The sequence below is a fragment of the Tachysurus fulvidraco genome, chromosome 19 (assembly GCF_022655615.1).
Source record: "Tachysurus fulvidraco isolate hzauxx_2018 chromosome 19, HZAU_PFXX_2.0, whole genome shotgun sequence".
NCBI classification, from domain to species: Eukaryota; Metazoa; Chordata; class Actinopteri; order Siluriformes; family Bagridae; genus Tachysurus; species Tachysurus fulvidraco.
In genome coordinates, this window is record NC_062536.1 from 2538564 (window position 1) to 2610652 (window position 72089).

Consider the following 72089-nt stretch of genomic DNA (forward strand, 5'->3'; position numbering starts at 1 on the left):
TCTTGTGAAGAACTGGCAACATTTATGTCTTTTATGTTGAGAAAGTTGGATCCACGGATTGTTTCCACATTCAACACAATCTGGGACATGAAAGCTAAATATAAAATACACAGTCACTCTGAGTGTGTGTGTGTGTGTGTGTGTGTGAGTCTCACTCGTTACCTCATGTGAGACTTCACATGAATCTGTTCACATGATCCACTGGTTATATAACATAATTACCATTATCATCAACTCCTGTTTACAACACATATTCACTGGATAATACAAGGTGCACATTGAGTTCAACCATTTTAACTCTCCAACATTTCTAGTGCAATAAACAACTCACTCACTGTGCTACATAAACAAAGAATTTATTTTAATTAAGTCTATGAAGCCATTTTTAAGGAATAAAGATATAAAAATTCATGTAATAATTTAATTGCACATTGGTTTGTGTGATTTCTAGGAGTATGATCCATTTCATCAGAAGAGATCAGACTCTTCAGGACTCAGCTGTGTGTTTGTGTGTAAACTTGTGTGTAATCTACAACATCCTTGTGTTCTACTCATTAAATATTCACATCTAAATTACTATTAGTAAATAATGGTTTAACCAAATGTTCTATTATTACAGTATATAACTATACACATCTAACAGTCACTAATTCACAGTAAAAATGTATTGTTTAATGTAAGTAAAATAAAGTGTGTATATAAATGACTAAAGGACTGTGTATAATGTTATACAGTAAATTGCAGGGAAAGAGATGTAACTATGTTGTCGTGGTGTCCAACAATCAGTAGTAGTACCTACAGAATATAGCTGATTTTTGCCATCTCAGCAATGATGTTTTTTTAAACTTTGCAGCTGCTTTCTCGATTCTCATATTCACTGTTGGTCTGGACATAAGTGTACAGCTATGTTGCATTGTATGAATGCTGAAAAATCATGAGATCCATGCTGGTCCAGGCTGGTTTTTACAGGTTCGTGCCGGCACGTATAGTGCTGGTATAATGCTGGTCAGTGCTGGTATAGTGCTGGTATAATGCTGGTCAGTGCTGGTATAGCTGGGTGGCCAGCATAGTCATGGTGTTATCAAGCAAAACACGGCTGGTGTAGCTGGTTAACCAGTATGATCTTTCTAGAATGACCTTTATGGGATCAACCTTTATTTTTGCTTGTGTATGTTTCTATGTAACACATTAATATAAGATTAAAACACAATATATATGAATATATTTAATTATAAGTGTGTTATTTCTTTTGCTCCCTCTTTTGAATAAAGAACTGAAATAACAAAGCTATGAATAACAGAATAAAAACATTTAAAAATCGTTCGTTAGGGATTAAAGTGTCTCCACAAATTAAATATAGTAATACCAACAAATGTTGACTTCCCACGCTCCATGAGGGAAGCAGCATATAAATCATACAGATTTTTGAAGATATAAATATATATAAATCCATTTGTCTCAATTAAGATGTAGTTAATTTTTTTTTTTTTTTTTTTTTTTTTAGTAAAGCGGTTATTTGAAGAGATATTACCCAGCATCAGCGTTGCTATGCAACCTCTAAAGCAACTATGTTCACGAAGGTAAATGAAGTTCCTGCACTTTCCAAAAATAAATCTCGCAATGTTTTCGACTACATTATGTAGCGGGTCCCTGCTAGGTCCCCACTGGCAGATATATAGATAATACTGAAACTGAAAATATCAGAAATATTCCTGAGAAATCAGCGACGCAGGACAACTGTTGCTCATTCTCCAGTAACACGGATTATATTTATTTTCAACTTCATTTTAACTTTGCATCTGCAATCATGAATCATTTTCTGTTATTTTTCCCTGCTTTGTATTGAAGTACAGGTTATATCCACATTTGGATAACAATTGCCTTATATTCTTCAAAAGGTCTACTTTCACATAAATGCTTCCTCACACATTTTACAAACATTAACTCAAACATTTGTATGAAACCAAAAACAAACATTTTCCTTTTAAATCCCATTTTTGGTCTAACATCAATCACGTTTACCCTTTTTCCTTTAAACACCCTACATCTTTGTCCTTTTATCCAAAAGAGTATTTTTATAATAACTCCATTTTGTAAGTGTTCACTTTATACAACAGAATAAATTCCATTTGCAGTTAAACTGTATTACATTTACTGTATAAGAACCCAAACTTCAACTAGATTTGTAAAGTTCGTCGCGACAAACTTTGATGTTGGCTTTGACGGTGCAAGAATTGGCAAAGGCCGGTGCATTTTGGAGGCGAATGGACAGAAAGATTGTGAAAGCTACTGGACCGCTAGGGTGCCAATACTTTTGGAGGTGAGCATGTGACATGATCCGAATACCCGTGAGGTATTTCCCTTCATTGTGCTGAGTGTTTTGGTCTATGTTGTGCAAATTTTTAATTTTCACGTGACCTCACGTGACATCACTTGACGTGACCAGAATACCCATGGGGCAGTTCCCCTCAATGTGCTGAGTGTTTTGATATGTCACATGTCCATGTTGTGCAAATGTTTGATTTCGCTTGTTTTGGGGGCGGGGCTACACGTGACGTCAGGGTTTGGACATTTCATGTCAATACTGCAGTCATTATGGGATTCTACTTATTATACTGCATAGAACATTACATGCAATTCTTAATGTTGGATGTATTGTGTGTGTGAGAGCTTAGAGGACTTTTCCGAATTCCCTATTCAAGTCTATGAGATGTTCGATCGTTGACTGCGGGAAAACCGAAAATTCCGTCGGAACTCCGGAATAAAAATATTAAATATACGTATATATATATATATATATATATATATATATATATATATATATATATATATATATATATATATATATATATTCTTTATTAAAAAATGAATTGCAATTTTGCAATTCTCTAGAAAATTGTCTTGGTCTTTATTTAACTATGAATATGCACTAAGAAATGTGATATGTAACAAATGGCTTTTGTTTGTGGTCTTGCTGGGATTATACTAGCATCCAAAAGACAACATGTGTTGACCAACACACCAGCATCCCAGGCTGGTCGGCCAGCACAACAGCATACAGCACCTAATGCTGGACCAGCATACCACCATCCCAAGCTGGTCCCAGCATGCAAAACATACCTTATGCTGGTGATCAGCAATGCTGTTTTTTTTTTGTTTTTTTTTAGCAGGGAAGCCAACTGAAAGCGTTTACATGCCGAGCAAAATCTGTAGGGGGTCAAAAATCTAGCAGTAACCATAGGTTTCCCCCCAGTGCACTTTTAACTCTGGCTAATGGGCTTAATTTCTATCATTTATAATCACACGGGGCTCGCGCGGTAAATGAACGGTCATGTTATGCTTTTTGATTAGCACGAGAAAGGCACGGAAATGGATGCTGAAGAGATGAAACGGAGGCTTGCCTCTGTTGATTATGTTATAATAATAATACCCATTCTCATAAATTGTTAAAAAATGGTTTCAAAACAATCTCCTCGCTTTGAAATATACCAGCCTGTAATAATTCATCAACTTTGTTCCTCAGTAGTGAAAATAATAAAAATTTTCTATTTTTGTTTTTTACTAAAAAATGATGCATTTTTGTAAATAAATGAGTTTTTTTTATACCAAATATTACAAAAATTTGTGCAAAACATATGTTAATATATTTGAAACAAGTCAGACTAAAAAGTTTAAAAAAGAACATATATACTTTGTTTTTTATAAGCAGACCAGGTCAACTTGACTCAGTGCTCCTAAATTACATAGAAAAGCAGGGGAGGACAATTAGAGGGTTAAGACATTATATTTTATTATAATAATATATTATATACACATATTTTTTCTATGAGAATATGTGTATGTGTTTAGATTCGTCAATTTGATTCATCATTGTGATTCGATTGTATTGATTCAGTTGACCAAAAAGATTCATTCAGATGCGTTTACTGATTCATTCAAAGCCACTTTCCATTAAGTTACAGTATACTGTAGCTTTTGTACCTGTAGGTGTCATGGTTTCATATACACAGTGATATACAGTCATTTAAAACGTTTTTCATCATAAGACAAGTTAAATTTTAGCATGTCCAATCCAGAAAGCGAAAGTCTGGTGAATGTAAATTCAATAAAGACATTGCAATCAGTGCAGGTTAGTTTTAAGAGCATGGTTATTAATGAGGATACACGTATAAATTATAAATTAAATAAGAGACAATTTATGAGATGTGTTATTACATTAATTGGCTATATTTCAAATCTGTGGTGCATGAGGTCTGAAGCAAAACATAACCAAACTTAAGCAACAAGGCTAAATATTACGCAGCTTCAGAAACAGTTCAGAAACTTTTGCTCCTAATCATCAGGATGACAAATTGCTTGACAAACAAAAGAACATCATTTTAAGATGTTCACTTAGATCAGTTCAATATACGTGAATAATAATAACAGCTTCTATAGACAACATACAGGTCAGGATGTATTCTGCCTTTAAAAACAGCTGCAATTTGTGGAAAATGGTGTGTATAATCTGTGACAGAGTGCACTTATGTTCCTGACAGTTTTAAGGGTAAAATATTTTTTATAAAACACTTTAGCAAAGCTGCCTGGTGACTGTGACTCCCAAATACAAAATTATACATGGAAAAAAGAGTACATGGAATTATGAATTATTATGTTGAATTATTATGAATTATTATGTTGAGGTGAGCAGAACACCGTTATAGGACACTGCATGAACTATAGATATATGTGTGATGGTTACATATTTAACATCTGAACATATTTTTAAGTTAATAATAAATATATTTCTGTTTGTAATTAAACCTGCTGGAATGTTGGAATTTTTATAAAGAATATGTTTTATAATGTATGATGCATGTTTTAAAGTGCTTGTTTAACAAGTGTAATATGTTTAAAGTGCTCATCTTACATTTTTATTGTCAGCATACTGTAATTTCAAAATAGTTGAGAGAAAATATATAATTAATTGTGTTTTTCTTTAAAACTAATTGCAAGTTATAAAAGAAAAACCAAAGGTGTGTGCTTTAATGATACTGTGTGAGGTTTTTTTTTGTTTTTTTTTTTCCATAATGAAATCGTACAAAATGTATACTAATAAATAATTTCTATATTAAAATGTTTTCTATATAAAATGTAAACAGTAATACACCATTGTTTGACATTATATATATATATATATATATATATATATATATATATATATATATATATATATATATATAAATATATATATATATATATATATACTACCATTGTGCGTTCAAGTTTTCAGTAGATATTTTGTGTTGAATTCATATCAGTATGTTTGTGAAAGAACTATTTTACTCATCGTTAGTTTTTCAGTTCTCACCGAATCACCAAAGGACCCGACTCAAAGAGTTGACTCATCCCAAAACATGACTCCTAATATATATTTATTTCGAAAGTGAAAGTCGGTCTCACTCTATGTCTCGACTCCATTTTAGGAAGCGTTCAGACAAGTTAAACTTCTTTAATGTGGCAGAAACGGTGACATTAATGGTTTAGAACAAGGACTTTACTAACGGTGAGTTATAGTATAGTGTAAAATTATCTTTATTTGTGTCTGGTTTCAAATTCAAGGAAGGAGAAACCACAAAAACTATCATCAAGATTTCCATCAGGAATCGCAAGTACCAGTGTTGTGCTGGATAAAGTTACTAGTTAATGTACTTCATTCAAAAAGTAACTCAATTACTTTGTTGATTACTTACACCAAAACGTAATGCATTACTGTTATTAGTAACGTTTTAGTAACTTTATTAAATAAATAATGAGCATATTTCCACATAGAGAAACTCGCCTTGACTTGCCTTGACTTGCCGTGCATACTTCAATAAACAGAAACACGCCCACAGCGCGTCTTCTTCGTGTTTACAGGTTGGCATCCACCAATCGTACAATGTATTGCTGCTGTAAACAGGTTAGTTTGTAGGCTACACCTCTTCCTAATGAACTAATTTATAAAAGTAACGGGTAATGCACCATATAGTAACGTTAACTGAGTTACTTTATTTAAAAAGTAATGCATTACAGTCTGCAGGGCTCTCAAGTTTTGAAGACAGGCAAGCGTGACATCTCCAATGTGTGTGTGTGTGTGTGTGTGTGTGTGTGTGTGTGTGTGTGTGTGTGTGTGTGAGAGAGAGAGAGACAGAGAGAGAGAGAGATATTATGACTGGTGGTGTTTATTGTAAGTGTTTGTTGCCTTTTTAGACTCCGTTATCATTTGTAATGTTGCTCCCATATAAAACAGTTCGGCTCAAGCCGAGACATTTTTAGGGTCATGATGGTTTCGTTTTGAGGTTTTGTTCAAACCGACCATCGAAAATAGCTAAAGAATGTTTTTTTTTTTTTTTTTTTCAATTGTTGTTGTGTTAAATCTTAATTGTGTAGGCTCTTTTTTTTTTTTTTTGATTGGCTGATAAGTGTCAGGCTCAAATAGGGTTAGGGTGTGGACAGATACAGTACATTTTGGGAACTGCGGCATATTAAATATATGATAGTCAAAGTTTTTCTGCGTGAGAAATACGATGTGTGGTGGGAGAGTGTGAGAAAAGGCCGCAATGCGTGACTGCCACTCTCAAAGCGTGACACTTGCCAGCCCTGCTTACAGTGTTAGTTACTGTGAAAAGTAACTGCGTTACAGTAATGCGTTATTGCCCAACACTGGTGACGGGTGTGTGGGATGAAGAGTGTGTGTGAGGAGACTTGTGTGGGATGAATAGTGTGTGTGTGTGAGGAGAGTGTGGGATGAAGAGTGTGTGTGTGAGGGGAGTGTGGGATGAAGATTGTGTGTGTGAGGGGAGTGTGGGATGAAGAGTGTGTGTGTGAGGAGACTTTTGTGGGATGAAGAGTGTGTGTGAGGAGACTTGTGTGGGATGAAGAGTGTGTGTGTGTGTGTGAGGGGTGTGTAGGATGAAGAGTGTGTGTATGAGGGGAGTGTGGGATGAAGAGTGTGTGTGAGGGGTGTGTGGGATGAAGAGTGTGTGTGAGGGGTGTGTGGCATGAAGAGTGTGTGTGAGGGGTGTGTGGGATGAAGGGTGTGTGTGAGGGGTGTGTGGGATGAAGAGTGTGTGTGAGGGGTGTGTGGGATGAAGGGTGTGTGTGAGGGGTGTGTGGGATGAAGACTGGGATTCCCAACACTGACAAGTACTAAAGAAAGAAAGAAAGAAAGAAAGAAAGAAAGAAAGAAAGAAAGAAAGAAAGAAAGAAAGAAAGAAAGAAAGAAAGAAAGAAAGAAAAGAAAACTTTTTTTTGTAAATAAAATTAAACTATAAATGAAGTAAAACCTTTTCTGAAACCTGTTGCTGATAAAATGAGTGTTATAAATAAAAAACTGAACAAAGCAGGAAACTACTGAACACAGGCACATGTAGCTTCCTTCACTTGTTTGTTTTTGGGGTTTTCTCCTTCAGTCTCCTCTTTACCAAATGAAATCAGCTGGCTTTAAGCCTGGATAACAATTTTTGGTTTCCAGACCATACATTAAAAATAAAGAGATTAACTAAGAGCTAATTTGCTCTAGCTAACATTTAATAGAGTGGTTGAGCTTTGCTTAATTAGATTGATTGTTCTTAGATTAGTTTATAAATAACTATTTGGACACAAATTGAAGTACAATTTTATTTTAATTATGATTAAGTATGACATGCAGTGAAATGATTTTTTCATGAAATGCATTATTTTCCATTTAGCAAATTGAAAAATGGAAAATAAAATAAAATGACTATAGTATTGCTCTGTTAAATGCTATTTACTGCATAACTTATATTTACAGCAATAAGGACAGTTTTACGTAATCAACAAATGGTTAATACAAAGCACAAGCTTTTTTCTTGCAGTTACTTTGTTCAAATGCTATTTACTGCATAACTTAAAGAGTATTTCAGATGAAATGTTTATAACATAAAAAATGGGTCGATATTGCATAATTTAACCCTCCTGCAGACCTTTTCTGAATTCCTATGCAAATTAGGAGTGCCAAGTCAACTTGACCTTGTCTGTTTTGACTGCTTATATGATAGCCTTTTTTTTGTATAACTTGTTTAAAACATATTAACATATATTTTGCAAAAAATTGTTGTAATATTTGGTATAATAAGCCTCATTAATATGCAAAAATGCCTCATTTTCTAGTAAAAAAAAAACCAGAAATATTGAATTATTTTCACTCTAGAGACACAAAACACAAGACACAATTACAGGCTCGTATATTTCAAAGCCAGGAGATTGTTTTGAAACCATTTTGACCATTTTTAATGTCAATTTAAATTTAAAGTAAATTGTTAAGTACAAATTTACAGAACATCGATCAATACAGAACACAGCAGTGTCTTAATGAAATTAAAATTAGCCAGTATCTGTGCACCTGTAAATGTACAAAATTAATGCAATGCAAATAAATGATTTTAGAGATATTACATCATCATCATAATAATAATAATAATAATAATAATAATAATAATAATAATAATAATACGAAGAAGAACAAATGTTAATTTAAAAAATCCCATAGCCAACGGTGTTTCATACGTCTTTATAATTATAATTTATTGTGGATGTTTTCTCGCAATTCTGATGTAATGTGAAGTAAAATAAAAAAAATCTAAAATTTTTAACTGTAAATTAATAGTTTAAACATATTATACAATCTTAAAAAACCTTTGAGTGTTTAAGAGAAACAGGGTTCTTATGCACCACCTGGTGGATATTCTGTGAAGCGAAACACATTAAGGTGATTGCTAAGATAGCCCCCCAAACAGAAGTGCAGAAAGCTGCGGTAAACTGTGGCACTAATTGCCGAATGCTGCGGGAGAAGACGTTCGTTCTTAAAGGCCACATCTGTACATACCTTGGGTCCACCATCTACAATTCGCTCTCCGTTGATACTGATGTCAACGGCCAGATTGCCAAAGCATCAGCAGTTATGGCCAGACTGAACCAGAGGGTCTGGAACAACCACAACCTCACTGAGAAGACCAAACTACATGTCTACCAGGCCTGTGTGCTCAGCACACTCCTCTACAGCGAGGCATGGACAGCCTATGCGATCACGAGGTGAAACTCAGCAGCTTCCCCCTGAGATGCTTGCGGCACATTCTGCGTATTGAGTGGCAGGACCCAACAAAGAGGTTCTGGAACGCACTGGCATGAACGGCATGTTCACAATTCTCAGCGAGAGGCACCTTCGCTGGCTCGGCCATGTTAGGAGAATGGACCCAGGCCGCATATCCCAGGACCTGCTGTACAGCGAGCTACAGTAGCAGATGGTGCATGACTGACCGGACAGCCACGTCTGCGATACAAAGATATCTGCAAAAAGGAAATGAAGATGGCCAACATCAACGTAAACAACTGGGAGAGCTGTGCTGACAATCGCCCCGCTTGGCGTCTTGCTGTCAGACAGGGTGCTCAGAAAGCCGAGGAGCAAAGAGAGCCAGGAGGCAAACCAACAACAGCCTCAGCAAGCATCAGCATTTACCTGCAGCAAGTGCAACAGAGACTGTCACTCCAGGATTGGACTTTTCAGCCACTTGCAAAGGTGCAGATAGGACACCCAAACTGGAAGCTACACCATCGTCTCTCGAAGACGGACGGATGCCGAAGCACAATTAATAATAAAAAAACAAATAAAGTTACAGTCCGTCTGCAAAAATGAATGCTGGAAGAACTCTTACTGCTGGTGTCTCCTCTCCAGGAAGTCCATACACCAAACTGCCACACCAGGGAACACTGCTTGCTGCCATCAACTAATTACATAGAAAATATAAATGTCAATCAAAAGGCATTTTATCCAAGAATTGCTCCTAAATTATCCTAATGATCCTGGGTGTGTCACGAATAAAACGGCAGTTGAACATTTTTAGTTTCAAACCTTAATGTTATTTAGCCTGAGCTGACCTCAGACATTCCCGCTTGTTTCAACCTCACAGTGAAGTTAAACAAAATGTAAAAGCAGAGCAGGAAATTGGATGTCCTAACAAAATATGTCACCATCAAGTAAACTCCGCCATCTCAAACCCGTATCTAACACAGAAATCATTTATAATAAAGTAGATTTAACATGTACAAAAATAATATAGTTAAAAAGCATTTACCTTATTCCTTCCAAGCTCCGAAGAAGATGCCACACGCGCTCACCTGCTCACTGATTTGGGATCTGTCGTGAGTCTGAGGTAATAAAAACCGACTGAAAGCCTAAATTGCACATATAACATTCGTAACATTCATAACATAAAGCAGATTTTTTTATCGCTATGAACATCGTTAAATACATATTGAATAACTTACGTTTCAAACAGAATTTCACTCGCTTTCATCTGAAGACGCAAAGATGGCGGCTTCTCGCACAGGTGTTGTCTGATTTTCGGGTTGACGTGCATGCTCTCTTTAACGTCCGTGTTCCCAACCCATCGCCGCTGGGTTATAGCCAGTGTTGTAATGTAACGGAGTACAAATACTTCGTTACTGTACTTAAGTAGAAATGTCACGTACCTGTACTTTACTTCGCTATTTAAATTTATGTCAACTTTCATTTTTACTCCACTACATTTCCTAGATAAAATGTAAACTTTTACTCCGTTATATTCCCACTAAGCATCTTCGTTACCCGTTACTACAAAATAAAATCAGAAGAAATGTGTGTGACTGTAATAAGGGAGGTTTGGCGAATCACTGCTCCTAGATTGCATTACGCTTCGCACGCTATATGGAGAAGCACAGGTGCACGCGCAGTCAGAGCTGGAGGCGTTTATCTATAACGTTAATTGGCAGAAAGACGCAAAGACGGCAACCAAAAGCAGTGAAATGTCACTATTCTTATTACTAGAGTTGTAGCACAAACAAACTATTAATGCAAACATCCATACAATACTAAGTAAAAATAACATTTATTCATGTGGTCTTTGTCTTGTGAATATTTTTTTTATTAATGAATACATTCATTGGACTCACTGTTTGTAGAGAATGCACACATACAGGAACTGATCTGATTCAAGACTGGCATCATTACATCATGCATAAAATTTTAGTGTCCTCTTTTGTTATTTAATAATACCATAACTTTTGGCTCAATATGTAGTCATATAATATATAATATAAAACTCTTCTTGTTTTAAATTCTCACTGAGGGCTAAAACCCCTAAAGATGAAACCCTAGAACCACCCCTGCTCTTATGCCTACCACAAATCCCTGAAATTTTACATTTTACTTTTACTTCAAATACTTAAGTACAGTAAATATCAGATACTTTAAAACTTTTACTTGAGTAATATTCTAAAAAGGTGACTTTCACTTGTACCAAATACTTTTTCTAGTACGATACTTGTACTAAAGTATTGCTTTCTAGTACTTTATACAACACTGGTTATAACAATTTTCAACCCACACTTGGGTTAAAAGAGCCCAAAGTCCTACTCACTGCCCTCAACCCAGCATTTGGGTTGAATAAACAACCCAGCATTTTTTAGAGTGTATGGGGTCTTTGTTGTCACATTTTGCGCTTCAAAAAGTGCCACACATTCTCTATTGGAGACAGGTCAGGACTGCAGGCTGGCCAGTCAAGTACCTGTATCCTCTTCCTCCGCAGCCAGGACTTTAATGTGTGCAGAATGTGGTTTTGCATTATCTTGTTGAAATATGCATGGACGTCTTTGGAAAAGATATCTTCTTGATTGCAGCATATTGTGCTCCAAAATCTCTACGTACTTTTCAGCAATGGTGCCATCACAGAGTGCAAGTTACCTTTGCCAAGGGCACTGACACAACCTCATACCATGACAGACCCTGGCTTTTGGACTTGTTGCTGGTAAGGATCTGGATAATCTATTTCTTCTAAGATCCGGAGCACACGGCATCCATTTCTCCCCAAAAATACCTGAAATACTGATACGTCTGACCACAGTACATGTTTCTACTGACTGATGGTATTTCCGTTGCCATTCCCGATGCCTCTGAGCCCAGAGAAGTCGACGGCGCTTCTGGACACTGTTAACATAGGGTTTCCTTTTGGCAAAGTACAGTTTTAACTGCCATTTGTGGATGTAACTACGTACTGTGGCACTTGACAAAGGTTTGCCAAAGTCCTGAGTCCTGAGCCCATGTGGTTATATCGCTTATACTGTAGATGAATCATGATTCTTGATTCAGTGCTGCTTGAGGGATCAGAGATTACGGTTGTTCAGCTTAGGCTTGCGCCCTTGTCCTTTACGCACTGAAATTCCTCCACATTCCTTGAAGGACTAGACCTTTCTTGGATGCTGATTTTGTACCAAATCATAATTACAATCACCTGTTGACATCACCTGTTTCAAATCGCATCGTTATTTAACCAATTTAACCGATTACTAGCCCTAAATTGCTCCTGCCCCAACCTTTTTTTTAATATGTTGCAGGTCTGAATAACAGAAAAGGATTTTATAATTACAAATGAAATTAAGCTGACCAGACAAAACATGAAATATTTTGTGTTCACATTGTCTGCAATGAAATACAAGTCAAATACAAATGAAATACAAGTCACTTTCTTTTTTATTTGTGCTTTTCATACTGTCCCAACTTTTTTTAGTTGGGGTTGTATTTGCTGATCCTTTTTATACTACTTAAAATGTCCAGATTCAGAAATGATTTTAAACAAGATATTTTTCTTGTTTAATACAATTTAGTGCAGAAAAAATAAATACAATTAGCAATAATTTGAATTAAAATTTTAAATGTTTATAGTGAAGGTAAAAACATTTTCTACATATATTTACAGTTTAAGAACTGCATATTCCTGTAGCATCGACTGTAACTATACCTAAACACAGATAGCTGTGTTAATAATGAAACAAAACTAGAGATGAAAGTTCAAACTGGCATAACATTAACCACTGACATAAAAAACTTCTGGGTGAGTCATTTGTAAAGACAACAGTGAGACTATGTGGCAAGGTGTGAATCAGTGACCTCTCATGTTGTATCTGCCACTTATTTTCTCATGTGAAAACAGGACTTTAAGAAGACCATTATGTTGGTTAGTTTACCATTTCTCTTGGTAATCAGGGCATTGTGTAAGATGTGTTCAGATTTTTCTACTACCGACACATATAGTGAAAAAGGACTCCTCTGATCTGAGCAAGGTAAGAAAGTTGAAGGAGAACTGATTTGAGACTCAACTTGATTGTATCGGAAAAAATCTTAACTTTGTTAAAGATGACAAATGATCAAACTGAAACATTATAACTGACTTTTTAATAGTTTTAGTCCTTATTTCTTAGGCTTACAAAATACAAAATAGTTCCAGAGCACAAATAAAAAAAAGCACTTAAAACATTCTATGTTGCATGGTTAGAATAAAAAATAAAAATGGATTGTTTTCTGAATTGTAAAGTATCTGCAAAGTAAGCATTAAAAAGACTAATGTTTACTATATTTAAATCTGATAGTTGTAATATTATATGTAAAATATAAAAAATATCATGTAAATAAAAGAAAATAACATAGAAAGTATTACAATTAGATTTATTCCTGCATTTATTAAATTCAGATTCAGGCATGTTGAAATTATCCATTTGCAGATTTGAGCAATAATTTAGTTAAAGACATAAAGGAACCAAATGAACATTTTCTATCATAAAATTCAGAACTTAAATGATGAGCAAAACAGTCACATAAAAATACAGTATCAAATTGGCATTTTTAAATCTACAGATTTTAAGGGTAAAATATTTTGATGAACACATTTTTTCCTTAATGTCAACAAAACCAAAGATTTTGACATAGCAAAGCTGCCTGGTGACTTTGACTCCCAAATACAATATTTTTTTCATTAATTCCAAGTATACAAGTATACAAAATATTTGTATTAGTATACAATTTGTATACAAATACAAGTATACAAAATGTATACTAATAAATAATTTATATATTAAAATTTAAACAGTTATACACCATTGTTGGACAGATCTAAAAAAAAAAAAGCCAATATATTTACTAGCAATTTTTAGTTCAATATTTCAGTAGATATTTTGTGTTGAATTCATATCAGTATGTTTGTGAAAGAACTATTTTACTCATTGTTAGTTTTTCAGTTCCCTCCGAATCACCAAAGGAGCCGACTCAAAGAGTCGACTCATCCTGAAACGACACATGACTCTTAATATATGTTTATTTCGAAAGTAAAAGTCGGTCTCTCTCTATGTCTCGACTCAGGAAGCGTTGAGACAAGTTAAACATCTTTAATGTGGCAGAAATAGTGACATTAATGTCTCAGAACAAGGACTTTACTAACAGTGAGTAATAGTATCGTGTAAAATCATCTTTATTTGTGTTTGGTTTCAAATTCCAGGAATGAGAAACAACAAAAAATATCACCGGAAATCATAAACAAACAAACAAACAAACAAACAAACAAATAAATGTAACCTTTTTTGTAAAGAAAATTAAACCGCAAATGAAGTAAAACAATTTTTGGTTTCCAGACCATACATTAAAAATTAAGAGATTAACTAAGAGCTAATTTGCGCTAGCTAACATTTAAAAGAGTTATTGAGCTTTGCTTAGATAATTAGATTGTTTGTTCATAGATTAGTTTATAAATAACTATTTGGACACAAATTGAAGTAAAATGAAAATTTTAACTCAGTATGACATGCAGTGAAATGCTTTTTTAAGAGTATAATAAAATAGTGTCAGATAAAAAGTCCAAAATGCAAATAAATAAATAAATAAATAAATAAATAAATAAATAAATAAATAAATAAAAATAACTATAGCATTGCACTGTTAATGCTGAATTCCTGTATAAAAAACACTAATAGTTACTAAAATAACCACTAGATATCATTCTGTGTAGCGTATATTTAGGTTGTTACTTGTTACTCTTGGAGTTTTTTTGGTTATAAAATAAAACAAAAATAGTTAGAAAAATAATCTTAATACCTAAATAGTGATATTAGGGTAAACATACCTATTAAGCTCACCAAATCTCCGTCAAGATATTCTGTTGAGTTCAAGTCACATGTTTCATTAGGAAAAGTTATGTTAAAATAAAATATTAATCTCTCAGACAATAATATCAAATATTTCAAAAGAATAATGTATTTAAATTAAGATACAATTCATTAAATTAAAAAAGACTGAATGTGCTTATTGGGTACATTTCTGTTCCCTTTAAGCACACACCTAAATTAAGACCACATTATAGTAAAAAAAAAATCTTGCTTATTTTAAACCTTTTGAGGTTTGTTAAAGTTTTATTTGGAGGTACAAAATGTCAATACCACACAGTGATAAAATTGATCAGTTATTCAGTCAATCAATTATTCAGATCAATTGTTCAGTCATAGTGAAGTGCCAAACATATTGCATCACAAATTAATAATAAACCTACCCTATTAAACTAATAAAACATTTCATTTATCTTGTTTGCCCAATAACCTTAAAACAGGCTTAATTATAAAGGCCTATAAGTAACCTATTATGTACATTTATTTAAATTCTATTAGTCACTTTTAGTAGAGATTCTCAATCACTTGGTAGTTCTTCACATAGAAGGATCCTGCACCTTCTAGTTCTGCCTCACACAGGTAGGGTATCTTCACTTTTCTCTCTCACAGGCAGGGTTGCTGCCCTCTGAAGCACAAGCCTGCATGGGAATTATGTCTTGTGCAGAACTGGCAACATTTCTTTTATGTTGAGAATGTTGGATCCACGGATTGCTTCCACATTCAACACAATCTGGGACATGAAAGCTAAATGTAAAATACACAGTCACTCTGAGTGTGTGTGTGTGTGAGTGTGTGTGTGAGAGTCTCACTCGTTACCTCATGTGAGACTTCACATGAATGTGTTCACATGATCCACTGGTTATACAACAGAATTACTGTTATCATCAACTCCTGTTTACAACACTTATTCACTGGATAATGCAAGGTGCACATTGAGTTCAACCATTTTAACTCTCCAACATTTCTAGTGCAATAAACAACTCACTCACTGTGCTACATAAACAAAGAATTTCTTTTAATTAAATCTATGAAGCCATTTTTTAAGAAAAAAGATTCATGTAATAATTTAATTGCACATTTGTTTGTGTGTTTTCTAGGAGTGTGATCCATTCCATCAGAAGAGATCAGACTCTTCAGGACTCAGCTGTGTGTTTGTGTAAACTTTACTAATATTTAAAGATGGAGACTCCTGATCTGGACATAGATAATGTTTCTACACCATCAAACAACTGGTAATCTACAACATCCTTGTGTTCTAGTCATTAAATATTCACATCTAAATTATTATTAGTAAATATGTAATGATTTAACCAAATGTTTTACTATTACAGTATATTGTTTGTTTGTTTGTTTAACCTTTATTTTTACAGGCAGGTCATTAAGAACAGGTTCTTATTTACAATGGCGGCCTGACAAGTGGAATAAGCACTTAGGGAAAGGGAAGTAGGGCTAAAATAAATACATAGCATTAAAAATACATACAGGTTAACAATTACATAAATACATTTTAAAACAAAATTATGTAGAGAAGCAACTGCAGATATCTGTGAACAAATATGATATAATAATTTTAAAGGATGAAATTTGAATAAATTTATCCAGTTTCAGAGTATTTTGCAAAGCATTCTAGTCACGAGTGGCAGCAGATTGAAAAGATGCAAGACCAAATGCAGAGTTGGTTTTAGGAATGCTTAATTGAAAATGAAGTGAGGATCGGGTGTTATACAGTATGTGACAGGCTTTAGCTGCAGCAAGTGACCTAAATAAGGAGGAGAGTGGCTGAGAAGGGTATATATATATAACTATACACATCTACCAGTCACTAATTCACAGAAAAATGTATTGTTTAATATAAGTAAAATAAAGAGTCTATATAAATGACTAAAGGACTGTGTATAATGTTGTAAAGTAAACTCCAGAGAAAGAGATCAGAATCACCAACACACAGCTGTATCTCCATGAAGAGTGACTGTTCTATGGATTCTCCTCTGAGGTTTAAAGATGGAGACACATCACTTCTACACAGGTAATGTCTCCTCACTGTTAATGTCACTGCTAAAGTCACACTTAAAGGGAAGTTTAACTACATAAACAGGGTGACAAACTAAATACTAAAACACTGATTATGATCTATAATGAAGCCTGTGCCTAAATTCAGTAATTAAATTCTTAATATTGAAGTCTATTTATTGTAAACTTTTTTTCTTGAAAAGCGAACTCGTGGTATCTTTTAAAATAAATGACACTTAGTTTGATGTGCTGTTTTTTAATGCAGTGAAATTCATGTTTGTAAGTACGTATACCTTAAATCTCAAAATACTTTTATTTTTCCACTGTATGTGTGGTCTTTGCAGACTAGACCACAAATTAATAATAATCTTCTAGAGTTACACCAGAATTCAATCAGGAAATCTACAGAGCATTTGTGTGATTACTGTATGACATGAACAGGGATGTTTAATACACTCAGTGTTACATTTTATTTACACAGTCATTAGCTGCAGTTTTGATAGTTATGATATTTATATTATACTATAAAGTTTTAGTGATAATACTGTCAGTTACACACAGAAATGCATGTAGTGTTAATTTAAGTCTGGCTGTAAATGTAGTGTAAATATTCAACACTGACTTTAAAATTAATGTCAAGGATAAATTAAGGATATGTTTTTGTTTTAAACTCTAGGGAAAGAGATCACCATTGGTTGGTGTTGTGTTCATGAAGAGGGTTTGTGTTTATGGTGATTGTAAATACTGTACCAATATATGGACACAGGCAATGTCTATTTTTTTTTTCTTAAATCATGTACTGGACATTAAAGCACAGATCAAACCTTTATTCTGAGACTAAATTCTGAGACAGAGAAAAGCACTGAATGAAGTCATACAGAAAGATCATGAAAGTATCTGCAGATTGACAGAAATGTGAACATTTATGGCATCTGGCAGACGCCCGTATCTAGAGTGTCTAACTTTTAGATCTCATTTTATACAACTCTCTGCCTTGCTGGGAGCCCTGCAGTGGCAGACCTGGGATTCAAACTCACAACCTTCTGTCTGATCAATAGTTAAGGACCTAGACCACTAGGCTACAAATGTGTTTTTATTATTGAATAAATCCTGTTTTAATGAAACACAAGTTGCTGCCTCACAGTTTCATGGTTCCCAGTATCTGTCTGTGTGGAGTCACACATATTCTCTCCTTCTCCATGTAGGTATCCTTCAGGTTCTCTAGTTTCCTCCCACCTCCCAAAGACATACCAGTAGACTGGTGAAGATTAATTGCCCCTATGTGTGATGGACTGGTGTCACATTCAGGCTGTAGTGTTATACGGGTTATAGGGATTTTATACCCATTAACTTTTCTGACATGATTTCTTATAAAACTGTATCTGTATTTGTATCTGTTTAGAACACATTACCTGTTCATTCAGAGTGATGGATTCAGTCACATCCCTAAAAGACACAGAGAAATAAACCTAGAATAACTAGAGTTAAAATAGGACCAGACATTTTACTGCAGGTCCATAATGTTCCATAGTCATGTGGTATTAAGTAGTGAGAAAACTACCACTACTGTAGTGTGGAATGATGAAATGATCAGCTACAATTTTCATTCACAGCGATCTACAGGAGACAGGAGACAGAACAGAAACGAAGATGACAGATACAGGGTGTAAGGAATTCTCATCCGTCGCTTGGATAGGGTAACCCTCTTTTTATCTGCCCCCTGGGTAGGGTAACCTAAAATTCAACCTCTCGTTCCTCTGCTCAGTTTCTGTTCTCCACAAGGCCTTTGGAAAGTCGCAATGAAACACACATGTGTCAGTCTTTCAAAGAGAAGTTCCAAAGTTTATTAGGAAAAGCAGGAATATATAGTCATACAAGAAGAGGGAGGGTGTAGTGTGTGTGTGTTGGTATGTGTGTGTGCATCTGTGTTTAGGTGACCTCTCAGTCACCCCAATGAATTCATATCTTATCAGGGAAGTGAACCTATACTTCCCTTAGTTCCCATGGTTGGCAACATAAAGAATGATTGTGGCAGGGCCATCTGTGGTAAGGCTAATTATGGTAGGGACAAGAGTGTGTCTGTGTGTGTGTGTGTGTGTGTGTGTGTGTGGGGGGGGGGTGTATGTATCTGTGTGTGTGTGTGTGTGTGTGTGTGTGTGTGTGTGTGTGTGTGTGTGTGTGTGTGTGTGTGTGAGAGAGAGAGAGAGAGTCAAACAACAATGTGCTCTTTACAGATAGTCTATAACATTACCAAAAATGATTGTTTTATGCAACTATTCTATAAATTCCCCTCTTTTATCCATGATAAACTTATAATGGATAAACAACTCATATATGATTATCTATTTTTGTCTAGAAGCCGGGCTAACCGAGTAATCACTATTAGTATGTTGCCTAGCCTGGGCCAGACCCTCAGTCACTTCTCAGAATTTGTTGTCATGAGGATGCTCTTGGACGGGTTGTCATGACGCGGGGCAGGAAGCGGACCCAGATGCAGGATAGCAAAACAAAACAGGGTTTAATAACAAAGGGAACACGAAACATGACACAGACTGAAGACAAGACAGGACAACAGTAGATTCCGCGCTGCCATCAGCAACGCGGCACCCTTAAATACAAAACACTGATGACACAATGAGGAGCAGGGTTGGTGACAGGAAGGAGCAGACGAAGGCGGGGGAGACACGTGACGAGAAACGTAAACAAAACTGCACGTGGCCAAAGTCCGAGCTGAATCATGACAGAGCCCCCCCAAGGCGCGGCTCCCGATGCTCCAACCTGTCTTGATGGTCGAGATGGGGTTCGGGTGGGGAGAGCAAGGCACACGGCGAGGCAGGTGGGGAGAGCAAGGCACACGGCGAGGCAGGTGGGGAGAGCAAGGCACACAGCGAGGCAGGTGGGGGGAGCAAGGCACATTCCATAGCCGAGCTGAAGGGCCGAGCGACATCCACAGCCGAGCTAAAGGGCCGAGTGACGTCTACAGCCGAGCTGAAGGGCTGAGCGACATCCGCAGCCGAGCTGAAGGGCCGCACATAACCCCCGACGCACCGCTGTCGGTCCCACCCCTCAGGAACCAGGAACGGGAAGGAAGGGAGGGCGGGGAAGAAGAAAAAAAAATGTATCCTCCACAAAACAGAAAATCCAAAAAATACGGGCCTGCAACACCCCCCCCACGAACAGGAAGTGGGGCGACGCCCTCCACGGGAACAAAATGTGAAGTGACGCCCCCCACCGGACAAATGTGGGGCGATGTCACAGGACACCGAAAAAACAAAACAAAACTCGAGCTGGCGACATGGCCCGCAACCGGAAGTGAGGCGGTGCCCCCCGCGGAGAAACCGGATGCCAAGCGGCGTCCCTCACCGAAAAAATGCGGACCGATGTCACCAAACCTGCAAAGTCCGGGGGAGAAAATAAAAAAAAAAAAAAAAAAAAAAGCTCCCACAATCAGCCGGTCCAAGCTGCTATCCTGCTGAGTCCTGGTGCGGCAGAATCTTCTGTCATGACGCGGGGCAGGAAGCGGACCCAGACGCAGGATAGCAAAACAAAACAGGGTTTAATAACAAAGGGAACATGAAACATGACACAGACTAGAGACAAGACAGGACAACAGTAGATTCCGCGCTGCCATCGGCAACGCGGCACACTTAAATACAAAACACTGATGACACAATAAGGAGCAGGTGTGGTGACAGGAAGGAGCAGACGAAGGCGGGGCAGACACGTGACGAGAAACGTAAACAAAACTGCACATGGCCGAGCTGAATCATGACACGGGTAACCCTGTCCCAAGGCAGATGATCAAGATGAGGAGGATGACAACCATACTGGTCACTGGTTGTGTGTCCTGTACTCAACTAGAGGTGGTCATTCAGTTCTTTGCAGCCTTTTCCGTCACCTCATGCAGCTTTAATGATGTCCGAAGAGCCGGCACAGAAGGGTCCGTCAGGTCACTGCTGAGCGTCGTGGAGTGATGATGGGAGAAGCCAGGAGCACCTTTGAAAGCACCTTCTAGAAAACTCATGGAAGGGTTAAAAGGCTGTATCTCTGTAACATAAAGAAAATGGTGTCACACAGCAGAGGTGGCAAAAGTGCACACATCCTTTACTCAAGTAGAAGTACAGATACTCATTTTTTAAAAAACTCCAGTAAAAGTGACTACACTCTTTTACTCAAGATAAAGTAAAGAAGTATGGGCTCTGACATGTACTTAAGTAAAAAGTCGCCGTTACTACTACCTGTTTAGTGTCATGCTGGTAACTGGACGTCATGTTTTATTTATATAATTATATATATATGGATGGATTTATATATATGATATATGTGTTTGTATGTATATGTATATGAATATATAATTTTGGAGAGTGCTGATGGATATTTGTGTTCATCAGCCACAGGATTGTTACGAAAGGCAGGCACTGATGTAGGTGAGGTAGGGTGGAGTCAGCTTTCACATTCATCCCAAAGGTGTTCAAAGGGATGAGATCAGAAAACAACCACATATAGCAGGAAAGGTCAGGTGAACCAATACTCTTGAAAATATAATGTATACCAAGTGTATCACCAAGGCCATATCCCAAACTGTAGGGGGATTCCAGCTCTGTCCTTAGTCTATGTCTGATAGCCAGTAAATAATACAGTACACCAGTCACATGGTGAAAAAGCCGCACAATGATAGGATGATAGGTTGGAAACAGCACTCAATGAGAAGAAATAATACTAAAAGTAACGAGTCTGTTTGAAAATGTAAGAAGTAAAAAGTACAGATATTTGTGTAAAAATGTAAAAAGTTGTCCGAAAAATAAATAGTGGAGTAAAGTACTGATACCAGAAAAATTTACTTAAATACAGTAACAAAGTATTTTTACTCCGTTACTTCCCACCTCTGTCACACGGAGTCGACCCCTGGAGGACATCTCTTAACCCTGGTAGCATGGATCCACTATGGAAAAAGATCAGTTAGTACACCTATTACGTGTACACCCATAGTACACATATTTATTTTCGCCCAATGGTTTAGATTTTAATGATTTAATTAGGACCATATCTCCCACTTTAAAGGGATGTGTCGGTTTTGAAATGACAGGTATAGTTGCTGAAATTTGTTCATAGTGTTTTGATAAAATGTCAATCAGGGCAGCGGAATACTCAGCGATGGCTTACCCTTCTTCAAGGGTGTGGGAAATGGACGACCACAAATAATTTCATGTGGTGAAAAATGGACGTCTTTTTCATTTCTGCTAGAACAGCGGGTAACAAATCAACCCAATTTTCGCTACCTGTCACCTGCATAGCTTTAGTCAACTTATCCTTAATTGTTTGATTAGTTCTTTCCAATATCCCTGAGGATTGGGGATGATAAGGGCCATGATAGAGACAGGTACAGTACTTACACAGATCTTGTGTTATTTTAGAAGTAAATGGGGTTCCTTTGTCTGAGTCAATAGTGTGTGGGACACCATACCTCGGCAAGATTTCTTTGGCCAGAATACGTGTAACAACCTTAGAATTTTCTCGTTGACAGGGGAAAGCCTCTACCCACCTTGAAAACTTATCTACTGTACCATCACCAGGAGATATTTAAAAGGCCCCTGTGGTGGCATATGTGTAAAATCAATTTTAAAAAAATGGTGCTGTTGGTATTGGAAGATTTTCATGTTTAGCTGTGCTTTTATTAGGATTATTTTGAGCACAGGTCAGACCTCTAGATAGGATTAAGTCTATTGTACCTTTTGAATTAGCTACACAAAAGAGTTTATTCATATCTTCCCATACCCCTCTTCGGGGCGTGATGTGTAACACTGTGAAACTCGCGCACGACCTGCACCAGTGAAGAGTGGGAAATAAGTTTCTCCTCTGCAAAGCAAAAGCCACGTGTTTGCCAAATTCGTCCGAAATCATGGGGAACGCCAAAAGCATAACGTTATTCAGTGTAAATTGTTACATCCTTACCCTCAGAGAGAATACACGCACGAGTTAGAGCAAAAAAAATCAGCTGCCTGTGCAGACATAAAAGGTAAAGAATAAACTTCAACAACAACATCAGGCAAAGCACACACAGAATACCTACACAGAAAGTGACCATCATGTGGCTTTGAACAAGAGCCATCAACAAATAGCAAATCGCCTGTATTTAATGGAGTGGAATCTAAATCAGGGCGAATGCTAGTAGATGATTTCAGCACAGCAATCATGCGGAGTGTCGTGCAGTGTGGCATCCTGAGTTCTAAATAGACATGCAAGAGCGTGACCTAACGTATCTAATGAGGAGGTGGCTTTAATTTCTAGATTACTGGTTGAACCTTCATCCCATCATGTGTTGAGTCTGTAAGTTCTGAAGGACCTGTTTTACCTGATGTGGTGAATGTAATGGACAATTTTCTCAGCATCTTGGACCATCACAGCACAGGTGGCCACAGCCCAGAGACATGCTGGTAAGCCCTGGGCAACAGTATCAAGTGTTTTAGACAGGAATGCACATGGTCTCATGCCCCCTATGCTCCTGGGCCAAGACAGCAGAGGCAGTGCCCTCATGATCGCAGGCATAGAGATGAAACTATTTCGCATAGTTCAGGAGCCCCAGAGCAGGAATGGAACATAGAGCCATCTACAGAGCCTCATACGCTTCGAGAATTTCAGGAGTCCACGTTAGCAGACGTTGCATTGGGTCCTTGTGGAAGATTGCGGACCGGAGGCATTTGTCATAGTAAGAACTGTAAGGTATCCATTGATGGCAGTAGTTTATCAGCCCCAGGAAAGCCATGAGAGCGTGTTTTGTGTCAGTACGCCGTGTGTTGAGGATTACCTGTATACGGTCTTGAGAGAGTTTTTTCTGCCTTGTGAGAGTTCAAACCCCAGATACTTCATCGTGGGCAGACAGAACTGCAACTTTGAATCCTTTTGAAGCTAGATGGCGCAGGAGGCAGACGGAGGCTTGTTCACAGAGTTTTTCAGAGGCTGTGGAGTCTAAGAGGTCATCTGTATACTGTAAGACAACAGAACCAGTGGGGAGAACAAGATCACATAATGCATCCCTTTCAATGGCAGAAAACATTGCCGGAGAATCAATATACCCTTGTTGTAGGCATGTCCACGTATACTGCCGCCTCCTGTGTGTGAAGAGGCTGTGTCTGCTCTTCGACAGGAACACTGAAAAAGGCAGAACTTAATTCAATAACAGAAAAGAAAGTATGTTCACATGGAACTGAGGTGAGAATTGAGGCAAAACAGGTGCCACAGGGATGATGATGTCATTTATTTTCCTCAAATCTTGTGTGAAGCGCCAGGAACCATCCGGTATAGGGACAGGATTAACAGGAGTGTTGTATGAACTTACACATGGTTTGACTACCCCCTGCTGTAGAAGAGATTGTAAAACTCCATCCATACCCTGCAATTTAGATTCAGACAAAGGATATTGTTTAACAAAAACAGGGTCTAAATGTTTTAATTTAGCCTCACAGGGTGTACACTGCACGAGACCCACGTCATTCTAATGATCAGCCCACAATGAGGGCGGTAGAGTGTCTAGAAAAGCAAAAGACAGGGATGGTGATTTCTGTGTGGTATAGAGAAAACAGTCATTAAACGTCATATAAATTAAACGTACAGATAAATGTGACAGTGGAGCAGACTCAGGAACACAAATGGCAAGTTTAGAGCCTGAAAAGCTAATAGAAACGTGTAGCCTGCTCATGAGATCCCACCCCAAACGATTAAAAAGACAGTTTGACATATACACAAATCAGTGATATAAAAAAATGTTAGGATCAGAAGGACATGTGACAAGGAGGGCTGGAATAAAAGGTGTTTCTTTTGTGACCCCTTCTATTCCCACAGAGCTAATGGATCCCCCTGAAAGAGGACCCTCATATTGCTTCCCCATTACTGACATTGTAGCTCCTGTATCAAAGAGGAAAGAATATACTGTGCCACTTACACATAACTCAAGAAAATGCATTTCATTTAACTGATGTGATTCATACAATGGCGAAAGTTTGATTTTGACATTGGTGGGGACATAATTTATTTGACATTGGTGGGGACAACATTACCCGTATTTTGTGCATAAAACTGTTTTTATAAGAATACTTTCTTCCTCACATATCGGTAGCCTGCATAATCAGAAGACCTACTTATTCAGGAAGCACTTCAACTAGCACTTTCCTTATCCTTTGCATTTAAAAAAAAAAAAAAAACCTTTGACACTTTTTCATTGTAACTTTGAACAAATGTTTTAAACTCGTGGTATCTTAAGTATGTAACCTAGTGAACCAGCACTAATGTATTCAGTGTTAGAGATTTAAGCACTTATGTACGTCGCTCTGGATAAGGGCGTCTGCCAAATGCTGTAAATGTAAATGTAAATGTAAATAATCACGTTGCATATTGCTTCATACAACGGAATATAGCTGCAGCCGCTTCAACACATTAGCGAGAAAGACAAAGCCAATCAAACAGCGACGTGGGTTAGAGAGGCGGGACTCAAAAAAGGGAAAGGCCAATCCTTTTAGAGAGGCGAGTTACAGAGGCGGGATTTATTGCAGGAGGTAAATCTGTTAACCGTTTGTGTTCCACAAGTTGCGCTATTTTTTACAGAACGCGATATAAAATATTTTCATGAAAGCATACTTTCATCTTTCATTTAATGATTCCTGGATAAATGTTAAATGAAATAAGTAAAAAAGCACAAGACACAGACAGATATCAGTGGTTATGTGTAAAAATATATAGGCTTGGTCGAATTATTGCTAGGTACAATTGAGTGTTCCCAGGATATTGGTAGGGACATGTCCCTACCGTCCCTACCCAAATCGACGCCCTTGGATTCATATATACAATGTAGCATGGTTGGGGTCACGCTCTGTTGGCATGGCTATGCGTGATAAGGATTTGCCTGCATCCTGGTGAAAGGGCAGGGTGCAGCCTGGAGTGGTTGGGGAGGCAGTGCTGGAAAGGGGCCTACGGGAACATCTCCTATCTCTCTAAGTCTTTTCCTACGTTCATTAATCCAATGCCCATTCCTACCACAATAAAAACAAGCGCCGGGGCTTCAGGAGTATGAATTACTTCCTCCTCCTCCCCGGCCTCTCCCTCGGCCCCTCCCTTGGGCCGAGTCACCATTATATACATTGCCTTCAGCCACAGCGAGGCATACTATGTATCTACTTTATAAAATACCATCACCTTCCATGGTACACACTCTATCTCCTACAGTTTTAACTATCATATTGCCATGATCTGTGAGCTGATATTTAAGAACCTTCTGCACCTCAAATCTACAATTATGCATGAAGGTTGTGAGGAACAAAGGATTAGCGATTTAGGTTTAGTTTGAGGATCAATCTTCAGCAGAGATTTTAATACTTTTTTTTTTGAGTTTGGAATAGAGTGATATTTATCCCAGATCAGTTTCATTTCTAGCCATTTCTTATAACCGTCTGTCATGTACTGATAATCCCAGTCAGGATCCCCGAAGCCGTCATAAATTTGAATGTAAGCAGATGCCAAATAGTTTCCTTGTGGTCTGGCTTAGGATATTTTGTTCCTGAATTACCCATGTCCAACTACAGGTACAACCAATATTATTACACACAAACAACACAACACAATTGACACAACACAATTGACACAACACAATCAACACAACACAATTGGAGACCAGCGACCGAGACAGAGAGGGCGATCAAATAAATTTATAGCCTCTAACCTTAGAGACATTGCACGCGCTATTTCACTGGTTCAATAACTAGTGATGAATTCCCTTAGACATCATGCATACTTTCTATACACAGATATGGATCACGACTGTGCAGCAATGCACAGATCAAATCATATTATTAAGTTCGCAGATGACACGACCGTGGTGGGTCTCATCAACAAGAACGACGAGTCAGCATACAGGGAGGAGGTGCAACAACTAACTGCCTGGAGCCAACAACCTTTCTGTGAACGTGGACAAAACTAAAAAGATGGTTGTGGACTTCAGGAGAGCACAGAGCGAACACTCTCTGCTGAACATCGACGGATCATCTGTAGAGATCGTCAAGCGCACCAAATTTCTTGGTGTTCATCTAAAGGAGAACCTCACCTGGTCACTCAACACCAGCACCATCAACAAGATAGCCCAGCAGCGTCTCTACTTCCTATGAAGGCTGAGAAAGGCACATCTCCCTCCCCCCATCCTGACCATGTTCTACAGAGGGACCATTGAGAGCATCCTGAGCAGCTGCATCACTGTCTGGTTTGGGAACTGTACGATCTTGGATCGCAAAACCCTGCGGCGGATAGTGAGGACAGCGGAGAAGATCATTGGGGTCTCTCTTCCCTCTATCATGGACACATACACCACACGCTGCTTCCGCAAACAGCATTGTCGATGACCCCACACACCCCTCACACACACACTCTTCACCCTCCTGCCATCTGGAAAAAGGTACCGAAGCATTCGGGCCCTCACGACCAGACTGTGTAACAGTTTCTTCCCACAAGCCATCAGACTTCTCAATAACTGAACTATACTATACTGAGCACAACATACACACACATCATCTGTATGGACTGCACAGACCCTCACAAAACACACACACACTGTTTTGCACACTTTTCTGCTGTTTGTGCACATACTGTCCAACATTTCAGCTGTTTTTGCACATATTGTACAGTATCTCAGCCATTACGCGCATACTATACAATATTTCAGTCATTTGCTGTTTTTTGCACAACTCTATATATTATCCAATAGGACCTGCTGCTAAGAAACTGTGTTCATTCTAATGTTACTGCACGAAATATTGTTTGAACATTCAGTATATACACGGGTCGGTCGGCGCTGTTTCTGTTACTGTTTATTGTCTTTTGTGTATTGCATTTTTTGTACTTTTTGTATTGTCTTGTAACTTTATGTCTGCACTGTTTTTTGTCCTGCACTGTCTTTTGTCCTGCACTGTCTTGTGTGTCTTGTCCTGCACTGTTTGCACCAGGTTGCACAGTTGCACTTTATGTGGCTAAGACTACTTACATGTCCTTAGCAGATCCTGGAGAAACGTTGTCTCATTTCACTGTGTACTGCAAAAGCTATATATGGTTGAAATGACAATAAAAGCTTCTTGACTCTTGATATCAGCACAGTAGTACCTACACTGTGAACAGTATGACTAAATACCAATCAGCACCTGCCCGCCCTTCTGCTATCCCCCAATTTGAATACCAGTACACAAGGTAAGTGCCTACACTTTAACTGGTATGACAAGATACCAAATCAGCACTTACCCGAATACTGGTATCCTGGATGATCCCCCAAAGAACTGTAAGGTATTCTCATCCGTCGCCTGGACAGGGTAACCCTCTTTTCATCTCCGCCTTGGCAGAGTAACCTAAAATTCAGCCTCTCGTTCCTCTGCTCGGTTTCTGTTCTCCACAAGGCCTTGGGGAAGTCTCAATGAAACACACACGCGTCAGTCTTTCAAAGAGAAGTTCCAAAGTTTATTAGGAAAAGCAGGAATATATAGTCGTACAAGAAGAGGAAGGGTGTAGTGGGTGTGTGTTGGTATGTGTGTGTGCAACTGTGTTGAGGTGACCTCTCAGTTACCCCGATGAAGTCATATCTTATAAGGGAAGTGAACCTATACTTCCTTTAGTTCCCATGGTTGGTAACATGAAGAATGATTGTGGCAGGGCCATTTGTGGTAAGGCTATTATGGTAGAGACAAGAGTGTGTCTGTGTCTGTCTGTGTGTGTGTGGTAGGGGGGAGAATGTTTGTCTGTGTTTGTGTGTGTGTGCGTGTGTGTGTGTGTGTGAGAGAGAGAGAGAGAGAGAGAGAGAGAGAAGATTGTTTTCTCACACAAGGTAAGATCAAAACCAACAAGACTGTGACACTGACACACTGATATTATAAACCTGATGTCTCACCCCATCTTCCTGTTTCTCCATATCACAGGCACGAGCCAGAATCTGCTGCTGTAAATGAAATCCAGAAAAAGTTTAAATTAAATCTGATGAAGAAGTTTCAGTGTTTGAATGGAGTGATGATAAACCTGGGAACCCAAACACTCCTGAATGAGATCTACACAGAGCTCTACATCACAGAGGGAGACAGTGGACAAGTCAATAATGAACATGAGGTGAGACAGATTGAGGCAGCATCCAGGAGAACAACAACAGAGGAAACAACAATCAAATGCAATGACATCTTTAAGCCTTTATCTGAACAAGACAAACCAATCAGGACTGTGCTGACAAAGGGAGTCGCTGGCATCGGAAAAACAGTCTCTGTGCAGAAGTTCATTCTGGACTGGGCTGAAGGGAAAGTAAATCTGGACGTCCACCTCATATTTCCACTTCCTTTCAGAGAGCTGAATTTGATGAAGGACCAGAAACTGAGTCTGATGGAGCTCCTTCATGTCTTTTTTAAGGAAACAAAAGAAACAGAAATTTTCAGTTTGGAAAAGGTTCTGTTCATTTTTGACGGATTGGACGAGTGTCGTTTTCCTCTAGATTTCCAGAACACAGTGAGAGTGTGTGATGTAACTGAATCAGCATCAGTGCCTGTGCTGCTGATAAACCTGATCAAAGGGAATCTGCTTCCCTCTGCTCTCATCTGGATCACCTCCAGACCTGCAGCAGCTGATCAAATCCCCTCTGAGTGTGTGGATCAAGTCACAGAGGTACGAGGGTTCAATGACCCACAGAAGGAGGAGTACTTCAGGAAGAGGATCAGTGATCAGAGCCTGGCCAATAACATCATCACACACCTGAAGTCATTAAGAAGCCTCTACATCATGTGTCACATCCCAGTCTTCTGCTGGATTTCAGCCACTGTTCTAGAGAGAATGTTGGGTGAAGCAGAGAGTAGAGAGGTCCCCAAGACACTGACTCAAATGTACACACACTTCCTCATCATTCAGACAAACATCATAAAAGAAAAATACTCAAAGAAGCAGGAGAGTGATGAAGAAATGCTTCTTAAACTGGGACAACTGGCTTTTCAGCAGCTGAAGAAAGGGAACCTGATCTTCTATGATGAAGACCTGAGAGAGTGTGGTATTGATGTGAGAGAAGCAGCAGTGTACTCAGGTGTGTGTACTCAGATATTCAGAGAGGAGTTTGGGCTTCACCACAGTAAAGTGTACTGCTTTGTTCATCTGAGCATTCAGGAGCATCTCGCAGCTCTGTATGTGCACCTGACCTTCATGAAGGAGAAGAGAAATGTTTTTAAACATAATCAATACTCTAACCGGTCTATGGGTGATAATACAATCTCAGATGTACACGACAGTGCTGTAGATCAGACTTTACAAAGTCAGACTGGACATCTGGATCTTTTCCTTCGTTTTCTTCTCGGTCTCTCACTGGAGTCCAATCAGAAACTCTTACATGTTTTAGTAACACAGACAGGAAGTAGCTCACAGAGTATAAAGGACACAGTTCAGTACATTAAGAAGAAGATCAGTAAAAATCTTCCTACTGAGAAATCCATCAATCTTTTCCACTGTCTGAATGAACTGGGTGATACTTCTCTAGTGGAGGAAATCCAACACTACCTGAAATCTGGAAAACAAAGTGAACTTTCTTCTTCACAGTGGTCTGCTCTGGTGTTTGTGTTACTGACATCAGCACAGGAGCTGGATGAGTTTGACCTGAGTAAATATTTCAGTACAGATAAGATAACAGAAGATGTTGTTCTGAAGATGATGCCTGTGATTGCAGAATCCAATGAAGCAATGTAAGTAAATCTGAATATAACTGTTCTACTGTTACACCGTTAGAGAGAATCAAAAATTCTAATCTGCCCAAAAGATTTTCTTCATTATTAGGTTCTATTTGTGAGGTGGAAATGATCTTTCATAGAAAGCTGACTATGCAAAAACTTCTACTCATTAGAGGAAACATTTTTATACTACTACTACTACTACTACTACTACTAATAATAATAATAATAATATCTATATATAACAATGTATTATTATTATTATTATTATTATTATTAGTAGTAGTAGTAGTAGTAGTAGTAGTAGTAGTAGTAGTAGTATAAAAATGGTTTCAGAACAAGAATTGTTGAGACCAGTATCAGCATCCATCAGCGGATCATGTGTGACCTTGAACAACGCAGTTTCTATACATTGTTTAGTCATTTTTTATCACACTAATTTGATGTGTAAAATGACCTCTGGACTACTGAGTATAGTAAAAGTTTAGAAATAAGAAAATCATTTATTTTCTTTAATAATAAACTAAATAATTGCTTCTGATCATTTGGGTTGCTGCAGTTCTGTAAAGAGCTTTATTTGATGTAGGAGACTCTTCTACATTCCACAGTGATATAGGCCTTAAAACATTTATGAATTATCTAATGCCTTATCATCCAAACATCCCAGTTCCCATGAGTAAATGACAATAATATATGCCCATGAGTAAATGACAATAAAAAGGACCTAATGTCGTAATAAACAGTGAGGAGTGAAAACATAGTAATGTAATATTTGCAGCTTAAAAGACATTTTTCTAACTTTTGTTTGTTCAGAACCTGACTGAAGGAGGCACAAGGTTGGTGTGAGTCTCATTTGGGTTCAGATTTATTGTTGCGATGTCTTTATAGATCATTTTGGTGTTTGACTCTCTAAATTGATTAAATTGGTTTGTACAGCGTGCTAGCAATATGTCTCCTTTATAATAACGACAGAATACATAACAGTGATAATTTGAATATTTCATCTTTGTTAAAAGGAATTGTTAAGCATTTGTAAGAGATAGTATTTGAGTTGAGTATATTATTTGATATTGGTCATTATTTGATATTGGCTCCTTTTTGTGGATTTCATGTAAAGTTGTGTATGTAAGATTATGGTAAGAAAATGGTAAATTAATTTTTTTGAATTGTTTTTTTGTTAGCTACTGTACAGTACACCATGAACCCTCAGTTTTTGAAAGCTGATAAAACTAAAAAAAAAATCTCCCATCACTTAAGCTTGACCTACGCCATGCTCAATTTTTTTACTGTGGAATTCATTAATAATTCCTGTTTAAAATCACAATATCTGGCAACATTATTGTGCCAGGAAGTACACTTTACATCATAAAATGGACATTTTAAAGTGTTAGTTGATAAATCTCACTCAGATCACTTTGAAATGATCTACTCTATGCTAATATATATATATATATATATATATATATATATATACATACACCCATTTTGCTATTTTTCCTTATACTTCTGCTTTACTAAAATAATTAACAGTCGTAAAACACATTTCACTACATGTCATACTGTGTATATTTATGTATGTGACAAATAACATTTTACATTTAATTAATGTCTGTAATATAATGGATTACAGACACTGTAACTTTGAATGAAAATAACATTAAGTTTCCACAGTAGAATTATTTTGTCTTTACTGTGAGCATGACGTATCTCAATATAAAGTGAACTGATTCAGTTTCATCAACTAACAATCTATTTTATCATGGATTAAAAGTGCCTCCTGGCAAAAATTTAAAGAGCAAATATTAAACATTTCCACAATAAAATTTCTTGATCATTGCAGTGACCATAGAATAGGCCATTATGAAATGATCTGACTTTGATCAACTAACAATTATACTGTCCAATCAAAAATCAATCAAATTTAGAAATGAATCAATATGTCAATTATATTAAAACATAGACTGTGAGTTTGAAGAGCTATTACTTAAAAATCCTACAGTAAAATTGTTTAGATGTTTATTGTGAGCATAGAGGAGGGCATTCTTAAGTGATCTGATTCGGTCTGTGCAACTAACATCTCGAAATGTTAATTTTATAATGGATTAAATTCGGATTCTGGTTGAATAAAATAGACAGAAATATCTAGTTTGAATGAAAATTATTTCAGAATTCCAGAGCAGAATTATTTGATCTTTATTGTGAGCATACAGTAGGTCATTACAGTATGAGTGATCTGAGTGAGTTTTATCAACTAACACTTTTAAATTTGTAAAAGATATGGTGATTTTGAGAGATTATTAAAAATTTCCACAGTAAAATTGGTTGAACTTTATTTTCTCTATACATTAGGTCATGCTCAAATGATGTAAAATGGTTTAGCAACTAACAATTAGGATGCTGTATTTTATAATGGATTTTAAAAATCCATTTTTCTTTTTCTTTATGTACCTCATTTTTAATATGTAATGATTATTAAAACTTTAAGGTTTTATTCTCATTCTAAATATTATGGATTGATTTGTATCTGTTTTGTCACCCATTGTGGTGGAAATTCTATTCTATTAATCAAAGATAATAGTTCAAGTGAACTTTCCCTAAATTGCAGAGAAGAACGCAGCAGAGTCCTGTGGAATATCAAACTTCTTTATTCAATACACTTGCAAGTGTGAAGTCAGTCTGTCCCAACCTAAGTCTGAACAGAGTGAGTTACTTGGATGTAAGGCAGTTCTCCTTTTATACATGGAGCTATGTGCGTGTGTATTCCACTGTGCGTGACTTCCTCTAATCTTGTCTTTGCACAAGCAGTGCAACGGTCACTCCGTTATTTCCACACACATGCAGCCTGCAATGTTCTTGTCTCTTCAGCCTAGTGTGCAACTGGAAACAGTTTAGTTCCCCTTTGTTACTTTTTGCTGTTCCTAGTTTTTAGTGTGTGAGCGTATTGGTACAGAATGTTCAATGGAAATTTTTATTATTCACAACATTTTCTATTACATATCCACCCTTTTGAATCACATAAATGGACATAAAAATTGCTAAGGAAAAACATTACTGCAATTACTGATCTGTATAATACACATATTTTAAACTTAATCATGCATGCTTGTCAGAGGTGGAAAGTAACGGAGTAAAAATACTTCGTTACTGAACTTAAGTAAATTTTTCTGGTATCAGTACTTTTCTCCACTATTTATTTTTCGGACAACTTTTTTACTTTTACTCATTACATTTTTACACAAATATCTGTACTTTTTACTTCTTACATTTTCAAAACGGACTCGTTACTTTTAGTATCATTTCTTCTCATTGAGCGCTGTTTCCAGCCTATCATCCTATCATTGTGTGGCTTTTTCACCATGTGACTGGTGTACTGTATTATTTACTGGCTATCAGACATAGACTAAGGATAGCGGAGCTAACAATGAGCAGCACGCCTACAAAAGGAATGGCTAATGTTAATTCAGAGGGAGTCACCGATGTTAAAATAACTAACAACGAGGACATTCCTGAACACACATGGCCATATATGAGGGAGATGTTTGAAATAATCGGCGTCAAAAAGGATTTCTGGCGAATGCGTTGCGAATTGTGTCAACCAGGGGCGGTTCTAGCCCTTTTTTAGGGTGGCTTCAGCCCCCTGTCTGTGGTCTCAGCCACCCTAAAACTATAAGTATAATTTTTACTTTCATAAATAAACAATAACAATTATGTTAAAATGCAGGACATGTCGTCGATGGGAAAGAAAATTATTTATCAGTTTGATCCAAGAGCGATTTTTTTTTACTTTGATTTTACACGCGTGTTGTCTTTCAAAAGTGCGTCTTCAGCTGTCTGCTTTATTTGAACAGAAAAGCACAGGTACGCGCAGCCTGCATGCGCAGTCAGAGACGGCAACCAAAAGCAGTCAAATTTCACTATTCTTGTTACCAGAGTTGTCATATATAATATAGAACTCTTCTTGTTTCAAATTCTCACTGAGGGCTAAAACCCCCCTAAAGATGAAATCCTAGAACCTCCCCTGGTGTCAACCCAAAAAAACACGAAATGCTTAATTTAATTAACATTAATTTTGTCATTTATAAAACAGCACAATGATTTTGAGTTGTTTTCAAGGGCAGAGCTGGAATCTCCCTACAGTTTGTGATATGGCCTTGGTGATACACTTGGTATACATTATATTTCCAAAAGTATTGGGTCACCTGACCTTTCCTGCTATATGTGGTTGTTTTCTGATCTCATCCCTACTGAACACCTTTGGGATGAATGTGAACGCTGACTCCACCCTACCTCACCTACATCAGTGCCTGCCTTTCGTAACACTCTTGTGGCTGATGAACACAAGTATCCATCAGCACACTCCAAAATTATATATACATATACATACACACACACGTGTGTGTGTGTGTATATATATATATATATATATATATATATATATATATATATATATATATATATATATATATATATATATATATATATATAAACATGACGTCCAGTTACCAGCTGGACACTAAACAGGTAGCAGTAACGGCAACTTTTTACTTAAGTACATGTCAGAGCCCATACTTCTTTACTATAACTTGAGTAACAGAGTGTAGTCACTACTTCTACTTTTACTGGAGTCTTTGAAAAAAAGAATATTTGTACTTCTACTTGAGTAAAGGATGTGTGTACTTTTGCCACCTCTGATGCTTGTGCTAAAATGTGGTTTGAATAGGGCTTAAGCAAGCATTAGCTAAAACAGTGATGACATAACAGAAAATGGGTCTTCTTCTAGTTGATTCCACACTTGTGTCCATCTTCAATGCTGTTCTTAGTGCGTTTATACATGTGGGCTTGACTGTGATCTTCTCACACCTTCTGGCACCAGTTCTATTCAGGTATCTTGTATGTTGATGTCCGCGCTCCTTCTCTGTCACGTTGCCTGATATGCACGTTTCTGAGATGCAGACCTGGGCCATAGCCATAAGGGTGTTGTCAAAAATATCATTTCGAGGTGTCAGGGTGTTTTTTGTAGTAGATGTGGGAAACACCTTACTCACGTAACATGACTCATTAGTATGTTGCCTGGCCGTCCAGTTGGCGAATTTCCAGAATTTGTTGGCATGTGGATGAGACGATGCTGGGTCGCTCCATATGATCAGCAGTGCTGACAGGATCAAGAAGACTCTCATTTTCCCTTTATGGCACCCGGCACACTCTTTTCCCTTACCCCTAGTCACTGAGATTAACCCAACTTCTTGAGTCTACGTGCTGGCGCTTCAGGGCAAATACGTTTCCATATTCAATTACACACCTGGCCCGCACAGCAGACTACTGGTGTCTCAGTAATCTAGTGCAAGTCACGAGTATCCGTCGGTGGTGCCGGAACCTTCCGTGTGTGGCTTTGATAGATCCAGGACTCTCGTCCATCAACCTTACACACTGTAGGTGTGACCAGTAGGACTTGGAACGGTCCTCTCCACCTCAGGGATGACCAGTTTTTCCTCTGGAAGTCCTTGACCAGAATCCACCATGTTTCTGCTTACTCTTAAACTTGCCTTTTTCCTGTTCCTTGACAACCTGCTTAGAAACAACAGCGAGAGCACGGCATAGCTTTTCACAGAATTTAATCATAGCATCATCACACATCATTGTCAATGTAGTACTGTTGGTGGGACATAGTGGTGTCATTCCCGTGCTTGGGGCCTGCCTCTGATATGTGTTCTCATGTAATGTAACACTAATGGTAGTGCTTTGGGCCTTGGCAATCCAGTGTCTTAACAGCATCTGGCCAATTTGTTTTCTAAAGTGCCATTGCCACACCTGATGCACTCAGGGATTCCCCACCTAAATATAATTTATGTAAGCGGTGCCTTTGCTACTGCCATAGAGTCTTGTTTTGCTGTTGGGAAAACCTCTACCCATTTAGAGAACATGTCGACTATTATTAGGCAATACCTTTTGCCTGCTGATGGAGTAAGGTCAATAAAACTATTTTTTGTTATAAAAGCAGTTGTGACACTGCATGTGGTACCGAGTTAATTTGCTGTAGCCTACTGCTCTGAGACACATGAGCAGACCTGCTGTCACTGGTCCGAGTTTGCCCCCATGCCCTTGGAGCAAACTAATGTCATGCATCCCCCTTTTTCGTCAACAGTTTGTGCAAGTAGTCTTAGGGTCAGGGATGCCCAGTGTCGTCTGTAATGTCTGTTTCAGTTGTTCAAATGCAGCTTTTGCATTCTCTGCCACGGTACAAACGGTGCACGAGGAAGCCGTTGGGGACAGAAAGACAACCTCTACTGGAATCAGGAAACATAGCCAGTGACCAGTATGGCTGTTCTACTTCTACTACTGCTCATCGCGCTTGGGACAGGGATTCCCGTCCAAGCTCATCCGCACGATAATACCTTCTGGCAGTTCGCGAATTGGACAGCAAGAAATAGTGTTTGCGTTTGTAATTATACTTCCTTATTATTCAGTATAAAAGAGGGGATTGCTGAAGTGAATTTTCTTTATGGTAATTAATTTTTGTGCTTATTTCATTTTCTTTCCACATTTCTATTTCTTTGTCGAAAGGATAAGAGTTGTGAGGAAGCAGCATTCTGGCATATCCCTATCTATGTTGGAAACACCCCCCCCCCCCATCTCATACACCATAGCTTACTGTATTTCATTGCATATATATTCTGTTCTGTCACTCAGTCCTTGGAGCAGCTGTTTGGAATAAACCAGATTTGATTTCACTCGTGTGGTTTGTTCTCTCAGTGCGGAGCGCTCCTATTGTTTTGCAGAGGTAAAGAGACGCGGACAAGTGCGAGGAGGAATCTTTCTTACAATTTCGTGACCCTGACGTGATACTCTCGATCAGGTAAGACATGTCTGATTGACTACCTGGTCGGCAGTATTACTAGGAAGAAGTTATCCAATTTTAGCGGGATATTTATCCTTGGTTTCGTTTGAGAAGGCCAAGAAGGTTATCCTTGGTTTCGTTTGAGAAAGCCAAGAAGGTTATCCTTAGTTTTGACAGAAAAACTAAGAAGAGTGCACTGTATATTTCCTCTCTTGACTTCTCCGCGCCTCTTTTCTTTGCCTGTTGTAATATTTTTGTTTGTTCATAATGGGGAACTCATATCCCAAGCCTAAGCCTGGTGAAACACCGTATAATTGGATGATACGATGTGGTTTAGGAGATTATGCACAACCATTTGTTGAGAATTTGGCTGGCTGGACTGAGGCCAATCCTCAGATTCCACCATACCCACATGATGGTACATTTTATCCAGGTTATTTAGCCTCCGCATAACGCATGATTTTTGAGGGTATAGGAGATCCACAGTGGGAGTGTTGAACCGCCATCTTACTCTAAAGAAAAAGAAAAAAGGTCCCGTTGGCCTCTAATCGGCCTAGTAAATAAATTACTTTGCTGTGTGCTTGTAGGCCTTGTCCATGAGCAATTGCACTCAGTGGTTCCTCTAAAACAGCATAATTGGGTATAAATATCCTACAAAATAAACACATGCCTAAAAAAGACATGAACTGTTTTTTTTTGTTACCGGTTTTGGAATTTTCTGAATTGCCTCTATTCTACTTGATTCGAGTTGTTTACCTTCTGCAGAAATTAAATGTCCTAGGAACTTCACTTCTTGTTGAACAAATTTCAAATTTGACAGGCTTATTTTCTTTACTGGAAATAATAGGGTTTGCACAGGAGATGTCTCACATGGTACAATAACTCCAGCTTTTAACAAGTAGTTGAACACAGGTGTTATACATGCTATAGCTTCTGGTTTTAACTACATCATATTTTACACAATTCTTTGGGCACCTTTTCTACCTTACTCACATCTTCAATTTTACACAATGGGTTAAGATCTGATAAGTCATCAAGACAGATCTTTACATCTCTTTTTTGCCCCAACCATCCAATTTAATGGTGTACTATGTAAATTAAATTTTCAGTTTGCTTCCAGTAATGAGTCTGAGTAACCTGTAACATCCATATTCCCAAGTTTTTCCACTCATCATTGGCAGATTTGACTAAAGAGAGATGTGGAGATGCATGGTTCATTTGGAATGGGTGTGGATAACCAGCTCGAGTTGAAACCCGAGATAAGTCAAGATAAGTCTACCTTTACTGCACATCTGTGCTCACTCCATATCAAATGTTTCAACATTAGTACATATGGTTTATCTAATTTCCTATACCACTCTTTCTCACATCTGTGTATGTGTGCAGTGCAATGTAAAGTTTTTTATGTAGTCTGTCTGAGAAGAAGAGATGAGAATTTTTTTTTTCCTTTTCACAAGAGTGTGTGTGTGATTTCAGTACAAGAAAAATCACACAGTTTCCATTTGTATCATAGAGCAGAGGTCTGGGATACCGTTTTACAAAGCAGGAGTCATCTCCCCATTCTATCTTAAGGCCTAGTGATGTGCTGATTATTTATAAATTTAATTTGCACATCAAATCTCGATCCAACAGATTTATTGGGCAATACTCAGAAATTCAAATTGTTTCTGTGTAGTTACGGTTTTGCACCTTAAGGGCACTGATAACAGATAATTCACACAATCATATCATAGAGTGCTGCTCCTGTGTCAACTAAAAACTGTATTGGTATTTGTTCGACCAGTAATGTAATCACAGGCATTTCTTTAAACCTGTGCTCAATATATTTAGCATAACTTTCATTCACAGATATAATAAAAAAATCTCTGATTCTTTGCTAGACATTTAATTAGTAACAGGTGGAAATAGGACAGTTAGCTTAAGCTTTTCTTCCTTGCATTACATAAAATTGTCAGACTTACCCATCCCTGGGTGCTCACCCGTCCCAGACCTGTTCAAACCTCAGGCCTCTTGGTTTCCCCTCGACATTTCTTAGGTCAATACCGTGCCCAGTGATCTGCACTTCCACATATAAAACATCCATTCTGAAATCCACGTCTGTTCCGTCCTCTTCCTCTGATGGAATCTCCTCAGACAACTGAAGCATGTTGAGATGGTGTTTCGTCTTAAACTTTCGTCTTTTTCTTTTTTGTCTCTCTGCCTTTAGCAGCTTTTCTCCATGGATGAAATGCTGTTCAATCATAGACAGTTTTTCAGTGTCCCAGGTGATGCAAGTTTACTTGAAGTTTCTTGCAATGTCCTCTCTTAATCCATTTATGAAACTGTTTCTGAGATGTGCCTCATACGGAGTGAGGTCAGCAGCTTCAGCCATGTTATCAGGGTATTCAAGGCCACTGTGTGAATCATGTACTGTCAATAGTGCAAGATATCTGGAGACTGTTTCATTGTCCTCTTGTCTACACATGGAGATTTTTGTCATGTCCATATTTACCGGAAAGTAAAAAGATCATGTTCCCTAAATGTGTTGAAAGGGGATCATCTTGTCTCACACTTCTGAGAGCTGCATTCCTTTGTGCACATCTGTGTGTAACATCCTGCTGGAAACTAAACTGTCCGTTGATTGGATGTAGAATTAGTAGCAGTAGGAAGCAGTATAACAGCTGGTGGTTGGTTATTGTTCGTTTGCGGGGGTGCCTGAGGTGGCAGTCTGAGAGGGCAGCCATCCAGGTCTGGGTTTACAAAAGATTTAAAACACTGAAGAGAAAAAGATTGTGAATAAGTGTGTGTGTGTGTGTGATTTGCATGCTGTTTTACTTCTTGTTTCTTGTCTTTGAAGCCTCATGCTCCTGCAATTTTTCTCTTAATTTTTCTCTCAATGCCTTTCACTATCACTAACTTTTTCTGGAAATCCACAGTCCATTACCCACTTACAATATTGTGATACAGGTCCATAATTAGTTATCATAAATTGAACATTAGGATGTTTACAGGCCCTTAAAAATTGTCAAACTTTTCCTCTGTACAGTATATTGTTACATCAAGGGTGCCGTGTGTACTAGCCATCCATAGCCCTAAGTTCTCCCGGTTTTCAGACTTTGATTTCTCTCTCAGACATCCCTTATTTCCTCATCCTTCTCTTCCTTATTGCAGCAACACGCACTCTTGGTACAACAGGACCCCATGATTAACAATAATATGCTCTCACGGTTAATTTTTGTTATTCACAACATTTTCTATTACACCCAATTATTGCAAAACTGTTGTTTTGGTGTTATTTATTGTTCTGTGCAGTATGAGCTCACAGACACTCGCTTTCTGTTTTCATCACTATTACCTAAGAAAAACTGTTCATAAAAATCGTGACTAAACAAATGTGTTTTCATCCTGGGGCCAATACAGTGTGGATAAGATAGGAGTGATGTGTTCATATCTTCTGGTTCTAGTTACTGCTCTAGGTACTCTAGGACTCTAGGTACTGCATTCAGGACTAACTGGAGCTTGTTTATGCTCCTAATGGAACATCCAGACTTTACCTATTTTAATGACATCAACATGTAGATGTCGACTGCAGTGTCACTTCAACCATATTGTCTAACTGGTGTTTGTATATTCAGTATTTATAAAAATGAGAAGGTTCAGTGAAAGCTTTGAGGACGTGTTTGATCATTTGCACTAGTGTGAGTTCATTATGTTTTATTTTATTTCCTTTAGTATCAGCTGTGATTCAATTGGAGTAAAAAGTTGGTCATCTCTGGTCTCAGCGCTCAGATCAGAAACCTCCAATCTGAGAGAACTTCATCTGACTGTGAAAACACTGGATCTGTCCTGGAATACTCTAGGAGACTCACAAGTGAAGATTCTCTCTGCTGGACTGGAGAATCCTCACTGTAAAGTGGAGACACTGAGGTAAGATCATCTCTCTGAGACTCACAATAACTCACAAAAAGCAGCAGTTATATACAGTGTTGTTTTTCACATTAAATGTTCTGTAACACTATAACATTCAGAACAAATAGATTAGTCATTAAGTTATAATGATTTCTTTTCAGAATCACTTAAGCAGTAAAGATATATATATATATATATATATATATATATATATATATATATATATATATATATATATATATATATAAATGAGTAAATAAGAGAATTTCTAAAAATCTTGAGTCATTATTTTTAACGCCAGCAAAACATTTGCAGCTCAAGAAAAACTTTATATCAATAATTGTGTGGCAGAGGGGAATATGCCACCGCCTTGTGGGGCAGATGACAAACCTTTGACTAAGGAACACTGAGTGGGCAACAGGATCCTAGTCCTCCCACCCAATGCTTTAGGTCTCAGTATAACGAGTGGTTATATGTTGGTGTCTATCGTGTTGTCATGTGGGACTACAGATAAGGTGAGGTGGGCTTCAGGATTTATCTTATTCACGTTGGTAGCCTGAAGTGTGTGTAAGTATGGAGAATACTCAGGAAAACCCACCCTCCCAGATCTAACAGGATAGATGAGACGGCCCCACTCCTTAGTATAAAGGACTCAGGTTAATTTACACACGTTCAATTTAACTAAACAAAAATATTTATTTAAATAAAAAAAACCATTAATCTTATGAAACGGCTCAGAACTAAAACAATATATATATATATATATATATATATATATATATATATATATATATATATATATATATATATATAACCGTAAAGAAAATAAAAACAATGTGACTGTTTCAGTTAAACATTAAACAACCATGTTCTTTTTCCACACTGAAAATTTCACATTCACAATTGGTTCAAATCAGTTCACCTCAAACTTTAAAGAGTTCGTTTAAAAAATATAGGGAAAATTATACTCAGTCCATTCACGATTCAATATGAGTCTTTTTGTGGGAAACTCACGTGTCAGTTTCATGAACAACAGTTTCTTTAAAGTACAGTTCTGTTTTGAAAAGTAAAGGTAACTGGCTTATCAACCTTCAAGGAAAAATGAACAAATTATTGTACATCACCACCCTTGGGTAGGCAGGGTATTGTTCCCTTAACTCTTTGATCCCAACGATTGCCCTCGTGATCCTGAAAGACACAGTACGACCCAACGAGGCCACAATCCTATCCAAAGGTGATCAACCTTAACCTTTTTTTCGCCACGGACCGGTGAATGTTTGATAATTTTACCGCGGCCCGGTGGGGTTGGGGGGGTGGGGGTGGCGGCTATATAATTAAATTAAAATTAATAATTTTAATTTAATTGTATTTAAACATGCTTTCTTAACTCACTATAACACTAAATCAATAAGAACCCTGAGCTTGTTTCTTTACAACGAGACGGTTCTATCTGGGGTAATAGGAGACAATGACACCCGAAGTGTATTGCTTATGTCCAGTTTATTCCGTTGTTTTGTTTTGGTTGCCATCACTGCTGAAAACCCCGCTTCACACAGATAGCATGTCGGAAATGGCAATAGGAAACTAACTTTCTAACGACGTCTGTTTCGTGCTCATTTTTGCTAATTTGTGGGTTAAATTTGAGCAAACACAATATACACGTACACCAAGCACTGTTAAACATGAGAAAGTACCGGTGAACAGAGAGAAGAGCAATACGCACCAATACCACACATGCGCAAAATATCATGATATCGGGCTGGGTTTAGGTGACCTCTGGAGCTGAGCGGCTGCAAGCGGCAGTGGTGTTGTAGCTTTGGTGGAGAGTTCAGTGGTCCCCAACCCCCGGGCTGCGGACCGGTAATGGTCCATGGACCAAATGGTACCGGGCCGCCCAATGAAATGGAAATAATTTAATGTTCCTTGGGCGGCCCGGTACCAGGTAAACATAATTAATGATAAAGGAAATAACAAATAATAAAAGTAAAAGAATTGACAGAATAAAAATTCTAGATTATTATTAGATATATATAGTTCACAATGTGTATGTATTTATTCCCCTATGAGCAAGTCTGAGGTGACTCAGTGTAAGAAAGATTCCTCCTCGCACTTGTCCGCGTCTCTTTTCAGCATCATTTCAGCAATCCCCTCTTTTATACTGAATAATAATGAAGTATAATTACAAATGCAAACACTATTTCTTGCTGTCCAATTCGCAAACTGCCAGAAGGTATTATCGTGCGGATGAGCTTGGACGGGAATCCCTGTCCCAAGCACAACGAACACAGCCAGTGACCAGTATGGCTGTTCTACTTCTACTACTGCACCACAATGATGTCATGTCTCAATGAATGACTTTTTACTTATGATTATTCTTTCCTACCCGTGCCTGGTTTTAGACAGGAGGCGTGGATCCACTGTGGAAAAAGATCAGTTAACACAGCAGTGCGAGTCACAGCGACTATTTCTGCAGGTCCACTATACGGGGTCTCACCCAAAGGCGTGCCTAATTTTCCCAAATTTCTGACCAAGACACGATCTCCCACCTTAAAAGGGTGAGTATTGCCAATTGGAATTTGGGGTTGTTTTGAATTTACCCGCGCCCAATACTCGTTGAGCTTCTGAATTAACCCTGCAGAGTACTCGCTGAGGTGTACATCAAGGTCCACCGTTCCCAATGCCTGTTTGCCTCTTCGCCAAGGTTGGGGAAATGGTCTCCCCATCACGAGCTCATAGGGAGACAGGTGATCCAAAGCCACTTGTGCGGTCATTCTCATATCTGCTAGCACAAGGGGTAATGAATGAACCCAATTTTTGGAACCGGACGTGTGCATTGCTTTACGAATTTTGTCTTTTATTGTGCGATTGGCTCGCTCCACCATACCTGATGACTGTGTAGGTTAAGGAATGTGGAAATGCCAATTGATCTTTAACTCTTTACACAGAAGCTGAGTGACTTTAGATGTAAATGGAGTTCCCTTGTCAGAATCAATTCCTACAGGGATGCCATATCTAGGAATTATTTCAGTAGTTACATTTACATTTACAGCATTTAGCAGACGCCCTTATCCAGAGCGACTTAGATTTTTATCTCACTTTTATACAACTGAGCAATTGAGGGTTAAGGGCCTTGCTCAGGGGCCCAACAGTGGCAGCTTGGTGGACGTAGGAATCAAACTCACAACCTTCCGATTGGTAGCCCAACACCTTAAACACTAGGCTACCACATCCCCATAGTTAGCTTCTGTACCACAACTGTAGCATTTTCCTTACTACATTGGAAGGCTTCTACCCATCTGGAGAACTTATCAACCATTACCAAAAGATATCTGAAAGGACCCTGTCTAGGCATGTGTGTGAAATCGATCTGCCATTCTTGAAAGGGAGTGTCAGGTGTGGAAAGGTGTTGATGTGTGGCACCTGATTTTGAAATGTTGTTCTGTGCGCATATTAAACATCCGTCTAATATTCTATTCACGTCTGTGTGTAAGAGGAAAATACAAAAAACCTCAGATAAGTCCTGTAACACCCCTCTTCGCCCGCGATGAGTGGGACCATGAAACTCGCGGACGAGAAAAGAAGTACAATGTCGTGGTACACAGACACGGCCCTTGTCATCTAGAATAACATAGGAATCAGTCGCACCCTGACTTGTCCAAAATTTGCGGGCAGCAGGCGAAGCTGAAGCCTGCAGCAAAGGGAGATCCATGTCAGGTAGAACAGCACTGATCATGGTGTTAACAGAGACCATGGCTGGAGATAGATTTGGGGGAAGTGGGCGTGAGGCTGCAGCCTGTTTAGCCATTCGGTCAGCGAAACTGTTCCCTCGCACTTCATCGGTGTCACCAGAGGAATGCGTCCTAGTTTTAACAATGGCCACAGAACGAGGCAGATGACAGGCAGTGATTAAATCCTGCACTAACGAGGCATGGGAGATAGGCTTGCCGTCAGCTGCAGTGAACCCACGAGATTGCCAGATGCGGCCAAAATCATGAGCTACTCCGAGGGCATAACGAGAGTCAGTGTAAATAGTGACGTCAGCGTCCTCAGCGAGAACACAGGCACGAGTGAGAGCGAAGAGTTCAGCTGCCTGCGCAGAGGAGAAAGGGAGAGAAAAAGATTCAAGGACAGTGTTAGGTAACCGACAAACAGCATAACCACAAAGATAAACACCATCACTAGGTTTGGAGCAAGAGCCATCTACAAAGAGGACATCACCTGTCTGTAGGGGAACAGAGGAGAGGTCAGGGCGGATGCTAGTGGCATTGACTATTTTAGTAAGGCAATCATGATCAGAGTCACCCATACAATCATCCTGTGCATTAAGAAGGCGCTGTATGGCTAGTGCTACAGTGTCAAGAGAGGATGATGGACATACAGTTAAATGATCAGTGGCCAATAACACAGTCTCATATCCTGAACGACGCTGTGATGACATGTGCTGTGTGTTTAAATTGTGTAAAATTTGCGTTACCTGATGGGAGGTGTGTAAGATCAAAGGATGAGATAAAACGATCTTTTCAGCATCAGTTACCATCAGAGCACAGGCGGCAACAGCACTTAGACAGGCAGGCAAACCCTGAGCCACAGAGTCGAGGGATTTAGAAAGAAACGCACAAGGTCGCATGCCTCCCCCATGTTCCTGGGCCAGCACCCCAGAGGCTTTTCCTGGCTGAGTCGCAACATAAAGGTGGAAAGGGAGGCTGTAGTTGGGGAGTCCCAGAGTAGGAGCCGTACACAGGGCCCGTTTCAATGCCACAAAAGCAGTCTGCATTTCTGGAGTCCATGAGAGAGGTGCGGATGAAGGATCAGAATGCTTCACCGCAGCACGCAGACATTTGTCATACAAAGAACAGTCTGGGATCCACTGGTGGCAGTAGTTGATGAGGCCGAGGAAGGCCTGTAAAGCCTGTTTAGTGGCAGGCCGCTGAGTGTCCATGATAACTTGTATTCGTTCAGCAGTTAACTTCCTTGAGCCCTGAGAGAGTTCATAGCCCAGGTAGCGGAGAGTGTTCTGGCAGAACTGGAGTTTTGACTTGGACACCTTAAAACCTTTCTCAGCCAGGTGTGTGAGTAGAGCCAGGGTCGCTGCTTGGCAGGTGTCATAATCGGCCGCAGCCACCAGGAGGTCATCTGCATATTGTAAGACCACTGAGTCTGGGTGAAGGCAGAGGCTTGACAGGGCGTTCTTGACCGTGGTCGCGAAGACCGCAGGGGAATCGATGTAACCTGGTGTGGCAACCTGGTCCACGTATACTGCTGTCCCCTGTGTGTGAAGGCAAAGAGTGGCTGTGTGTCTTTCCCTACAGGAACACTAAAGAAAGCAGAACAAAGGTCAATCACAGAAAAGACTATGTGTACATGGGATAGAGGCTATAATTGAGGATACATCAGGGACAATTGGAGCAACAGGAATGACAAGTTTGTTTATTTTACGCAGATCTTGGGTGAATCTCCAAAAGCCATCTGGTTTTGCAACTGGATTAACAGGAGAGTTGTAGGGACTAACACATGGCGTCACCACCCCCTGCTGTAAAAGAGAATGAAGAATAACGTCAATTCCAGCGGCTTTTTCATGAGACAGAGGATACTGTTTAATATACACAGGTGTAAGGTGTTTAATTCTGTCCTCATAAGGAGGACAGGAAACGCAGCCCATGTCATCCTTGTGTTCCGCCCACAATGAAGAAGGAACAGACTCTAGAGTGGGAGAGAGAGCAGGGAGAGAACAGACAGCATTAACTGCAGCAGCGTTATGTGGAAGTACACAGTCAGAGAGAGTGAGAATATTCGGAACAGAGGTATCGAGAGTTTGTACAGTCATGTGGGAACCTCTAAAAACTATAGAGAGTCCCAGGATACTCATAAGATCACAGCCAAGGAGGTTGAAGGTCGAGCTCCATTCCTCCTAAATGTCGCCACACCTGGCTAAATCGAGTCCAAAACACAGAGGTGGACTCTCCCTTTTCCAGCTTACAGTTAGTAACCTGAGAGAGAACACGATTAGCATGTTTAATATTAAGCAGATATTTAGTGAGCTGCCGACGCAATTGGTCTAAAGCATCTTTATTATCCTTCCAAAAATATGTGGAAACAACTTGAGTTTGAGTTCTTTTTCTTCCTCCTTTTTGTTATATTTACTACTTCATCATTCTGAGGTTTTAACACAGGAACTTGTTCAATTAGTTTCTCTTCATCATACTGATCGCCTAATTTATTCTGGAGAATAAATCGATAATCTGTATTCCTGTAAGCTGACAGTTACGAGAACTCTTAATTAGCATATCAACAAAATGTAATGGTTATCTGGCGAGGTAGGCCGATTAGAGGCCAATGGGACCTTTTTTCTTTTTCTTTAGAGTGAGGTGGCGGTTCAACACTCCCACTGTGGATCTCCTATACCCTCAAAAATCATGCAGTATGCGGAAGCTAAATAACCTGGATCAAAGCATTCCTTTCGACAGAGAAAGAGAAATGTGGAAAGAAAATTAAATAAGCACAAAAATTAATTACCATAAGGAAAATTCATTTCAGCACTCAGGCAGCAGTGGCAAGGAAAAACTCCCTTAGACTGGTAAAGGAAGAAACCTTGAGAGGAACCGGACTTAAGGGGGAACGCATCCTCATATGGCTGACACTGGAGGTGTGATTGTAATATACAGTCAGTTAAATGTTGTATTGGTGTAAGGATCATGGACTTCGGATCTCCTTAGTATCACAGAGTCTAACTGGAGATGTCTCAGGATTCTTAGAGTCGGCCTCGGCTCAGTGGACGTCCAAAGGCTTCGTCCCACAGAGGACGTTGGGAGCTGGTACAGTGTCTGGATGCGTCAGGATGGGTACAAAGAGAGAAGCAGTGGAAAGGGATTAACATATCTGCTGTTCATAAAAATGTGCAGGTCTGATGTACTGGTGCATGATACTATAGGATGTATTATGTGTACGCCTGACTAAAGAGATGAGTTTTTAATCTACGTTTAAACTGGGAAAGTGTGTCTGAGCCCCGAACACTATCAGGAAGACCATTCCAAAGTTTGGGAGCTAGATAAGAAAACGCTCTACCACTTTTAGTAGACTTAGATATTCTGGGAACTACCAAAAGTCCTGAGTTTTGTGATCTCAGAGAGCGTGAAGGATTGTAACGTGTTAGAAGACTAGTTAGATACATGGGAGCTAAACCATTAAGAGCCTTGTACGTAAGTAGCAGCAGTTTGTAATCAATCCTAAACTTAACAGGTAGCCAGTGTAGAGATGATAAAATTGGGGTTATATGGTCATACTTTCTTGTCCTAGTGAGAACTCTGGCAGCTGCATTTTGGACTAACTGTAACCTATGTATTAAAGATGCAGGACAACCACCTAGTAATGCATTACAATAGTCCAGTCTAGAGGTCATGAATGCATGAACTAACTTCTCAGCATCAGATACAGGATATTTCTCAGCGTGGCAATATTAAAAAATCACAAAAAGAACCCGAAACACGGGGTATTCCACTTCTGCACTGAATAACTCGAATGACCTTAACAGGCCTGTTGTCCAGCCTCATTCACGAGCACAATGAAAAACTTGCTACGTTGCTAATAATAACAGGCTCGTTAAGACGAACGGAGACTTAAAAGCACATCAGGTAGCTTTGATCCATGTCAGTAGTCTAAACGCAATTCCTATGGGGATTAAGAAGTTCAAAATAAACTGCACGTTCTTCATAAGCTCACCACTGCTCTCCTCCCCTTTTCCTTCTTCTACATACGTTTTTTGCGCACCCGTCGGAGCAAAAACAAAATGGCGGCGCCCATATCAAAATAAAATTCCCCTCATAATTGAATCTGTATATCCACTACATTCGTAAATAATATAATAAAATAATATCACTGATGAAGCTCCAGGGTCCTGGTTCCACCCATTTGGAGTCCTGGTCCACCTATATACCCCACTTGTCACTTACTAGGAGCTGCTGCTTTAAGAAGCTTCATTGAGTGACAATGCTCAGTAACATTTCTGTGTGGTGTTTAGTCGTGTAACAGACTAGTTTAATAAAGACTTTATCTTCTCTGAAACAGACACCACACTGTGTCTTTACCCCTGAAACTCCTACACTGTAATCAGAGGATATAATAAGATGAAATGTGTTACAGTTTGTGTTTACACTGGAGAACAGTGTCAGAGTGGAGATTGGACTCATCTGAGAGCTGAAGAACAGAACTGCAGTTGGTTTAGGAGTACATGGGGCAACACCAACACAAAGTCATTTTAACTCCAATTAAAACACTCAATGAATTTATTTAATAATATATGATGTGGTGGTTCATTCTGACTATTCTGTTAAAAGCATCTCTTAAATAAAATTATTTTAAATATCACCAAACTAAATAATAATCTGGCAGTTATAATGAATCTCCTCATAGACTGAAAATGAATCTAAAACAATTTGTGTGATTTCTAAGTTATTGTAAATTATTTAAATTATATTCAATAATTTATCTAATATGGGCATGTGGTAGTTCAGTGGTTAATGTGTTGGGCTACTGATCGGAATTAAAAAATGTCCTGTGTTTGAACTGATAGTCTTTAAATATCATGTACACTATATTAAGTGTCCATACACACTAATGTTGACAGGTGACACAATCCTATTGAATGGTGAAGTGTGTGTGTGTGTGTGTGTGTGTGTGTGTGTGTGTGTGCTACATAAACAACTGATAAATGAACAGATCTCTTTCAGCTCATTGTCCTCTTTTTACAGTCATGTAAGTTCTTTTGAGTGACAGCTGATTTTGAGTCTCTTCTGAAACCTGTGCCCACCCTGTTTTACCCAGGACCACACTGTTCACAATTTGACAGTAATGTTTTGTTCAGTGTTAATTATACTTTATATAATAAAAATCGGTTGATGAGGAGTGTGTCATTGTGTCTCTCTACAGGTTGTGGTATTGTGGTGTCTCAGATGAAGGCTGTGCTGCTCTGACTTCAGCTCTGATATCAAACCCCTCACACCTGAGAGACCTGGATCTGTCTGGGAATAATCTAGGAGACTCAGGAGTGAAGAGTCTCTCTGCTGTACTGGAGAATCCTCACTGTAAACTGGAGACACTGGGGTAAGATCATCTCACTGAGCGTCACATGACCTGCTCCTCAGTAAGACACATTCTCTAATAGTGAGCCTGAAGCAGAAGTTTTAGATTCATCATCAATGTCCTGAGGAGGAAGATTGTTTCTTTTCACTGCACACTGATGATTTCTCACAGACTCTGATGTGACTGCAATGTGTCTGAAATTACTGTGAAATTTACTAAAACATTGGAACTAATCACACAAACTGGAGCTGGGACACAAACTAAATGTACTGTGTGAGCTGCAGGGTTTAAAACCAGCACTGACATGAAAATGATGGAAATAATTCGAACTTGGTGACTAAAATTATACAAGTCTCTGATCAGCTCACTCTATCAGAATAGAGAATTGATGGATTTACCCTCCATCAGGGCAGAAGGGCTGCATGATGAAGGTTAAATTGATCATCAAGAGTCAGTTATCTGTCAGCTATCAGCATTTTTTATTTCACTTATTTTCACTTATGATTTTTTTTACAGTCAAATCAGTAAAACTTTTATAAACAGAACAGAAATAAAGAAGTTCTCTGTATTATAATATAAGAACATGTAAAATTCTGTTCAGTGTAAAAGTGGGTCTGTTTTACACACTAACTGTTATAATAAAATTTAACTGTAATAAGACTCCACTGTACAAAACAGAATGATTCAGAGCTGAATGAACTAAACCTACACTATACATGTCAGTATTTATACTATACATTTGTGTTGTCAGGGTTTTAGCTAGAAACACAAGTCTATCAACATGATCCAGCTTTAGTGAGGACCACAAGAGAGTAACAATATTCCCCCAGTACTAAAAGCCCTCTCTGAAGGGGAACCTACACCTGACCTAAATGATATTAAAAACTGGAGACTGCTGAGTTTGCTATTGATAACTTTTGTGGTTCCTTATAAAGTTTATACAGGTGTTAGACAAGGTTGTGTCTTGTCTGGTGTGTTGTATACTTTACTAATAGAAACACTTTAAAAACAAGTTAAGAACAGATTTGTACTGATTATATATTCTGAAGTTCACAAACCTGTTTATCAGCTGATGATGATGATGATGATGATGATGATGATGATAATTGATGATCAGTGATCAGAGGGAAGTTTGATGTTGGAAATAAAATAGTTTAAAAACATCTCTACCACAAAAGTAAACTGATTTAAATGTAAATCCATGGCTGGCCATATTGTTTTTAGAGAGTTAACAAACTGTTTCATGCCGTTCTGCAGTGTAATAGATGAAGATTTATTGTGTTATGGTTTCTGTCAAAATTATATATTTAACATATTGCACAATATTTTAGCAATTGTAATAAAGGGTTTTAAAATCTGTTGATGAAGAGTGTGTCATTGTGTCTTTATACAGTTTGTGTGAGTGTGGTGTCTCAGATGAAGGCTGTGCTGCTCTGACTTCAGCTCTGAGATCAAACCCCACACACTTGAGAGAACTGAATCTGTCCTGTAATAATCTAGGAGACTCAGGAGTGAAGAGTCTCTCTGCTGTACTGGAGAATCCTCCCTATAAACTGGAGACACTGAGGTAAGATCATATATTAAAACATCAACAATAAATCATGTCTAATCTTCATCCAGGTCGTAATAATAGATAAACACATTCTGTATAAATAAAACACAGTCACAGTTTTTGTTCTTGTCAATACTGAATAAACCATTTAAACTTTCACAGTCTGGGTTTAAAAAATACACCAATGAACTAACAACTTCTCCAAAAACTAATTAGAGTCTGACCCTGTTTTAGGTCTGATTAATGACAGTCTGATCTTCTCAAGAAAGATCTGTTCATGTGAACTCGGATTAAAACAGAGATTTTGTTGAGATGTGAAGCAGAGAAAAGTTACAGAAAACATTTACATTAATATTTTATTTCTCACATACACAACCATACACAGTACGACACGTAGCTAAATGTTTTTAAATTGTCTGTGATGTAAACATAAAATAAAATAGAATAATAAAAAAAATAGAATAAATATAGAATAGATGTAACAAATAGAAATGTAAGAGTCAGTTTAATGGAGTGGAAAAATAAACATGAATATGGATCAGTAGTAGAACAATGTGACTGTTTTAATAAAGTTCAGATGTGTAAAATACTGCAATATATGAGTGGGGCAATAAAAGTATTTAGTCAGTCATCAATTGTGCAAGTTCTCCCACTTAAAAAATGAGTGAGGCCTGTAGTTTTCATCATAGGTACACTTCAACCATGAGAGAAAGAATGGCGGAAAGAATCCAGGAAATCACATTGTAGGATTTTTAATAAATTAATTGGTAAATTCCTCTGTAAAATAAGTATTTGGTCACCTACAAAAAAGCAAGATTTCTGGCTCCAACAGACCTATAACTTCTTTTTAAGAGGCTCCTCTGTCCTCCACTCGTTACCTGTACAGTATTAATGGTACCTGTTTGAACTCGTTATCAGTATAAAAGACACCTGTCCACAACTTCAAACAGTCAGACTCCAAACTCCACTATGGTCAAGACCAAAGAGCTGTCAAAGGACACCAGAAACAAAATTGTAGACCTGCACCAGGCTGGGAAGACTGAATCTGCAATAGGTAAGCAGCTTGGTGTGAATAAATCAACTGTGGGAGGAATTATTAGAAAATGGAAGACATGCAAGACCACTGATAATCTCCCTCGATCTGGGGCTCCACTCAAGATGTCACTCAGTGGGGTCAAAATGATCACAAAAAACGGTGATCCAAAATCCCAAAACCACACGGGGGACCTAGTGAATGACCTGCAGAGAGCTGGGACCAAAGTAATAAAGGCTACCATCAGTAACACACTATGCCACCAGAGACTCAAATCCTATAGTGCTAGACGTGTCCCCCTCCTTAAGCCAGTACATGTCCAGGCCCATCTGAAGTTTGCTAGAGAGCATTTGGATGATCTAAAAGAGGATTGGGAGAATGTCATATGGTCACACGAAACCAAAAAAGAACTTTTTGGTAAAAACTCAACTTGTCGTGTTTGGAGGAGAAAGAATGCTGAGTTGCATCCAAAGAACACCATACCTACTGTACTGTGAAGCATGGGGGTGGAAACATCATGCTTTGGGGCTGTTTTTCTGCAAAGGGAACCGGATGACTGATCCGTAAAGTGTAAACCTTTGACACTTTTTCTTTGTAACTTTGAACAAATGTTTTAAACTCATGGTATCTTAAGTATGTAACCTAGTGAACCAGCATTAATGTATTCAGTGTTAGAGATTTAAGCACTTATGTACGTCGCTCTGAATAAGGGCGTCTGCCAAATGCTGTAAATGTAAATGTAAATGAAAGAATGAATGGGGCCATGTATCGTGAGATCATCAGCAAGGGCATTGAAGATGCTTTCAGCATGACAATGATCCCAAACACACTGCCCGGGAAATGAAAGAGTGGCTTCGTAAGAAGCATTTCAAGGACCTGGAGTGGCCTAGCCAGTCTCCAGAGATCAATCCCATAGAAAATCTTTAAGTGAGTTAAAAAAAAAAACGTTGCCCAGCCAAAGCCCCAAAACATCACTGCTCTAGAGGAAATCTGCATGGATGAATGGGCCAAACTACCAGCAACAGTGTGTAAAAAGCTTGTCGAGACTTACAGAAAACGTTTGACCTCTGTCATTGCCAACAAAGGCTATATAACAAAGTATTGAGATGAACTTTTGTTATTGACCAAATACTTATTTTCCACCATGATTTGCAAATAAATTCCTTAAAAATCAGACAATGTGATTTCCTTGATTCTTTCCCACATTCTGTTTCTCATACAGTAGTTCATGAGTACCTATGATGAAAATTACAGGCCTCTCTCGTCTTTTTAAGTGGGAGGACTTGCACAATTAGTGGCTGACTAAGAACGTTTTTGCCCCACTTTAAGCTCCACACATCAAAAGCCTTGCCCCTCACTGTACCTCGTCCTCTTTACTGTGCCCCATCATCCATGTTGTGCCCCTCTCCCTTCTGTGCCATACCTCGTCACTTTGACACCCTCCCAGCCCCGTTCGTCCCACCCTGACCCCGTGCCCCGCCACCTCACTGTGCTCCTATTTTTACTTTTCTCTGCAGAAATCTTAACTCTGTCAGATAATTAATCCGACATTGCATCTGAGGACTGAGGAGATAAATAAATCTGTGTTTTCAGGTTTTTATAAAATTCTTGTGAACCTGCAATGAAAGTGATCAAATACTAGAAACGTCCCTGTGTACAACCAGTGAAGAGTGTGTCATTGTGTCTCTATACAGGTTGTGTAAGTGTGGTGTCTCAGATGAAGGCTGTGCTGCTCTGACTTCAGCACTGAGATCAAACCCCTCACACCTGAGAGAACTGGATCTGTCTGATAATAATCTAGGAGACTCAGGAAAGAAGCTGCTCTCTGATCTTAATGATGATAAACATTACAAACTACAGACACTGAGGTGAGTAATGACCTTTTAATAAAAGTTTGCCCTCATTATCATTACACATTGATACACATTACATTTCTCTTCAATAGCTTTCAGATTATCAGGTTAGAAAATGTCACTATATTCTGTTTAATCAGAATTTTTCTAACGATTCTCTTTAATGTTGTTTTGTGTTCAAATTCATCTGATGGCAGAAAACAGGGATTCAGACAGTCTACACAATGCCACAAATGAGTTCAAGAGAATGATTGTTAATGAACATTGTGTCTTCTGTCATTCCTGTAAAATTCATCTCAGTTTGTTCTTAAAGTCCATCCATCCATCCATCCATCCATCCATCCATCCATCCATCCATCCATCCATCCATCCATCCATCCATCCATTTTCTACCGCTTATCCTCGACTGGGTCGCGGGGGGCAGCAATCTAAGCAGGGATGCCCAGACTTCCCTCTCCCCAAACACTTCCTCCAGCTCTTCCGGGGGAATACCAAGGCGTTCCCAGGCCAGCCGAAAGACATAGTCCCTCCAGCGTGTCCTAGGTCTTCCCCGAGGCCTCCTCCCAGTTGGACATGCCCAGAAAACCTCCCCAGGATGGCGTCCAGGAGGCATCCGGAACAGATGCCCGAGCCAGCTCAGCTGACACCTCTCGATGTGGAGGAGCAGCGGCTCTACTCTGAGCTCCTCCCGAGTGACTGAGCTCCTCACCCTAACTCTAAGGGAGCGCCCAGCCACCCTTCGGAGGAAACTCATTTCGGCCTCCTGTATCTGGGATCTTGTCCTTTCGGTTATGATCCAAAGCTCATGACCATACGTGAGGGTAGGAACATAGATCGACTGGTAAATAGATACTTAAAGATACTACAAGATACTTAAACTCCTATACTTGAGGCAGGATCTCTCCACCAAACTGAAGTGGACAAGCCACCCTTTTCCGGCTGAGAACCTGGCCTTGGAATTGGAGGTGCTGATTCTCATCCCCACCGCTTCACACTCGGCTGCAAACCGTCCCAGTGCACGCTGGAGGTCCTGATTTGAGGAAGCCAACAGGACAACATCATCTGCAAAAAGCAGAGACGAAATCCAGTGGTCCCCAAACCGAACTCCCTCCGGCCCCCGACTGCACCTAGAAATCCTGTCCATATAAATAATGAACAGGACCGGTGACAAAGGGCAGCCCTTCCGGAGTCCAACATGCACCGGGAACAAGTCTGACTTACTGCCGGCAATGCGAACCAAACTCCTGCTCCGGTCATATAGGGACCAGTGTTCTTAAAGTCTGCACTTAAATATAAATGTAGAACAAGATCTAAATGACACAGTAGTGTTTGTTATTTAAAAAAGCTCCTGTCATTGGATAAGATGGTGGGTAAAGTGGCTAAAGATCTGCTCATTATCCTGTTAGAACTTGTGGAAGTTCTCATTTGTTCTATTTAAAATGTTAGAACACAGATGTTAGTAAGAATGAAGAAATGTTGAATGATTCATTATAAACAGGAGATGATGATGTTTCTGTCGGAGCAGAGATGATTGATCATGAAGTACCACAGTCCACTTTGTGCTGATTAATTCATTTGTTTTTCTTTCATATTCAGGTTCTAATGAATAGATGTGTGTGATGAAGACTACAGTGTTCCTGTCTTACCATGATGGAGAATAGAGAACATGTTTATTAACACATCACTCATTTAGTTCAAAGACATTAAACAGACTCAGAGACGTGAGAAGTGTGTGTTCATTGTGTACAGTGAATCAGACTAAACACAATTCTACACTGAGTTTATAATGACCTCTGATCCCTGGATAAAATTCCTTGGACTTTTGTCCCTTCTTCTCCTTCTCCTCGGCCTGGGTCCCCAGACTACACTTCCACTTCTCCCAGGCCTGATAGCTCTGGGTCTCATTATTATTACTTGTAATAAACTTCTTTTTCCTTTATATTTTTCTGAGTCCTGTGTGGTTTATTTTGCGTTGGTTTACTACCTCAATCTTATTATGACATCGGAGCTCTATACCCATGTATCTTATGATACCAATCATAATAATCCTTAATTATGCTCCTTTGGGGCGCTCCTTAATATATCAAAGATTTTTCACATCAATTCTTTAGAATATTTTGTAGAAAAAATATTTTTGTTCTTCAAATATATAATCTATATAAATATAAATCTTCAAAAATAAATATGTCTGAAAGAGAAACATGTTTTTTAATAATATATCACTGTAACATGTGTTGTGAAAAATCTTAGTAGAAATAATTAAAGTATTATTCCTTACAATACTATAACCAAAGTAAAGTATTAAGCCTTGCAAAATATTACAATTGGTGTCATAAGACATATGTAGGTGATGTTGTAGGCCAAAGATGTTTATTGTAATCATAAACTTAGTAAAAGTAACCAGATTCAGTGCTTTCAGGCCTAGTCAGTCTGAGCTCTCTGATCAACAATGTGTGAAGAAGTGAAAATCAAAAGTTCAGCTGAAACAGGCCCCATGATGGGAGTAGGGCAACCAGCTGGACGGACCTGCTGAATCTGAGATTGGGGCATATAAAAGGAACCTGACCTTTAGTGGAAACAGAGAAACTAAGGCTTAAAATATGCATGTGAGCGCAAGCCCAGTCTGGAAAGTGACAGACTGAGATCATAACAATGTTCAGCTCATAGGTTTAGTAAGCTTAAGGAGTCAACATAGACAGTAGCATTATATACAAAGCAACATTATAACAGCAAGGGCTTAGCAAAATCAGTTCAACAATTCAACATAACCAATATAATCAAGAACGTTTATCATAGCAAGAAATGAAATGAGGAAACTTGCTCATTGTAGCTGTAAAAAAAAAAAAGGATTAATCCTCCACTGTGACCAGGAAGTAAGGCTCTTTTGAGCACATTTGTAATAACAAATACAAACTTGTTGTGTAGAATGAAGAAGGCCTTGGTTTTCAGATCATAGTTCATAAACTTGTTGTGCAGACCCAAGGCCCAGGTGTTTAGTCTTGGGTCATGAAAAATAAGGGGAGGAAAATCCATAAATCGGCATATGGGTGAAAGGTGCTGGAAAAATAAGGGGAAATTCAGTTGTATACATTTTGTTACTCATTTATATTTTTGGTATTAAGGATAAAAATTCCTGTGGCGTACCGCCGGTTTGAGTGCTATATAACTCACAGCCGGGACAGAACGGGCAGGTGGAGAAAATTCCTGTGGCGTAACGCCGGTGTGGGTGCTATATAACTCACAGCCGGGACCGAACTGGCAGGTGGAGAAAATGCGTTGGCCCTAGATACCGCTGTCCAGCGAGGCAGGTCTGCTTGGTAGGGCGGCGGGGGGGGGGGGGGGGGGTTAGTGTATGGTAAAGTGCATGGTATACGTTGAAGTTATACGGTAATGGTGTATGGTTGAGTACATGTATTCATAAGTATTCATATACGTACACGTCATTCATAAGTATATGGCAATAAGTACACATTGATAAGTATACGGCAATGTACACATTGATAAGTGTACGCCAAAGAGTATACAATAAGTGTACGCCAATGAGTATACAATAAGTGTACGGCCATAAGTATACGATGATACGTGTACGGTGTGTAATGTGTATGAATTGTTTATGTGCACATGTGTATTTGTGTATTGTCAAACTGAATGACGATTGTGAAGTGTTTTATGGCACTTATAATATAAGTGAGAGAACTCACTTGCAACGGAAAAAAAGGGTAAGTAACATAACACAAAACAAGCAGAACATCTATTTATAACAGACTGTATGAGACACAGAGTGGTACACTGAGTGAAAATAAGAATGAAGAAAAGTGGAGGGGAGATATAGACTCTAAATACACGTTTATGTTTTATATTGTTTGAAAGCTTAGGCTCTCAGGATCTTATTAAGCCCACACACACAAAAGCTGTATGATGTACAGTATGTACAAATGTACAAATATAATCAAGTTGATAGACACCTGAACTAGGCGGTGTTAGTTTAGTTTGTTTTTAAACTCTTCCCTCGCTTCAAATTGCTCTGCTCGCCTCACAATAGTTACTTTTCTGACCAAAGACTGTAAACAGGAGTTCACTCCCATTCATTTTTTTCCGGCTCTCACTTCCCAGGTGACAAACTACAATTAGGAGACAATGCCAACGAGGAGCGATAAGGGCCATCTGGCTAGAGCACTGTGAAAACAGTTAGGATTGTTATGACTTGATTCCCAAGCTGTATCGCGCAATCCTAGAACACACCACACACACACACACACACACACACACACACACACACACACACACACACACACACACACACACACACACACACACACACACACATACAAATACACACACACACACACACACACACACACACACACACACACACACACACACACACACACACACACACACACACACAATAGCTTTCCTGTGTTTTTTCCCCCTTTTTTGTGAAGAGATATGACTGCCTAGTGTCAAACATTCATATAAAATCCATTCTTGGGCCTTTTTGACTTCATAAAAATAGTTTTTTGTTGGGGAAAGTTAAGACTTGTCTTTTTTTAGCCCCTATGTTTTCCGTAGTGTTAAAGGTGTATTGTTTTGTTTCAGTAAAATTCCACTTGGGTGGAAATGAAACATCCATTCTAGCCACCGTAACTCTGTGCCAGTAAGGCTTAGAATCACCCTGACACCCTGACACTTGTATCTGAAACTAGAGATTGTTTTTTTTTTCTAATGAGATTGTTTTTTTGTTTTTTTTTTTCCCCGAGTGTCAAAGTTTTTGGGAGCTGAAAATTTGGAGCATTATGTAACCGGGTAGAGTTACATGACTAGTTACAGTTACATGATGAGTTACAGTGAGTTGTTAGATGAGACAATTACCAACAATTTAACAACAATTAAATTTTTTTTGACAATTTATCAATAATTACATTTTTACTGGATTAATTATCTAATTGATTTAACTGGTAGTTTATTTGATTGATTAGTGAGTTGATTAATGGAATGGATCAATACTTGGTTGAGTATGTAACTATTTGAATGTGCAGTTGGTTGATTTGATTTTAATCAATTTTAATTAAAGTTGTACTTATACTCTGATCCTAATATCTGCCTTGTCTTACTTGAGAACCATACTAGAAGGAATCCTGCACAACCACATTTACCAGAAAAACAATAAACGTTCAACTGAAATAGTCACAGAATCACGTGACAGTGCCACAAGGGTGAGACAGGGGTGCATGATGGACAGAGGGAAGAACTTAATTACTCCAGCTGCAATTATAATAATAAAGCACTAGAATGCTGAAAAAGAAATCATGAAGTACATGAAAAAGTGGCAAGACCGGACAAAGGGAGAATTGCAGTGGCCTGAAGGTGGATCATTTGACGAAGGGAAATGTAAAAAGATGAAGGAAAGGATAGAATGTTGGGGGAAGCGAAAAGGGAGAGTTTGGATACTATGAAGAAATAGGAGATAGTGGAGTAGTTTGAACAGGAAGGAAAGAGAAGAAGGGAAGAGAAGCTAAAAGCAGAACAGAGCAAAGAACAGGGGAAAGAGAAGGGTCCAGCCCCACCATCAGGTGAATGGGCAGAGCAGCTCCAGCCCCCACCTTATAACAAACAATATAAGCCCAACCACAATGGAATAAACCCTGTAATAAATACGGGAGAGGCAGGTTAAACACAAGACATAGAACTGGAGATTACAGGAGGGTGCGTCAACAGCTGGAGGAAGGTACAGAGATGCCTGGCGAGAGAATAAAAAGACTGAGTGACCAAAAATCTCTCACCCCAAGGGCAGCCCCGGTGGATGTAGAGCCCCAGCACGATATGAGGGGAGTAAGAGTGAGACTGGATACAGAAGGCATGTGGCTGAACGAAGGGCAGGAAAGAGCAATAAAGGAAGCTCTGGAACGAGGCCAGAAAGCAGATGTGACAATGGAGGAGTTACGAGACCAGGCATCACGACTGGAGATGAAGGTGGAGGAATTGAAGTTGGAACATAAATACTTGGAGGAAGAACAGAAACAAGCGGAGAAACAATTCAGAGATCTCCAAAGAATAAGGAAGGCACAGAAGAAGTCAGATAAACTAAAATGGGGCAACATCCAAAGTAACAGACACATGCGGACCCGATTCCAGATGGGGGGAGAAAAAGGGGAGGGGAAGCAGCAGGTGGCCCCCCAAAGTCACAGCTCCCCTGACAGTTAAAGGGAAGCAAATGCATTATGTGCTGTTGTGGATTGTTGTGCTGTCTGTATTTCCCATGGCTGGTAGTTATTGTGACTAGAGATTTCAGTTGTTTCTTTCTAAAACTGCATTTAATCAGAGCTTTCCCATGAGACCTTTTCTGTTCCCGTGGGATCTCAGACAACACTGTGCGTACCACCCTGCCAGCGGAGGGGCGGTGGAGCGAGAAAATGGTACGCTAAAGAACAAATTGGCCAAGTGCTGTGATGAAACAGGTCTATCATGGGTAAAGGCCCTTCCCATTGTGTTATTATACATGAGAACGAGAACTAGAGGGAGAGTGAATTTAAGCCCATTTGAGATACTGTTTGGCAGACCCCCAAATACAGGAATTGAGCCTGGACACACACCCAGATTAACCACAAGCCAATGTGAAGATGAAATGCTGTGTTATTGTGCAAACTTGTCCTCTGTTTTGTCTCAAATCCATAAGCAGGTGAAGGAAGCACTGCCTAAGGTGACGCAAACAGATCTGCACAGTCTCAAACCAGGTGACTGGGTGGTGGTGAAGGATTTCAGGAGGAAAAGCTGGAGAGCCAGGCGGTGGCTGGGACCATTTCAGGTACTTCTGACCACGCAGACTGCGGTGAAGGTTGCAGAGAGAGCAACGTGGATTCACGTTAGCCATTGTAAGCGGGTTCCTGAGCCAGAGGAAAAACCAACACCCGACAGCTGCAAAGAGGAATGAGAAGGGGCATCAGGGCACACGGTGACGTGCTAGTAACCTCTCCCGTGAGCTCCAACTGACTTTCCACGACGCGTATAGTGTCTGAGTCAGAAGAAAACCCTGATACAACGCAGCAGCCGACACCGAGAAGGAGCAGCGTCATCTGAAGGAGTAACATCGACACACACACACACATATGAATGTAAACACAAATGGGAAATGTGAAAGACACTTACGACAGCAGATGACGACGGCATTACACATTTACGACAGCCAGACTCCCATACAAACACAAATATAAGACCTGACTTCTACAATCGATCAACATTGATGAGTAAAAGCTCCTGTTAAGATGAGGAGCCTGTTTGACTATCACCCAAGAGTTTTAGGGATCATTGGCATCCTTATGATCTGCCTGTTAATTAGAGGGAATGCAGAAAAGACTTCCACCTTTGGTAGAAGTCGCAGAGACGTGCATGAAAACACTTATTGGCAATTTGCCAACTACACTGCCAAAATGATCACAAATGAGTCTTGTTATGTGTGTATGATTCTCCCCACAGCTGCGAGTAAACACACAATGATCCCCATGAAAAGTAATGGTAGTGAATTGAAAGCCATAGCCCAATACTGTAGAAATTCTTACTGCATGTGGAAGCAGGATGCTTATAGAGTCCAGAATGGCACACATTTGAGTCTGGTGATAAATTCACCGGCCTCCCTGTGGTGTGAAGCTGGAGGTCCTGGGAGGACTGATTTAACTGGTACCACCATATGTCTACGAACTCTAATGCGTGTGACAAAACGAACATTCAAAGTAAACCAAACAAGAGTTAACACATTTGTTGCACAGCCTCCTCCTAAATTGAACTACACACACTGTTTTGTAGGTACAGGAAACATACCGTTAGGTAATATTGCCAGCCGTAGGTGCACTCATTTATATTACCCATATTCTGATGACGGAACCTGCCCACAGGCAGAGTGTTCCCTCATTCATCCATCTGACACCGGCACATTACTCAGGGCTGACGACTGGTACTGGGTCTGTGGTAAAAACGTGTATCTAGCCCTACCCCGTAACTGGGGAGGAGTATGTACTTTAGCAAGGTTTAGGTATCCAGGTGTGGTCATAGCTCACTCACACTCACCAATGAAGCGACCCAAGAGAGAGGTGTCTGATAATGACTTTCCTCCGCCAGAACATAGACTGAAACCTACACTGAGTAAATTCTTTGATTCCTTCTTCCCACAGTATGGGATGACTCAGGTTTGGAATCAACTAGAAGTCACACATTATCGGCTTGCCACTTATATTAACTCCACTAATCGGGCAACCGAAGGCATTAAACAGGAACTCGCGGCCCTTAGATTGACTGCTACACAAAATAGAATGGCCTTAGATATTCTATTAGCTAAAGAGGGAGGTGTATGTGCCCTGATTGGAGATCAATGTTGCACCTTCATTCCCTCGAACGATGACGACCAAGGGTCTATCTCAGATGCACTGCATGATATGCACAAAGTAGCAAACCAAATGAAACGAGACGAACACGGAGATAATAGTTGGGGACTTTGGTATACACTGTTCGGACAGTGGACTCCCTATCTATCAATGATAATCCCAGTGATTGTGGTATTACTCTTATTATGTTTGTTTGGCCCTTGCATATACAAATGCATTCATTACATCATAATGTCCAATCTAACGACCAAACAACTTGTGAAACTAGACGATATTGACGATGACCCTGAATGGAGTCCTCCGTTCAGCGATGACTATTTCACTGAATTTGCCCAGACTGATCCAGAAACAGACAAAGGTGAATACGGACAGTAGAGACTGTGACTTGTAGTGAGGTTATGACTTGATTAATGCTTAATGCTTTGCCTTTAACTGCATATTTCTTATATATATGGGTCCTGTCCCCACAAAAACAGCATATTATCCACTAAAGATCATGTATTTTATGAAGCATTCATGTGAACCCTACAGGGGTAATGATGCGCTGATGTGAGATTTTACATGATTAGCTTAAGATTTAAGTGATTATATTCTAGCTGATTAACAATGTTGTAGATTAAGTAGTTGATTAACAATACTGGTATCGATCGATCATTTAGAGTTTAGATTTTGTTACAGATTAATGATTAGTAAAATTTTGTGTATTGTCCCAGGGACAAAAGGGGGGAATTGTAGTGGAAATTTTTACTTTAGAGAAGAACACATGAATCTGTCCTTCGAGGCTTCTGTATTTCCCATGGCTGGTAGTTATTGTGACTAGAGATTTCAGTTGTTTCTTTCTAAAACTGCATTTAATCAGAGCTTTCCCATGAGACCTTTTCTGTTCCCGTGGGATTAGCTTGGTCAGAAGATGAACAGGCGATGCTTCTAAGCCAATGGTGGATGATGTTTTGGTTTTACATGTCCTGTTTATTTTATTCCTGTCTATAAAATTCTGGTGTTATCAATAATGGCGGCCCTTCCTCTCTGATTTTACACGTAGAGTGTTGGGTCCTTCTGCAAAGCTGAAAACAATAAACCGTGAAAACCTTTATACTCTTGCCCGTGCCTGTTGGTGTGATATTTTTATGCTTTAATTCTCTCGAACCTCAAAACTTCCACAACAGTGCCATGGACATTCATGGATGTGACTGGATTGGTAAAAAGACTGCCAATGTGTGCGAAGGAGCACAGAGATGAATCACAAAGTTTGAGGAACAAACAACAGGACAAAGTTTGGCCCTGGGAGATCTGAAGGCTATCCTATGCCAAACCATAGGAAAAGCAAAAATTATGGAAATACTCCACCTTGCTGGATTAGGTAGAGAGGCAGATGATCCAAGGGGAGATGGAATAACCTTCGGCCCATACAGGAATAACCTGTGGGATCAGTTGAGGACGGCCTACCCAACCAAAGCAGACCCAGGAAAAGTGGAAAAAATAAAGCGGGAAGAAGAAGAAGAGGTTGCCCAATTTATACTGAAACTCCAGGAATCCTGGAGAGAGGAGATGAGAGCAGCATGGGATGAGACACCTGCAAGTGAGACACTGTTTAAACTCATGTTAAAAAGGGCACACCCTGAGGAAGTCCATGACCAACTGGAAAGAGTGGTTGGTCTAAACACCATGCCGTGGGCCACCTTCGAGGCGAATGTAATACACCATACAGAGTTACCCAGGAAGAGGAAGAGGGAGGCAAAGAAGGCTGCAGAAGATTTAGTAGTGCAGTTGCACAAGGCACAGCTGGGAGAACTAGCAAGAAATAAACAAGAATGCCATGAAAAGAAGAAGAAGGAAGATAAAGAGTATGCCTCAAAACAGGCGGCAGTCATGGTAGCTCCAACCGCTGCTCAGGCTGTGCCACCTCAAAATGGTGGAGTATCACAAGTGATGATGACACAGAAACAGCCACTGCCTCCAACTATGATGCAATACCCAATACAATACCCAACGAGTTATCCCATGAATCCTCAGTATGCACCTCAACAATGCGAATGGGGACCACCCAGAGGTCGAGGAAGAGGAGGACAAGGAAGACAACCTCCACAAAGACCGGCCTGGGGAACAGGAGGACAAGGGAGAAAAACCTGCTGGAATTGCAATAACCAGGTCACCTGAAACAAGACTGTCCCTACTTACAGTATGGAGCACTAGGAGGGGTCAGGGGAAGCCAAGGAAGACAACAGGCTCCAATGTTTCAATAAGGAGCAGGGCAGTCAGGAATGCAGCATGCACTCGCAGCAACACCACAAAGGGCTGGAAATTGGGCAGGCCAATGGATGGGCCCAGGATTTCAAGGACAAGCCCCAGCACCACCTGGAGGGAGCCCATTGGGCCCAGCTCCAGGAGGAATGTGAAGAGGCCAGAGGGGGAGCTGGTGCAGTGTACCACCTCATTGCACCCTGCACAAGAACCAACAATTAGAATGGTACATTTCCTAAAGAAAATGTGAATGCGCTTGCACGTGGCAAGTTCCCCTCATCGTGCTGAGTGTTTTGATAAATGACATGTCCATGTTGTGCTAAATTTTTGATTTCACTCATTTTGGGGGTGGGGCTACACGTGATGTCAGTTCCCCTCATCTTGCTGAGTGTTTTGATATATGACATGTCCATGTTGTGCTAATTTTTTTTGTTTTCGCTTGAATTTTAAGAATTTCCCATTCATTTCTATGGGACTTTTTTGGCCGCTTTTTCGTCCGCTGTGCGAACATCGTTGGTCCGATCGCTTATAAAAATCATAGCACACCTCTCCTCAATGAGCCGGTCGATTTGACTCCTCAGCCATGGGTCTAGAACAAAAGCTGCGGGACAAGTTACGTGCCGAAAAAGTGTCCAGAAGAAGAATAATAATAACTAGAATGGTACATTTCCTAAAGAAAATGTGAATGTGCTTGCACGTGACGTCAGTTCCCCTCATCGTGCTGAGTGTTTTATGTTGTGTAACTGAGATATGGCTTCTTTATATTGCAATATGGTTCGTAAGGTGCACTACATGGTTGCTAGGGTATGGCTGCACAGTTACTATATTTGCAGACTAGTTTCTCACCTGCAACAAAGGAGCACACCTGAAAATCCATTTATCTTTTCCTGAAACAAGCGCCATGAAGATCTTGAACTAAAGCATCAATCAGTGATTTTACTGGGAAAAAATATAATCACGTTACAATAAGGATCATTAGTTCAAACGTAATGTATTAACTAACATTTACTAACCATGAGCAATAAATGTATTTAGTAATCTTTGTTAAAATAAAGTTTATTCTTTGTTCATGTTAGTTCACAGTATATTAAGTACTGGGAAAAAATATAATCACATTACAATAAGGATCATTAGTTCAAATGTAATGTATTAACTAACATTTACTATCCATGAACAATAAATTATTGTATTTAGTAATATTTGTTAAAATAAAGTTTATTCTTTGTTCATGTTAGTTCACAGTATATTAAGTAATGTTAACACGGTGTTAATAATGTATTATTAAATGTTGAAATTAACATGAACAAAATGAATAAATGCTGTAGAAGTGCAGTTCATTATTAGTTCATGTTAAATAATGTGGTAACTAATGTCAATTAATGAACCTTTATTACAAAGTTTTAGAAAAAAAAACTGTCCAAGGGAGTATTCGAACCCCGAATGTCTGCATGCTAAACGGATTCACTATCCACTAGGCCATCCAGGAATACGAGAAAGCTTTTGCGGTTTTATGTATTAATTCACTAATGTGAAAAATGGCTCGTCTAACAATACCCAAGCTTTATTATAATAGTCATTCTTATCATTCTTTGTGATATACATGTCATATGTTTAAAAAATAATTATGTAATGTGAGGAGACAAAGAAAAAATGTGCTTAATTTTAATTAATGGGTGGCTCTTAAAAGAGCCGTTGCTGCTCTTAAAAGGACATTAGTTTAAAGTGAAATAAAAAATTATAAAAACTACACTGATAGTTGAAAACAACAAAACGTTATACAAATGGCAGAAACAACAACATATGTGACCGCCGTGCTGTCCAAGGCACGCCACCAACTAGTTTTAAGCATCAAATACACGGTTAAATGTTATAGTGTTTGAAAGCTTAGACTCTCAGGATTTTATTAAGCCCACACACAAAGCATAATATGATTTATAGCCAACATACTAATTTAATCCAAGTTGATAGTCACCGGAAATAGGCGGCGCTTCCCTTTCTTCACTGAGGTAATATTTTACAAAACAAATGCTTGAAAAAATCCCCGAGAGTCTAAGGAACTGGAATATGTAAGCCTTTTAATCCAAAATGCTTTAATCCAAAATGCGTTTCTGACCGAAACACACAGCACTTCCGTCCTTTGTTTTCGGCTCTCACTTGTCCTAGGAGGCTTAAAAAAATACACTGAGCCGTCAGATTTGTAGTCCAGGGCCTAACGAATCAAACGAAAATCATGAAAATAGGGGCGATCCCAAAATATATATATGTGAGCTTCAGTTTCATTTCATATATATATATATATATATATATATATATATATATGTATATATATGTGTATACATATATATACATATATATATATATATATACATATACATATACATGTATATATATACACATGTATATGTATATATATATATATATATATATATATATATATGTATATATATATATATATGTGTATATATATATATATATGAAATGAAACTGAAGCTCACTGTGAAACATAGCAAAAAGCTTTAAAGACCTTTACACAGATTCACTGGTCTCTGCTGCCCTCTTTTGGATGTTAGCACATCTACAGAGAGATTCCCCATTCAAGTCTATGGGGAAAAAACACCCCTTTGAGCTTCCATACTGGGAATTCTGGAATTCCGATTGCTTATAAAAACCATAGCACACCTCTCCTCATTGAGCTGGTCGATTTGACACCTCATTTATGGGTCTAGGACAAAAGCTGCGGGACAAGTTACGCGCTGAAAAAGTGTCCGGAAGAAGATGCAGAATAATTATAATAACTAGAACGGTACATTTCCTAAAGAAAATGTGAATGTGCTTGCACATGACGTCAGTTCCCCTCATCGTGCTGAGTGTTTTGATATATGACATGTCCATGTTGTGCTAAATTTTTGATTTTGCTTATTTTGGGCGCGGGGCTACACGTGACGTCAGTTCCCCTCATCGTGCACAGTGTTTTATGTTGTGTAACTGAGATGTGGCTTCTTTATATTGCAATATGGTTCGTAAGGTGCACTACATGGTTGCTAGGGTATGGCTGCACAGTTACTATGGTTATATCTGCAGACTAGTTTCTCACCTGCAACAAAGGAGAACACCTGAAAATCCATTTATCTTTTCCTGAAACAAGTGCCATGAAGATCTTGAACTAAAGCATCAATCAGTGATTTTACTGGGAAAAAATATAATCACGTTACAATAAGGATCATTAGTTCAAATGTAATGTATTAACTAACATTTACTAACCATGAGCAATAAATTATTGTATTTAGTAATCTTTGTTAAAATAAAGTTTATTCTTTGTTCATGTTAGTTCACAGTATATTAACTACTGGGAAAAAATATAATCACATTACAATAAGGATCATTAGTTCAAATGTAATGTATTATAAGAAAAGTTATACAAATGGCAGAAACAACAACATATGTGACCGCCGTGCTGTCCACGGCACGCCACCACTAGTTTTAAGCATTAAATCCTCTAAATACACGGTTAAATGTTATATTGTTTGAAAGCTTAGACTCTCAGGATTTTATTAAGCCCACACACAAAGCATAATATGATTTCTAGCCATCATACTAATTTAATCCAAGTTGATAGTCACCTGAACTAGGCGGCACTAGTCCAGTTGTTTACTTACCATTAAACGCTCCCCTTTCTTCACTGGGGTAATATTTTCCAAAACAAATGCTTGTAAAAAATCCCCAAGAGTCTAAGGAACTGGAATATGTAAGTCATTTAATCCAAAACGCTTTAATCCAAAACGTGTTTCTGACCGAAAACTGTAAACAGCAGTTCACTTCCGTCCTTTGTTTCGCTCTCACTTGTCCTAGGAGGCTTATAAAACTACACTGAGGCGTCAGATTTGTAGTCCAGGGCCCAACGAATCAAACAAAAATCATGAAAATATGGAGCGATTCCACAATATATATATATATGAAATGAAACTTGAAGCTCACCAATTCTAACAACTGTGAAAAATAGCAACAAGTTTTAAAGACCTTTACACAGATTCACTGGTCTCTGCTGCCCTCTTTTGGATGTTAGCACATCTACAGAGAGATTCCCCATTCAAGTCTATGGGGATAAAACACCCCTTTGAGCTTCCATACTGGGAATTCTGGAATTCTGATCGCTTATAAAACCTATAGCACACCTCTCCTCAATGAGCCGGTCGATTTGACACCTCATTTATGGGTCAAGGACAAAAGCTGTGGGACAAGTTACGCGCCGAAAAAGTGTCTGTAATAATAATAATAATAATAATAATAATAATAATAATAATAATAATAATAATAATAATAATAATAATATGTAAGAGAATAAGAATGTACTTTGCAAGCTCATTAACTAGAACGTACATTTCCTGAAGAAAATGTGAATGGTGCTTGCACGTGGCAAATTCTACTTAACGTGCTGAGTGTTTTGATATGCTTTTGTGATTTGATTTTCACGTGACATCACGTGACGTCACATGACGTGACCAGAATACATGTGAGGCAGTTCCACTTATTGTGCTGAATATTTTGATATGTCTCATGTCCACATTGTGCAAATTATTATTATTTTTTGACGTGAAATCACGTGACATCAAGTGACTTCATCAAATTACACGTGAGGAAGTTCCCCTCATTGTTCTGAGTGTTTTGATATGTCACATGCCCATGTTGTAAAAAGTTTTTTGATTTTGCATATTTTGGGGGCGGGGCTGCGGCACAACCGGAAGGCCAGTCGGTACATCAATTTAAAAGTTTGTTCAGAGTATCACCCTAAAGGAGCTGGCCGAGTTTGGTTTAGATTTGGTTTAGACACACAGGAAGCACGCTGCACACAGGAAGCAAGCTGCACACAGGAAGCTCTTGCATCTTCCAATTTATATGCCTGGCTGAGTATTTTTTATTCAATTCCGAGTTATGTTGAGTTTACACTTTAACCTACTTACACCTTAATTCTTGAAATAGTATTTACTTGTCCCGCAGTGTCAGCTTTTAGCCAGCTAGCATAACTAGCCTGTTAGCTCGGCTACAGCTAGTACAAGCTCTCGCATCTCCCACATTTTCATTTCACAGACTGACTGGAGTGAGAGGCAGGGAGTTGACCTGCTCAGTCCAGTGGCTCGCTCCCACCCTGCTCTCCTCCATGTCCTTTCTCATCTTTTAGAAGCAAGTGATATACAATAAATAAATAAATAGGTTAAATAGTCCGCTTCTAGCCGGTTAGCACAACTAGCCTGTTAGCTCGGCTACCGCTAGTACAATCTGTTGTACTTGCTCTGTAACATCATGTCGGTTATGTCTCTGCCTTTGAGCGCAGGTGAGGACTCATTGGAGCTGCACATGGTAGAACTGGAGCTGGATGCAGTGGAGAAGCAGATCCGTGAACTACAGGTGAAGCAGGCCGAGCTGCGGGAGCGGAAAGCCGCGCTGGAAGCCCCCCGGTCGGTCGCTCACCTGTTTCAGGTAAACTCCCGGGATGTAATTACCACTCCCTCCACCTCTACCCCGCGTGTTTCTCTGTCCAGGCCAAACACACCCATGAAGTGGCCTGCCCAGGAGCTGTTCACTCCGGCACCAGGGCACCGCGGGCCTTGGGTGCAGCAGCGGAGGACGCGTGCCGGTCCCCGGCCGAGGACCTTTCCCCCCCACCACTGCCGGTCTTCGAGATCCCCACCCGGAACCGCTTCGCCCCCCTTCGCAAGACGGACTGCGACAATGTGATTATCGGAGACTCCATCGTCCGCCACGTCCGTGCTACGGTGGCTAAAGGTAAGGCTTGCACTCACTGCTTGCCTGGTGCTCGTGTTCTTGATGTCTCTGCACAGGTACCTAGAGTCGTGATCAGAAACACCAGAGCTGTGGTTCTTCACGTCGGCTCGAACGACACCAGCCTGAGGCAGTTGGAGATCCTGAAGAGGGACTTCAACACCCTGGTGGAGACGGTTCCAACGTACCAGCGAGGAATTGAAAGGTGCAGTAGACTTTTTGCTTTAAATGAATGGTTACAGTCATGGTGTCAGGCTCAGAAACTACTCTTTATCGATAATTGGAATGTTTTCTGGGAGCGTCCTAGGCTATTCCGTGCTGACGGCCTGCACCCCAGCAGAGTTGGAGCGGGGATCCTCTCGGACCACATCTCCAGGGCACTGAACACCTTCTGACTGGTAAACTACTCTTTAAATTTAAATCTCAATAGCCATCCTTCACCTCAGCACACTGACACAAAAAATGCACACATAGCTCACCCTATAGAAACTGTGTCTGTTCCCCGAGCAGTGAGATCAAAAAGTACTGTAAATACATGAGAAGTTCTCGAAATAATCTTACTGTAATTAGACCAGAAAAATGCCAAAGAAACAAACAAAAACAGTTCTTAAGGTTTGGGCTTCTGAACATTAGATCGCTTGCACCCAAAGCACTTATTGTAAATGAAATGATCTTAGATAATAGCCTTACTGCACTCTGCCTCACCGAAACTTGGGTTAAACCAAATGAATACA

General features: G+C 39.2%; 1 protein-coding gene across 9 annotated transcripts; it reads left to right on the plus strand.

The window, feature by feature from the left end:
- Positions 1–5524: 5524 nt before the first annotated feature.
- Positions 5525–56902, plus strand: LOC113635287 (NACHT, LRR and PYD domains-containing protein 3-like). Of its 9 annotated transcripts, none has more exons than XM_047803874.1 (9): positions 5525–5545; positions 16104–16238; positions 16916–17032; positions 18630–18713; positions 28956–30740; positions 41272–41466; positions 43848–44003; positions 50371–50544; positions 54803–55500. In XM_047803874.1, the coding sequence occupies exons 2-9, from the start codon at positions 16186–16188 to the stop codon at positions 54978–54980; spliced, it is 2742 nt and encodes a 913-aa protein (XP_047659830.1). In that variant the 5' UTR covers positions 5525–5545; positions 16104–16185; the 3' UTR covers positions 54981–55500. The 9 variants fall into 9 exon arrangements, with proteins under 9 accessions (XP_047659830.1, XP_047659834.1, XP_047659828.1 ...); XM_047803878.1 differs by lacking the exons at positions 5525–5545; positions 43848–44003 and adding exons at positions 12926–13137; positions 56558–56902 and having other exon boundaries at positions 54803–54976; XM_047803872.1 differs by lacking the exon at positions 5525–5545 and adding an exon at positions 12926–13137.
- The last annotated feature ends 15187 nt before the right edge of the window (positions 56903–72089 follow it).

Excerpts from the sequence above, each read along its gene's own strand:
- LOC113635287 (XM_047803874.1), top strand. The coding sequence starts at position 16,186 with ATGGAGACTCCTGATCTGGACATAGATAATGTTTCTACACCATCAAAC. Across the intron at positions 41,467-43,847 it reads TGTAAAGTGGAGACACTGAG|ACAGGAGGCGTGGATCCACT; the intron begins GTAAGATCATCT and ends GCCTGGTTTTAG. Across the intron at positions 50,545-54,802 it reads TGTAAACTGGAGACACTGGG|GTTGTGTAAGTGTGGTGTCT; the intron begins GTAAGATCATCT and ends GTCTCTATACAG.